The 65,968-nt window shown below is 33.8% G+C and overlaps 2 protein-coding genes and 1 pseudogene across 3 annotated transcripts; 2 read left to right on the forward strand and 1 right to left on the reverse strand.

Annotated features, from left to right (window-relative positions):
• The first annotated feature begins 2,738 nt into the window (after positions 1-2,738).
• On the forward strand, positions 2,739-11,599 carry LOC120203601 (annotated as a pseudogene).
• A 1,089-nt stretch (positions 11,600-12,688) lies between these two features.
• On the reverse strand, positions 12,689-16,610 carry LOC120203600 (vacuolar cation/proton exchanger 2-like). Of its 2 annotated transcripts, XM_039203846.1 has the most exons (13): positions 16,383-16,610; positions 15,847-15,935; positions 15,439-15,693; positions 15,287-15,354; positions 15,163-15,191; positions 14,807-15,003; positions 14,508-14,720; positions 14,294-14,429; positions 13,815-13,930; positions 13,692-13,745; positions 13,272-13,388; positions 13,093-13,189; positions 12,689-12,976 (listed from the first exon to the last, which is right to left on the reverse strand). In XM_039203846.1, the coding sequence occupies exons 2-13, from the start codon at positions 15,901-15,903 to the stop codon at positions 12,951-12,953; spliced, it is 1,365 nt and encodes a 454-aa protein (XP_039059777.1). In that variant the 5' UTR covers positions 15,904-15,935; positions 16,383-16,610; the 3' UTR covers positions 12,689-12,950. The 2 variants fall into 2 exon arrangements, with proteins under 2 accessions (XP_039059777.1, XP_039059778.1); XM_039203847.1 differs by lacking the exon at positions 16,383-16,610 and having other exon boundaries at positions 15,847-16,294.
• A 46,315-nt stretch (positions 16,611-62,925) lies between these two features.
• LOC120203599 (chaperone protein dnaJ 11, chloroplastic-like) lies at positions 62,926-63,402 on the forward strand. The gene has a single exon (XM_039203844.1). The coding sequence runs from the start codon at positions 62,970-62,972 to the stop codon at positions 63,393-63,395; it is 426 nt and encodes a 141-aa protein (XP_039059775.1). The 5' UTR covers positions 62,926-62,969; the 3' UTR covers positions 63,396-63,402.
• Positions 63,403-65,968: the final 2,566 nt, after the last annotated feature.

A 65,968-nucleotide genomic window follows, 5' to 3' on the forward strand; every position in this document is an offset into this window, starting at 1 on the left:
AATTTAGAGGCTGATTCCCTAGCTAAGGCTGTAATAGGCTGATTTCTGTCTTGTTGTTTATGGTCGACTTATGGTTTTTAGTCCCTGTAACGGGCGTTTTTATGTGTTATAATTTTGTAACTTTCCTTATGTTTAATGAAATCTCAAGGCACTCTTTTTCTCCTTCCGCTGATTAAGGAGCTTCTTTACGAGTTCCTTTAATCAAGAAGGGGTTTTTTAACGAGGCCTTCAATTCTTATAAAAAAAACAATATAGGGAAAATGACCAAGAGTGGATGATCCATAGCCCAGACATCTTGCCAGAACTAAATAATTTTACCATCACCAACTTGAAAACTGCACATGCTTCTAAACTTATAACCAATACAGTCTTCTTTGAAATGGTTATTCACCACAGATCTCCAAATCCAAGAAACTTTAGGTGTAACCTTACTGTCAAACAATAATAAGGATGAATCCATGTTATATTTAGTACATATAATTTTCCTTCAAATAGAATTCCTGTCATTGGCAAACCTCCAAGACCATTTCCTTAAAAGTGCTCTATTCATCATGTTGAGATTCAGAACTCCTAAACCCCCTTATTCTTTGGTTTGCACACAGTAGACCAATTAACCCAATGAATCTTGTTTTTATCGTTTTCCTCTCCCCATAAAAAAAATGGACATAACTGAGTTGAGGGTTTTGTAAATCGAGGCTAGAACCTTAAACAATGACAAATAATATGTTGGAAGCGAACATAGGACCGACTTAATCAATACCAATCTCCCGGCTAATGAAATAGAGGATGCCTTCCAACCAACAAGTTTGTTGTAGAAATTCTGAACCACTGGATCCCAAAGAATTGAATAATTTCTATTAGCCCCAAGAGGAAGTACTAGGTAATCTGAAGGAAAATAACCAACTAAACATCCAATAGTCTTTGCCCACTCCTGAACTTCCTCTTCATTCGAATTAACACCAAACAATTTACTCTTCTTTATATTCAACTGTAGACCAGAAATAACTTCAAACACTTGAAGCACCATCTTCACATTCAAAATATGCATCTTCGAAGCGCCGCAAAAGATGATAAGATCGTCAACAAATTGTAAATGAGATAAATTAAAATTTTCCTTCTCCCTACTGATAACCAAACCGGAAAATAATCCGTCTGAAACAGCCTTAAGGATCAATAAGTTGAGAAGTTCCCCTACCAAATTGAACAGCAATCGAGATAAAGAACAACCATGACGAATACCTTTTGCCATTGAGAATTCCTTAGAAGGAACCCATTGACTAAAACTGAAACAGAGGCTGTTGTTACACATTTCCTTATCCAACCACGCCATCTGGAACCAAAGCCCATTTTCTCCATTACTTTGAACAAAATAGGCAATCAACTGCATCATATGCCTTCTTGAAATCAACCTTGAAAACACAACCCTTGAGTCAATTTTTCCTCCAAAAATCTATTCCCTCATTAGCAATTAGAGAATAATCTAAGATTTGATGACCGAGAATGAAAGCAAATTGAGTTGGACTAATGATGTCTGTAATACAACTCCTTAACCTCCTCGAAAGACACTTAGAAAGGATCTTATATAACCCACCTACTAAGCTTATAGGTTTATAGTCATCTAGGCCACCAATGTTAGAGCCCTTTGGAATGAGAGTAATGAAGGTATGATTAGTAACATGTTCTCATTCTTTCCCCAAGTAGAAGTTGCGAAAGAAATTCATAATATCTCCCTTAAGGACATGCCAAAACCTTTTGAAAAAACCCAAATTTAAACCATCTGGCCCCAAAGCTTTATTACTATCACAGGACTTCAAAGTTTCCCATATTTTCTCCTCTGAAAGTAATGTTATATGCATTTTTTGTGCGATAGTGTTGTTAAAGCTTTTTTGCTTGTTGATGTACTGTTTGATATATTTTAATCTTAGTAGTACATTGGCTTGACTTATATGACTCAATTCTCGTAGCTTTTAAATGTATGTTGCTTTCCTTGAGTTGACTTATTTTTGCCAACTTTTTATATATTAGATGACTGCCACATACCAACTGAAAATTGAGGGAGGGAAGACTACGGTGGTTTAGGCATGTCCTTCGGCGACAACCGTCGGTTGCGGTCAGGAGGGTAGAGTCGATTACAGTAGATGGTACCAGAAGGAGAGGACGCCCAAGGCGGACGTGGGAAGACTGCTTGAGATCTGATTTGAAGGATTTAGCCCTTACCGAGGACATGACCTCTGATAGGAAAGTATGGAGACTTAAGACCAGGGTAGCCGAGTAGTGCGGGTCACATCCATAGGGTGTATCATCTCTATATTCTTTTAATGCATTTGTAGTAATTTCCATGACTTCTACTTTTTATACATTTTTGTCATTAGAATTTATGAAGGCTTAGAACTAGGGTAGCGGAGTAGTGTTGCCATAGTTTAAGTTTTAACCCATTTGAATTTATTCCTTTCGTAGCTTGCTATCGTTGACTTCTTTGTATCCTTCTCTTCATGTTTCCTCTTTTAAATTTAGTCGGGTCTTACGTTTCTGTCTATATGCAGATTTTTTTTACGCAGGGATTTATTTGCAGGGATTACTTCCTATTATAGATGCACATATGAAGACTGTTCAACTATGTATTTATTTATTTATTTATACATTCATTGCATCTTATCTTTATTTCTAATTTTTGACTGCGGAGGTCTTCCACGGAAGCTGCTCTCAACCTGGCATTGGGGACAACCTACTAACCTACCTCCCCTTGCCCCATTGCATATGGGAATAGGGTCTTGTTGTTGTTGTTGTTGCCTATCAAGTAGTTCGGTTAAGTCAGTTGATCTTGAAGGTGGTGATGATACATTCATTTATCTTCTCATGATTTCATTATCAAATGCACTACTCGGTATGGATGCAAACGATCCTCCTAAAACCTTAGCAACCATGCAATTAATAGGCTCCATCTTTTCCAATGTAAGTTTCAAGCCCCTAATTCTTGCAGCGTATTGAGTCATGTTTAATCTCTTTCAAATACTTGTTTTCTTTTTCCTTTTTGTTCCACCCCCTCAATCCACTTTTAATTTCAGATGGCTATGCTGGATGATAATATGGACGAGCTTTCATTCATGCCCATGATTCTCTTTTCTGAATGGCTAGATGAATTTGTTTGCCGCCTATTTGCGTTGCTTCTACATCTGGAACGTAGCAGTATTCTGTAAGTGATGGGTGCTATTTTGTCACAATGTTTGTTTTAATTATTTTGGAATTATTTGTTTCCTTTTTAGGAATGAAGGCCTTCATTCATCAGCAACATCAGGAACTTTTCTAGTTGAAGTTGGTCCGTACTACTATTGCATGCTTGAAATCTTACTTGGGAGACTTTCAAAACAATTATATGATCAGGTTCCTTCTTTCGGCTCAAATCATAAGGTTTTGTATTTTTCCTTTTTGGAATTTATTTCTGCTAACTTTCCTTAAAATCGAAATAGGCTTTAAAAAAAATCTCCAAGTTTGTTCGGACAAATATTCTTCCCAGAGCAATTGCAGAGGTTGGACTGCTTTGTTGTGCATGTGTTTATTCAAATCCAGAAGAGGCAGTTGTTCACCTTGTAGAACCAATTTTATCATCTGTTTTGTCCTCTTTGAATGGAACACCTGTTACAGGATTTGGAGGAAGAGGAACTCTGGATCCCTCGGCTTCAATCAAGGTGTTCTGTCTCTCTCTGTCTCTCTCTCTTCAATGGTGTCCTTGGTAGCTTTTTCTCTCTTCCATATTTTTGTAGTGGGAGTTGATATATATATTTTCCTTTGTAGGCTAGACCCACCCTTTCTCCAGCTCTTGAAACAGCAATTGATTATCAATTAAAAATATTATCAGTTGCCATCAGTTATGGAGGTTCTGCACTTCTCCATTATAAGGATCAATTCAAGGAAGTGATTGTTTCTGCATTTGACTCCCCATCTTGGAAGGTTACCCCCTCTTTGAATTAAATGATTATGAAAATTTCTTGTTTAGTTTCACTATTTTTTTAAACTTTTTTAGACTGACTTGTTTCTAAAAACAGGTCAATGGGGCTGGTGATCATCTTCTTCGCTCCCTTCTTGGAAGCCTAGTCCTTTATTATCCTACGGATCAGTACAAGTATTCTAAATTCATTTCATTTGCTCAAATATTTATGATTGTCCATTTTAGTTTTTCAGCTTGCCTTAAAACAAAATAAAGGAGATTCTGGGTTTTAGGTGCACCTTCAATCACCCTGCTGCTGCTGCATTAGAGGAATGATCAGCGCAAAAGATTATTCTAATGGAGGACTGAAGGGCCCTAAGTGGCATGTTCCAAGTGATGAAGAAGTTCAATTTGCTAATGAACTTTTGATTCTCCATTTTCAAGCAGCCTTAGATGATCTTTTAAGAATATGCCAAACTAAGATACACTCTGATCCAGGTGAACACAATCTTGTTAAATATTGTAAAAGCCCGATATCTGAATAATTCAGGAAAACCCATATGGCGAAGGGTGCTAATGTTTTTCTTTTTTCATTTTCGGGGATGTTCATAAAGTATTGGTTTTCTAATAGTCATGCATTAATTCACATGACATTTTTTTCCTTTTGATTTTTATATGCAATTTCTCATGCAGGCAATGAAAAAGAGCACTTGAAGGTTACTCTTCTACGAATTGACTCTTGCTTGCAAGGTGTATTATCATGCTTGCCTGATTTCAGTCCACCTTCCACGAATGGCATGATTGAAGAATCGAATTATCCTTCTTTTGTAATAGCTGGAGCTACTGGTGCAAGGGTTGGCAGCACTCAACTGCGAGAAAAGGCTGCTGAGGTCATACACACTGCCAGCAAGTAATAGCTTTAATTTCTTTGTTTTCGAGCTCTACAATCTAGGCAGCTACAATTGCTGAATCTTCTGCTTTTTCCGTGTGTACAGATACTTACTAGAGGAAAAATCAGATGACAGCATTTTATTGATTCTCATTATACGGATCATGGATGCTCTTGGAAATTATGGTTACGGACAGTACATATGGATGAAATGAATGTCTTAAACTTACGGGGGATGCTAATAGATTGCTTTAATTGTTTTACCCCTTTTTTGACCTGTATCTTCTTTCTCACATAAATTTACTTTCCAACCTGTTTCATATAGGAAGTTTGGAATATGATGAGTGGTCAAATCATAGGCAGGCTTGGAAGTTGGAATCTGAATCTGCAGCCATTATTGAGCCTCTAATAAATTTTATAGTGTCTTCACATTCTAAAGGAAAGAGAAGGTAAAGTGTTCTATGAGTTTAAGGTTTTGCTGTCCTTCATGCCTTTATGATCATATGCAACAAACTAAATCATACTCTAATTTGAACTGTTTTAGGGTAGGAAAACTAACAAGGTTATGAGTACAGGAATCTTGCTCGATGAGTGAGAGAGAGGAAAAGCGTATAGAGAGAGAAGTTGAAAGAAAAGTCAGCTCCCGATGAGTGTTGGTCGGCGTTTATCGACAACCTTAGTAGGAGGGTTTCTCGTCGTACGCTAAGGGAAATATTCTTAGTCCATGGTCATATTATGAGTCTTTATTCCCAAACAAATAAGAAATTCAAAATACAGATTTTCCACCTTTGCTTTTGTTCATTTTAAGAGGGAGGAAGATTTGAAGACGGCTGTTGATGAGTTAAACGGTGTTTTGATTGATGGAAGGAAGATCTCAATTAGTCCTGCCAGATTTAAGGATGGGCGTCCAAGGTCAAGGGGGAGGCATACTTCTTCAAACAAAGCTTCTAGTCAAAACAATGCAGATTCTTCAAAATCAAGAGAAATAGAAAATTTTAACATAAGCAGAAGGGACAACAGAACTTATAGGGATGCTCTGATGTCAAATGGGAATACAAGGGGAAACAAAGAACTATTTTCCGAGGATTCTCAGAGGAGAATGTTAAGAAGAATATTTTGGAAATGCATATTCCATCAGAAAGTGCCAACTGGGTTAAGAGGTCTTTAACAGGGATTATTAAATACTCTTTTCAAGTTGAGTTTATTCGGAATGCCTTATTAAAAGAATGCTATGATGTTCAAATTGCTAGATGGGGTCATATGGAATTCTTGCGCTATAGTTCTTAAATCTCATGAGGAGATGTTGGATTTATGGAGCAATAAGGACGAGGTTTTAAAACAATGGTTTGAACGAGTGGAACCTTTACTGAATGAGGACGGAGTTCCAATGGCTTTCTGCATGGCAGAATTAATAGGGGTTCCTTTGTTATGCTGGAATGAACCTTTCTTCGAGAAGATAACTGGTAGATAGTTGCAATGAACCTTTCTTCAAGAATTAATAGGGGTTCCTTTGTTTACTGAATGAGGACGGAGTTCGAATGGCATTGATGGTAGTAAAATTGGAGTCTCTTTTGCTAAATACAACCCAAGACATTCTTTTTGGAGAAAGTCTTCGCCAGTTGCTCACCAAAAGCATGATAGGGAAGTTGTTACAAGAGATAATCTCTATACAGTGGACAGTGTTGTTGACGAAGATAAACTACGTGTTTTGGATAACTGCCTTTTGGGGTGGTGCAACAACTATACCAAAATTGGCAATCTGGCTAGCAAAATGCAAGACAAAAGACTCAATGGCTTCTCGTTGATGAGAGTTGCTGGGAATGTAGTTCTCATGTTATTTGAGGACTCTGCTACGTTGAGAAAGGTAAAGAATGATCAATCAGAGACTCTGGCTGAGTGGTTTTTCAGAGTGGAAGTTTGGTCAGAGAGTCTAGAGGTAGAGTGCCGACGAGTATTGGTAGTTTGTGAAGGGATTCCTTTTCACGCGTGGAATTGGGGTACTTTCAAGAACATTGCAGCTAGATGGGGCAAATTATTAACAATTGATGAAAGCTATCAATTTCCTTCATCTTTTGATCGTGCAAGAATTCAAATCCTCATGGAGACTAAGGTGAGAATTGATGAGTTTTTGAGTTTGAAGGTCGGTTCTTATTTTTTTAAAATCATGGTGCATGAAGTTGAGCCTTCTTTCAAACCAAACTTTGGATTCCTGAGGAAGTCGATGATTCTCCAGATCTGATTTGTTCTCTCGGGCAACATCAGATAATTATCTGTCTGGATCGTCAGTGTCATCCTCAGGTTTAAATTGCCCCGTTGAAGATGTTGCAATTGAAGGTCTCCACATAGAAAAGGTTTCACTCATAAAGAGTGTCAAAAATGATGAGAATCTGAGCAACAAATTTGGTGAGGATGACCTTATTAAAAGCGGACCTACCGAGGTTAGGAATGTCTCATTCCCCTTGTTCAGATTCAGGGTTTCATACAATGGTGGTTGTGGATCAAACAAAAGTTAATATCATGGAGCATCCAGTTAATAAATCAGTTGATCATTCTAATGGAGTTAGCCTCAGGGCCTCGGAAGATGTTCGTATGATGGGTCTCATTACTTCTTATGGTGTATCCAGTGACGCAATTCAATTAAAGGAAGATTCCCCAGTGGTGGCCCCTATTCCTGGGAAATTAAGGAAAAATCGTGTGGTAATGAAATGCAAGACAAAGAAAAGAGCTCCGATTTAAGTGGCATGGATTCATTGATTGAAGGGAAGGAAATGTGGTTTTGTTTCATTGAAGATATCTTTTCAAGCTGATCTTTTAGGTGATTTGGAATCATGTTGGTATTTTGTTGAGGTCCCTTCACAGTCGGATGTTTTCGGTTTAATGGTTTTAGGTATTGTTTTCATGTATGTTGTCATTAACTGTTGGGTTGTTTTTCTTTTGCTGGAGGTTTATCTTAGGTATAGGGTGATTGCCTCTAGATCTTTGTGGTCGAGAAGACGAGAGTTTTAGGTGATTATGTTTTTTTGTAATGGTGTTTATCCCCTTTTGAGGGTATTTCGTGTTTTCATATGTAATGGGTGTTTTATTCAATGAAATATGAGGTACTCTTTTCTTCCTTCCAATGTTCGTTAACTTACTTCTTAGTATGTGGACGAATACGAAGGGAGTTTTTAATGAGACCTCCAACTTTTATAAAAAAAATATTTAATGAAATCTTAAGGCATTCTTTTCCTCTTCCCGCTGATTAAGGAGCTTCTCTACAAGCTCCTTTAATCATGAAGGAGGTTTTTAACGATGCCTTCAATTCCTATCAAAAAAAAAAGTTCAGGCCAACAAAATGTGGTTTTGAATATATTGTTTCAGAAAATGGAGATAGAAAAAAAGTTCCTTTACTATACTGAAAACAATTATGTTATGTTAGAGGTGGATTCTGGAATTTATCATTCCTCATTCAGTTGAAAATTCATGGCATTTACAGTTTGGTTACTTTCATTGCATTTTTTTTCTTTTTAAATTCTGTTTGAACTTGTATTTATCTCTCCAGTTTAGGGGCTCAACATTTTTTACAATGAGTTATTTATTGCAAATAGAAGCCTCTGTTATGTAAACTGTGGTAATTTAGGTTTAGTCGTCATTAAACATTTTAAAGGCTTTGTATTTTGGAATCTGGATGAAAATATATCGGTTCATGATTTTATTATGCTCTTAATTTTGATTGGCCTGTTGATTTGTAATTGGTTGTTGATTTGCAACTTCCATTTAACTCGTGTCCACCATCTGAATTGGGTTGTTTGCTTCTAGCATTTATTTATTTATTGATAGGAATGAGGCCTCATTAAAAACCTCCCTCTTAGTTGGTTCTTGTAAAAGAGGCAACAGTGCCTCATCTTATTAATAAACCATAATTACATAAGATACAGCTTACATAATAAACATCCCTTAATAAAATACAGAACAATACAACAATACCCCTGTATACTTCAACCAATCCCTTCCTTAGCTAGTTTGTCTGTTTCCCAATTACAACTCCTAGGAATCCAATTAATGATAATACCTCTAGTAGATACAAAGGCCTCAATTTCCTCCACCAAAGAACTAAAAAACGTTGGGACAGAAAAAGGCATCAAAATCCAATACACAACTTTTTTACAATCATTCTCCATGATAAGTCTACCCTTCAATGCCCAATCCGATGAAAGAAATATATCAATTCCTTGTTTAATAGCTTTTAACTCAGAAAACATAGGAGGATCAGGTCCCACAGCAGTAGAGAAAGTGGTTAAAGTAGAGCTATTCGAATCTTTCAAAACTCCTCCAATTCCACCCTTCATCCCATCACCAGTCACCGCTCCATCAACATGAATTTAAAAAAATTATAAGGGGGCGGAAACCAGCAATTAACCTTCTTCTTCTTAGATAATTTAGTAGTGATTCTGTCTGCAAGCGATGGATCCCCTATTAGTAAATCAGCCTGAATATTAGCATAGGAAAATTTAGCTAAAAACCATTTAGTGAGCCTAAATCTGGAAATGAAGAACAGAAAGAACTGTCAAATTTCCATTTTCAAACACTACCGAATTCCTAACTTTTTCATAAAGACCAGAGAACTACACCAGGGATAAATTGCTTCTAGCATTTATTGATTTTTTTCATTCTACTTGAGCCTCCTTCCCAATCCATAAATCTGTTTTACTTGCCACTGCACATTTTTGATGATCACTAGGATACAGCAAATTCGAAGTATGATATGGCATCTCTAATAAGGCCTAGGTCTATGTTTTCTTTCTTCATTTAGCATACATTTGCTCTCAGAATTCTTGGAGCAAATTGACATAGAGCTGCCTGATTGGAACTCTTTCTCTCTCTATAAATTTGGCTTTTTGATTAGCTGATCTACTAGTGACTAATTTTTTGGCCATCTTGACTTTATATCTAAGATATTTGGGCCTTTTGAAGGAAACATCAAACAAGGATTTGTCAACATTAGCGAAGGCAGCGTTTCAATTGCTAAAATGGAGAATCATTTTAGAACCCCATCTCCAAAAGGCTGTTTCTGTTATTCTTTCTTCTGCAAATGATCCTAACTGGCGAACTAGATCAGCAACTCTAACCTATCTGCGAACTTTTATGTTCAGGTGTGTTTCTTCTTTAAGGGGTTGGTAATTTCCTATTTTAGCAAAGCTAGTGGCAGGAGTTACCTCCTGAAAATAGGTTGATAAAATTTCTGTGTGTGCCATAATAACCGTTGTGCTTTATGACAGGCATACTTTCATTCTCTCAAAAGGTGACAAACAAAAAATCTGGAGAACAGTGGAGAGGCTCCTTTAAGACAGTCAAGTGGAGGTTGTGTGTTTTTTTTGTGTGTGCGCGCGCGCGTGCGTGTGTGTATCTTATATGACGGTTAATATTAAACTTTATAATGTGGGACATTTTATTGATAAAGAGAAGGAACTCTCGGAGGTTATCAATTGAGTTATGGTCTCTGAATGAAGTACAAAATAACAAAATTTGATGTCATGTGCTTTCACAATTATAGTTTTACAAGGGATCCCCTGGTTCAAAATGTCTTTTTCCCCAATTTGAGGATTAAGGTCCTTGGGCAGGAAACATGATATTATTACTTTAACTAAAATGCTACATTTTCTCAGGTAAGAGAGCATGCTGCTGCGGTGCTAGCTGGTCTAATGAAAGGCGGGGATGAAGATTTATCTACAGATTTCTGTGAAAGAACTTATGCAGAGGCAAATACCATTCAACGAAGTAGAAAGACAAGGTATTTCTATGGCAATTATTTGGTTTAATGGAAGCTAATTCTTTTAGATGCTATAAATTAAAGTTGTTTTGATGGGTTAGATGATTGCAAGGTTTTATCCTCAAGCATGAGAGAATTCTTAATGCTAATCTTGCTAATGCCATGATAATTTTAGTTTCTATAACGAATCTCAGTTTACACCCGTCCAAAGGAAAAACTATCAGCATATAAATGATTAGATGCTTGTCCTACATTGCTTCATAAGAATACAACTCTGCACTAATCATCAAATCCTGAGCTTTGAATTTGCTTGCTGAATTTATAAGATTTATGTATTGACTGGGTTTGGACTTCTCTCCGACATCATTGTACTTAGTGATATTTGGTTGTCACCCCATTTATGCTTACGTTAAAGTTATTGTCCTATTTGGCCATCCAAAAGCGCCCCTCAAGACTTTGTCACCCAACGGTGCACGTACAAGGACGCAAAAAGGAAGAGGTACTTAGTGAGTATGCCTTGAGGGGCTTGTGGTCTCTGAGTACTCAAAGAGGACAATACCTTATGTAGGCATTCACATGGGTGTTGACTGAATTCTGGTACACATGATTTGTGGTGCCACAGAGATGTCCAGAATCTGGTCATTTACAATCTGTGCGTGGAACTGCTATAAAACCTATATGTTACCATCTATATTAGAAAACTTATACACGCATCTTAATCATAACTTGTAATTAAATGGCTTATTTACAAATAAAATACATCCATTCACATTAACCTCTGAATGAGGTCCTGGTTTTAGTTTTCTGTTGATACCTATCTATGCAAGTCTAATCATAAACTCATGAATGCAGGAATAGAAATTCTGGGCACTCCGTAGCATCTGTTCATGGTGTAGTACTTGCGTTGGCGGCTTCTGTGTTATCAGCACCATATGATATGCCCAGGTTGGTGTATGTTAAACATGATAAATAGTTCAAATGTTAGTAATAATTCAAGAATTATATGTAGATCACCAGGTGTTTTACTAGGACAAAAATAAAAGCGCTATTTCTAAATCCATGGGTTTCAGTTAAAAACAGTTTAAAGCACTGCAATTACTTTATTTGTTTTCACTATGACGGTTCCAGGTGCAATTTTAAAACTTAGAATCCTAAGAAATATAATTGGTCAATGCAAAAAATACCTTATAGTTTTAGCGATTTCCATTTAATTGCTTACTATTTGAAAATATAATTTTTACTAGGAAGTGATAGTATTTCAGAATCATCCATATGTTTTCTCTCATATTATACTTTTCTTCAAAGCATGACTACCAAGTAGGCCAAATAATTGGATTGTTGCAGAAGTGGAAAAAAAAATTAAGAACAAATGAAGAAAATTTGGGAGAATCTGAATCTCGAAAGTTTAAAAATCTTAGGCTGATAAATTCACCTTTGTTGGGTAACTTAAAATACTGCAGAAACCTTCTGAAGTTAAATTATTAGGCACCTAGTTTGTTTATATTAACAAAGGTAGGTAGATATATTGACATGCATCTTAAATTTTTAATATGGCTTGTTCAGTCTGTAAAATATGGCATTGTGGATCTAAAGTGGGACCCTAGGAAACTTCGTGACTGGAGGAAAATGAATTCTTTCAAGCTTGTTAATTTTCAAACAGCACTTCTAACCATATTGTATCAGGACTTGATTGGAACGGTCAAAGCCAGTGAAACATCCCTCCCCACCACTATCAGTGTTTTTTGCTATGTTATTGATGTACAAGTTCTTTTTGCAGTTGGTTACCAAATCATGACCCATGTCTGCTACTTGCATTGCATCAGTTAACCTGATTTATCAGCTATAGTTCCCATTATACATACATGCACGACTAAAGTGAACAACAAACCATGATTTTTCTACTTGTTTTCCTTATGTTCTATTGAATCATCAAGTAACATTTTAATCGACAGACGCATTATTTGAGAACGTGTGATTCAATTAACCCTACATCCTTGGACATCTGTTGCATATTTGTATGTGTCCTTCATGACTTGGGGTTTTAGTTCAAATATTAGTGTTATTCTATGAGATGTTTTACACCTGTTTAAACAAAAACAATCCTATTTTCAATACGCACAGAAAATAATCCAACAAATCTCCAAAAGCTAGATTCTTGATATGTCACAGAACTATAATTATGAAAATACAAAGTTTAATCCTGGATGAAGATTGAGCATTTAATTTGGCTCTGGGTAGAAAAAAAAAAGGGAATATCTGCCTCTCAAAAATATTTACACCACCATGCTATGCTTTCTGGGACAATCTTGTTTCAAATCTCCATGGTCTCTGCCTCTGCAACTTTCAAGTTTCCAAATACGATCCCCGTAGTTCATCTCTTTCACTTGTCATGTTTTCGGTAGCTTGCTTTGACCTGCAATATCGAACCGGTTACATACAGCACACAGCTATTACTAAAACAACGAGAACCACAATAGAGAACCGAAACCAAAATAAAGAATGATTTGGAGAGGGAATCGATGAACTGACCAGTGGCAGAAGGATCTTCATGTACGAAGAAACTCGCAGAGACTATCAGATAGCAAAGTATAAGCATTAGTCCTTTGAAGTAGTTAGATGTTCCCTCCTGCACGCAAAATAAAAGAGAAACGTTAACTTCATGATGCCCATTACTCAGAACTCAAGTATAATGTTCTTGATATGCCAACCTGCAGAAAAAAGGCTACAACTATAACAGTAATGAAGAGAGTTGCTGTCTCAAAAAGCTGGAAGTTTAAGTCCATTTCCCGTCCCATCATCCAACCAATAACGACACAAAAAGGTATCTGCAAATTCAAAAATAATACGGGTTAAGGGACCAAGGCAAAATAAATAGCATATTAGCAACACTAACATATAAAAGCCGGTTTCAGCTTTGCTCCAAAGTTGTGTTTAAATTCTACAGGATTTGAACACCGTACATCTTTAATATCATTACAAGTAATGTAAAACCACTAAATCATGTCTTGGTGTTCCGGAAACCGAAGAATAAAACCAAAAGTAAAACCAGTAAATCCCAATATTTGGATGTATGATATAATTGAGTGACATCAACAGAAAACCGGGTGGATCCAATGTACAATACATACCCCAAACATAGAAATCTGAGTTGATGACCCTATCGCAACTCCCAAGGATATGTCCTGAAGATGGTTTATCAATTAGCAAAAATGTAAATGAATATAAAATTGGAAGTTAAGAGAATTACTTACAAGCTTGTCTTTCATGGCAAACATGATAGCGCTTGCATGCTCAGCAGCATTACCAATTATGGGGAGCAAGATAACACTAATAAATGCGATTGGTACATTCCATGCAACAGATGCCCTATAAGAAACAACCAGCAGACAACAGAAAGATCATAGAAACCCAATCAGCATATACTCTCAAGAAAATTGTTTTCAGAAACAAAAGGCAAATCAATTTTAAAAGCCAACTAAGTTCTGATTAATACCCTCCAACTGGAAAAAAAAAGAGCAAATGCGGACCTCTAACCAACTTTCAAACAATTTTGTAAGTGATTCATGCTCAGACTGGCTTGAGTAAACATTACACTGGAGGATGCATATGATAAAGCCGGTATTTTATGATTCATTTAACAACTTGTTCTTTGAGTGACCAATGACCTCAAATGTTTTAATACATCCATCCCATTAACCAAGAAAGAGGGAAGGTTAAAAAACAAATGTTACCTCTATGGTATCCACCAAATAGTCAGACAGGATGGAAATCCAAGCAGTCATGATAGCAAGCCAAATTATTGATTCCCATTTGGAAATTTCTGGAGCTTCATCATCATCTTCGTCCTCCCCATTGTGACTTCCTTCCTGATATTAACATTTGCCACAACACTAAGTATTCTACACAAAATACTTGAGACAAAATAACAAGACAAAATAACCAACCTCGACAACAGGGACATAGTTATCATCTTGACTTTTTAACTGGAAAACAAGATAGGCAGCATAAGCTAGAAGCATAATACAACTGCTAAATCTTGAAAGAGCCAACTCCGACTTCCCAACTTGCCGTTCAGTGTGTGTGTAGTGGAGGACTGCTGGAAAGAGTAGGCCCATGACTGCCATCAGCAGCAGTCCTGAATTGACAACAGCTGTGGCCTGAAGGTAAAGTTTACTTCAGTTTAGAGGGATCGAATAAGGGGAAATAGAAGAAATATGATCAGACAACATACTAATACTTTTACCTTGCTGAAGACTTGTTCCTTTCCATAATGTACAAGCCCACCACAAAAGAATGCACATCCAAGAACAAGTAGCATATTTGACAAAATTGAGCCCAACAATGACAACTGAACAACACGTGTCATTCCGCTTTTCAGTGCATAAATTGAAATAATTAATTCGGTTGCATTCCCAAACGTAGCATTTAGAAGACCACCAACTGTAATTCGTTTCAACAGATGAAAGACCATTACTAACATGAAATTTAAAATTAAAAGGAGGGGTTTTAAAAGGAACCTTGGCAAGCCATTTTAAACAAACAAACTAGTTGCTTGATCAAGAAAAAGAAAATCCGTAAGAATTAAGAATAGAAAAAAACCTGTAGGTCCAGTGTAAAAAGCCAGCTGCCTAAATTCAATCAAATGAAAAAAGCAATGTTAGGTGGCAATAGAACAACTAACGACACCAAAATACCAAATTGAAAGAAGAAGATGAATCCTTACTCAGTAGCATAACCCAAACGCTCCGCCAAAGGTGTTATACCTAGTAAGCTTAGAAAGAAGACCCAACCCTGCAATCCACCTAGTCATTTTATACAACTTATACCAAAAGGAAAACCAAGCTAAAAAAAAGGAGCATCAAAACCAAAACTCACATTACTATAACTCATTTTATGAACCATGATTGCTAGAGGCCCGAAAGGCATGAGCAAGTTGAGTTTATTTGAGAAAACTACGGTCTTTATGCTCTTATAAACACCATTCCTTGTCATTTTATAGCCACCAACAGGCAAAACAGAGAACAGAAAACGTTGGTTTGAAAGAATAGGCTGTGTCTTTTGGGCATCCATTTCAGAGGAATAGAGGCAGTCATCATCGAGATCATCCATTGCCCTATCTAGTGGTCCCATCTGCAACGATATGCACTAAAATATTAGAAATGCAAGCTCTAAATACACTAAAAAGAATTAGCAACTTAAAATGCAAATCAATCAACCAAAATAAGGGTTGAAGAACAAAGAATGGAGGACGATAAAACATTAAAAATATGAATAATAACGTACTTCAACATGAGATTGAACTCCGATTTGCCCTTTGTAATCCACCTTGTCCATCTTCATCCATCAAAAGAGATATAAGCTCTCCACAGCCACTAACATAAAAGGCATCACAAAATCATGCGTTTGGTTTTAAATTCCTCAAGGTAAATAACATAAGCACAACTGAAATTTGTGCAAGAGAAAAAGAAAAAAACAATAGCAAGCATGGTTATCACACAAACAAATTGCAACAAAGCCACAGAATCCCATATCAAGATCCCATCTTTCATGTTTATCCCATACAATCAATTTCACATTATAAACAAAGTCAAACTTGATATTTTGATTTCCAAGCCTTATATTCATTTAACTGGAACCTACATCATCAAATCAATCCCAGTAAACAGCAAAAGATTCAATTCCAAGCAATCAAAAGCATGGAACAATAAAACACAGGGAGAAAAGGCATGAATTGCATAAAATACAACGCTGATGCTAAAGTAACAATCCTAAAAATAGAAAAGCCATCAAACATAAATAGATCTGAGAAAAGAACAAACCTTTACTGCAACTGTTTAGAAAACCTGAAACGGGTATGGATAAAAAACCCCAGAAAATTAAACAAAAAGAAAGTTATTACTTTTCTTCACCGAAGAAAAAAAAAAGAATTTTCTTTTTCTTTGGTAAGAAAGAGAACAACAAAGAAATAAAAGCAGATCGTTAATTTCAAAAGCGTTGGTGGGTGAGGGGATATTTATGAGTTCTGATAATTGCTAAATTCTCTGACTTTCCGTTTTCTTCGTGTAATTTGAACTGCTTGTCTTTGTCTCCTCCCTCTCTTGTGATTCTTCCCATTTGTTTCCCTAAATAATTTGAAGTATGTTTTTAGTTTTCTACTATACTGAAACTTTAGATTTTTATATTTATATTATTATACACTAAGTCTAATTTCACTGCTTGTTACTGTTGTTAAAATCAAATAATTTCAACATTTTAATTAATATTTAAATTTATTATTACGTAAATATAACTAATTAAATTTTAATTCAAATAATGATAAAAAAAAGCACATCATTTAAAATGAATTTGGACATCACAATATATTTGCATGATAATAGAATTAATATCATAATAATGTGTAATTACAAGACTTTATCATTTTTTAGATACGGTTGGGTCATGAAATATAATTATATCTTAATTATTTATCCCATGTTTGATAATTACATTAAGTAATTATATAGTTGCATGAAAACCTCTAATATACTTGGTTCAAAGAACTCATAAAGCATTTCATGCATTTATTGCCTTTATCCCAAAAATTAATGGGTTTATATAAAGTTGATCAATCTTGTGTCTAATAAAATGTGAAGTCCACTAACCAAAACGCAAAATAATATTATGCGAGTAATTTATGATATTTTTTCAATTAATGTTATTTGAGGGTCGTTTTTTTTCTAATAAATGAATTTTAAAAAAAACGCCGTGAGAAAAGGGGTTGAATAAAAGTGCTGAAGGCAGAGCTTTATTAGTATTAAAATAAAGGTAAAAAACCATCATAAGTACATGTATTTTTGAGAGAAAAATTAATGTGATTCTTGTATTATTTTTTTAATGTGGTTTTAGAATTCAGAAAATAAATTTAATGTGACTTTTTTATCAATATTTTTTGTTGTTGATTGTTACGATGATGACGTATTAGTTTCATGGTGTTGATATAGTGATCTACGGTGCTAATGTGACAGTTAGCTGTCATATTTGAGTTATCAATTTAGTTCATCTATTATGTCAACCGCTACGCTATCAATTACCATAAGTATCATGTCAATGTCGTAAATCGTCACATTAATACGGTAAATTCACGTCAATACTATAACAATTAATGACGAAAATGTTAAACAAAAAATTATATTAAATTTATTTTTTGAGGTAAAATGTTACAATAAAAAAAATAATACAAATACCATATTAATTTTTTTTAAAGTATACAGACCTCTGTTTTATTTTTGAATAAAAAAACAAATAAATAAAGATTAAGACAAGGGAAGTAAGGATGCATGTGAATGTATCCCATTTTGTAGTTTAATTTATAATGGTGCAGTCCATAGATTTGATTTGATTGGATTGGCTAAGCTTCCAGGAAGCTCCCTTTGATTAATTAAATTATTTGATTTTAGAGATTCAGATCCATTCGCTTCTTCGTGGAGGCCACCCCTGTATTATTGGCAATTTACCTAAATAACCCTAATAATGAAATATTATCTGTCAGACATTTTTTCTCTAAATATTATCGATCTAGCACACTTTCTGATAAAGCGTGGATCATGAGGCCACATTTGTAGGGTTTTGTCCGAGCTGACATCACGGTGAAAAAACGTAGATCATGAGACGCGTCTTCCATTATTCACTTTAAATTATTGGACACTCAATTATTACTTGAGTCTTAACTCTCTCTATTATTCACCAATCTCACTCCCCTATAAATACCCCTAAATGCAAACATCAAAATACACCAAAATTACTTTTACATTCTTCCTTATATTAAGCTAAGTAGATTATGTTATAGTTTTTAGAAGATAAAATTATTTTTTATTATATTATATTTATTTTATATTTAATTATTTGACCAAATTTTATTGTACTAATTATTTTGTATTATTTTTTTAGTTGTAAAATGGAAGGCGGATTATATCTAAAATATTAAATTATGTTATTTAAATTATTGTGATTTTTTTTATTTTTTAGCATTAGTTTATGTTGAAAACATTTTTGATGTTTCGATATAACAAATTAAGTATTATTGAATTTTAAGATTTTATAATCATTTTTAAAGTATATTCGATTAAATTATTCGAATATCAAAATATTACTCCAAGTTTTTCAATGTCAATTTCAAATCCTTACGTAAGTGTAAAATTATGTTTTAATCTTAAAATACTTTTGAAACAAATTTTATAAAGTAATTCAAGCTTTAATCGAGCCAAGAATATTTTCTTTATAAAAGGGGTTCGAGAAAACCAGATTGCCCAGAGGGTACCGATACCCTATGCAAGTTTTGGTTCCGAGAAAAACAGAGTGCTCTATGGGTATCGATACCCCTAGTCAATTAACGGTCGAAATATTTGAATTTTACACTGTAGGTACTGATACCCTATGGAGGGGTACAATATCCCACGCTCCCAACAGACTTTTTGGAAAGGGTTTTCACACTACAACGACTCTAACATCACCCAAATGATTCCCAACGGCTAGAATCAATCCAAGGTGTATTTAAACAAGTTCTGAAGCCATTGATAAACAAGAATTCATTAAGAAACAAGAGAGAAAGCATCAAACATCAAGTTTGTGTATTTCAAGCCAATTTTCCTTCAATATTCATTTTGCTTTCAAGAACACATATTGTGTTCATTTGTAATCATCCTTGAGTGTTCTTTTCTTGTTCTAGAATTGTGCAAACATATTGCCTTGTGAGGTTTTTCTATAAGTTTGCGAAATTTGTATTGTTCTCTTTGGGAGAGAGTATTCTCAAGAATTTGGGGTATAATTCTTGAGGGTTTTGTAAGGTTACTCTTTGTCCTCAAAAGAAAGACAAATTAGTGAATTGTTGGAAAATCCTTAGTGTGGATAGCTAAGGTAGTGGACGTAGACTTTGGTTGAGAAATTCGAACCACTCTAAATCGTTGTGCAATTATTTTCTATTTTCTGCGAAAGCTTCCACCAAAATTTTTATTGTCAATTCACCCCCTCTTGGCTATTTCGTTAATCGATTAACTCAACAATTGGTATTAGAGCCTCACTCATTTGAAGGTTTAATCGCCTCTTGAGTCAATTCGGGAAGAGTTATATTGATAATCAAGTCATCAATGACCTCCACTTCAAACTCCGACCTTGGTCTTGATTCATTGCCCGTTAACAAGCCTCCTTTCTTCAATGGAGCTAATTATGCTTATTGGAAAAATAGAATGATGTACTTCATTCTAGCAAGTGACATGGGAGCATAGAATATCATAGAAGACAGTTACATCAAACCTTTCACTCATCCAAGATTGTGGAGTGAAGGAGATACAAGAATGTTCCAGCTCAACTCAAAGGCTATTCATATTATATTTTGTGCTCTTGGATCAGATGAATACGGAAGAGTTTCATCTTGTACAACCGCCAAGGAGATATGGGATAAACTACAAGTCACTCATGAAGGCACAAACGAGGTAAAAGAATCTAAAATTAGTCTTCTAACTTATAGCTATGAAAATTTCAGGATGAAATCAGATGAAGATATCAAATCTATGATGAATAGATTTTCCATGATTGTAAATGGTCTCAAATCATATGGAGAGATCATTCCAAACGAGAAGCTTGTAAAGAAGTTAGTTTACTCTCTTCCAAAAGCTTGGCAATCAAAGAATATGTCAATCATCGAGGCTAAAAACTTAAAATCATTGACCCTCGATGAGCTAACTGGTTCTCTCCTCACTCATCAAATAATGCTTCAAGATGAGGTAAACCTCGAAAAGATGGACGAGACAAAGAAAGAGATAGAGAAGAAGAAAAACATTGGAGTTGCTCTCAAATCCACAAAAGATGAGAGTGATTCGGATAAAGATAATGATGACGAGGAAATGACATTATTTGCCAAGAGGTTCAGAAAATTGATGAAGCCCAACAGAGGAAGAAAATTCAAAAGAAATGAAGTCTTCAAAACTGAATTAAAGGAGAATGACCCTATTATTTGTTACGAGTACAAAAAGTCGAGGCATGCCAAATATGATTTCCCACAATTAAAGAAGAAGGGTCAATCCAAGAAAAAACACAAGGCACACATGGTTACATGGAGCGATGAAGAAGGTTCTGATGAAGAGGAACAAGAAGTAGAAAACTTGTGCTTGATGGCCATCGGGGAAAATTCTAAGGTAACCTCTATTCGATTCAGAAGATTTATCTTATGATGAGTTATTAGATGATTATAATGGGTTGGCTTCGGGTTATAAGACTTTATTTTGAAAATACAAAAATGATATTACAAAATTGAAAAATGAAAATAGTCTTATGTTCAAGACCAACGAAGATCTTGAAAGTAAAATTACAGAATTGCAAATCAAAATCGAAGATTTTTGAAAAGAAAAATATTGATTTGCATAACTTACTTTCAAAAGTTCATGATGATCATCAAAAGAAAACTGATGATCTTAAAGCTTCTTTTAATAAAGTTGGAATAAAACATTTTGAAAAAGGAGAGAATTCAAAATCCAACTTTGTTAGAAAAAGTTTAAAAAACTACAATCATAGAGGTTCCCAAAGAACCTCTAATGGAAAAATCGTTTGAAGTATATGGGTTCCTAAAGAACTTATTACTACTAAAGATAAGGATATTCTAAATAAATGGATACCTAAGGGGACTAGAATTTTGGAAACTAATGAATATGGACCCAAAAGAATATGGGTACCAAAAATAAAAAATTAATCTATGTTTGTAGGAAAAAGAGCATTGCTACAAGGCACGAGAAACAAATTCAAACTCATGGTACCTTGATAGTGGATGCTCAAGACACATGACCGGAGACAGAAGCCGGTTTATAGAGCTTAATGCCAAAAATGGAGGAGTGATAACCTTTGGTGATAACTCTGAAGGTTACATTGAAGGTATAGGTACAATAGGTAATACTTCTTCCATACAAATTAAAAAATGTGTTATATGTGAATGGGTTAAAGCATAATCTATTAAGTATTAGTCAATTATGCGATAAAGGATACAATGTCATATTTGAAACTAATGGTTGTAAAGTCATTGACATTGCATCTAATCGGATTATGCTTGTTGGTCATAGAATAGGAAACATTTACATGGTGCATTTAGATTCTATTAATATGACTAATTTATGCCTAGTTGCTAAGGATGAGCATGATAGTTGGTTATGGCATAGGAGACTAGGACATACTAGCATTAGTGTTTTACAAAGGCTAATTCAAGGAGATTTAGTTAAAGGGTTGCCAAAGCTAAAATTTGATAATGATAAAATCTATGATGCTTGTGCTAAAGAAAAACATAGAAGAGCTTCCTTTAAATCCATTAATGATGTATCAACTAGTAGAGTATTACAATTGATCCATATAGATCTTTTTGGGCCAACTAGGACTACTAGCTTGGGTGGAAAATAATATGCATTTGTCTTGGTAGATGACTATTCTAGATATACTTGGGTTCTATTCTTAAGTACTAAAGATGAAGCATTAGAAAAAATTCATCACGTTTTCAAAAGTAATCCAAAATGAAAAAGATTACTCCATAACTAGTGTTAGGAGTGATCATGGCACTGAATTTGAAAATCTTGGATTTACTGAGTTTTGTAATTCTAATGGTATTAGCCATAATTTTTCAACACCTAGAACTCCTCAAAAAAATGGAGTTGTTGAGAGGAAAATTCGAACTTTAGAAGAAATGGCTAGAACCATGCTTTGTGAAAACAATTTGCCAAAATATTTTTGGGCGAAAGCCACAAATACGGCTTGTTATATTATTAATTGAGTAATGATTAGGCCTATTTTGAAGAAAACTCCATATGAACTTTTCAAAAATAAAAAGCCTAACATTAGATATTTTCATTCATTTGGATGTAAATGTTTTGTTTTAAACAACGGTAAAGATAATCTTGGCAAATTTGATGCCAAAAGTGATGAAGGAATTTTTCTATGTTATTCCTTAAATTCTAAAGCTTATCGGGAATTTAATAAAAGAACTTTAGTGGTAGAAGAGTCTATACATGTTGTTTTCGATGATAATCCCCTTCCGAGGAAGGATTCTTGTATGAATGATGATATAGGTATTATAAAAACAAATAATGTTAGACATGACGTTGGAGAACCATCATCAAAGGAAGAAAAAAAAGATGAGGAAACTCATGATGTTCTCGAGAATCCAACCATTGAAGAAAGGGAAGTATCTTACTCAAGGGAATACAACTATGTCAATGATGGTGAGATAATAGGTGATCCATCCAAAGGGGTAACAACTCGATATTCTCTTCGAAATATATGTAATTGTGTAGCATTTATCTCATGCATAGAGCCTAAGAATATTAAAGAAGCATTAAATGATGAACATTGGATTATGGCTATGCAAGAAGAGTTAAATCAATTTGAGAGAAGTAAAGTATGGATATTAGTTGAAAGGCCTAGTAATAAATCTATTGTAGGCACTAGATGGGTATTTAGGAATAAGCTCGATGAAAGTGGTAATATAGTGAGGAACAAGGCTAGACTTGTTGCTCAAGGCTATACTCAAGAAGAAGGTATAACGATGAAATATACGCTCCTGTAGCTAGGATGGAAGCAATTAGAATGTTATTAGCATTTGAATGTTTTCATGAATTTAAATTATATCAAATGGATGTTAAAGTGCATTTTTAAATGGTTTTATAAAAGAAGTGTACGTGGAACAACCTCCAGGTTTTGAAGATTCAAAATTTCCAGATCATGTTTTTAAATTGACAAAAGCGCTTTATGGTTTAAAACAAGCTCCTAGAGCTTGGTATGAAATATTGTCAAACTTTTTAATTGAAAAAGGTTGTTCAAAAGGGAAGGTTGTCACTACATTGTTTTTAAAGCATAAAGGTAAAGATTTATTAGTAGTTCAAATTTATGTTGATGATATAATATTTGGTTCTACTAATGATACTCTTTACCAAGAATTTTCTAAGCAATGAATTCGAGATAAGCATGATGGGGGAGCTCTCATTTTTTTGGGACTCCAAATCAAGCAAAGAAAAGATGACATCTTCATCAATCAAGCAAAATACATCAAGGATATGCTCAAGAAGTTTGGATTGGAAAATGGGAAACCTCATGCCACTCCAATGAGCTCATCTACAAAGCTTGATAAAGACGAAGGAGGTAAATGTGTGGATGTTAAATTGTATAGGTCAATGATTGGCTCTTTGCTTTATCTAACCGTAAGTAGATCGTACATTATGTTTAGTGTTTGCTTATGTGCTAGATTTCAATCATACCCTAAGGAATCGCATTTACTAGCTCTTAAGAGAATCTTTATATACCTTAAGGACACTCCTAGTTTAGGACGTTGGTATTCTAGAGACTCTAGCTTTAGCTTGCATGCCTTCTCTGATGCGGATTATGGAGGATGAAAAATAGATAGGAAAAAAAACTCTGGTACTTGTCAATTCCTAGGAAATATGCTAATTTCTTGGTTTTTAAAGAAACAAAATTGTGTTGCATTATATACCACTGAAGCAGAATACATTTTAGCCGGTAGTTGTTGTGGACAAGTTTTATGGTTAAAACAACAATTTTTAGATTATGGAATTGAAGTTAGTATCATACCTATCAATTGTGACAATACTAGTGCTATTTGTCTCACTAAAAATCTCATCCAACACTTTAGAACTAAGCACATTGAAATTAGACATCATTTCATTAGAGATCATGTCGCTAAAGAAGATGTAGTTCTAGAATTTGTTGATACTTTGCACCAATTAGCGGATATTTTTACAAAACCTTTAGATAAAGAAAGATTTTGGACACTTAGGAGAGAATTAGGTTTGACCAACCTACCTTGACTTAGTGTTTAAAATAATCTTTAGCACTTTTAATTAGAAATGAAAAATGCTTATAAAAATAACACTTTTGATTGCATTCTTTGCTATTAGTTAGAAGGAGTTTATGATTCTTAGTGATAATTAATTATATGTTCAAATAATGTTTAAGGATAGATTTGATTGATTGAACATAGTTAATTTTTGTAATATGAGTTGTCAACACCACTAGAGCTCATTAATTTAGCTTTCTAAGTATTTAAAATCAGATTTTTGACATTTTGTGCACGAGGTATCAATACCCCTGCAAAGGGTACCGATACCCCCTTTGAATGTGTATCGATACCCCCACAAAGGGTACCAATACCCCCTTCGGGTTCTAGTTTTTAAATCTCCAAAACCTCATTTTTGTTCAAAACCCTCTCCTATTCTCTCTCTCGCCGTTCACTCTCTTTATCACCCCTAATCTCTACTTTGCTTAAAATCAACGATTTAAAGTCGGATTTCACTCAATTTTCAATTCCTACACCTACTAGCATCATTAATTTTGTGCAAACAACATCACATTCTCACTCAATCTTCAAATTTCAAGGTAACTTTTCAAAAAATTATTAATTTTTAAAGTTAAGACTAGTTTTGATTAGTTCTAGGTTGAACTATATATCGGGGTTTGAATATATGATGTTTCTAAACTAGATTCTACAAACAATTTCATAAAAAACACAAGATTTGATCAAAATTTTTAAAAATTTTGAAATAAAAAAATTTGTTTTAATTTTTAAATTGTTGTTTTTGATTTAATTATATTGTTTTGAAAACTACATATTGATTTTCAAACATTGTTTTTTTACAAAAATTTCCCATTAGGATTATTTTAGAGAACCTTGATATATATAGGACTCATTTGAGTTTTGGTAATTGATTGTATTGCATACATATGTTTTAAATTTGCAGGTATTTATTCTATTTTGATTTCTTGAACCATGTCTCATAAACGCCATAGGTCATCATATAGTCGTTCAAACCGACCACCAAACCCACCTCTAATTCCACCTCCTATCCAACCAAATCCTAATCTTGATGAACTCGAAATGACAATTTAGAACTCGTACTTTAACGAACCTGGCCGTAGGGATAATCTTTACCATAAGTTTGTCTATCTCTTCGAGTCTTACAAAATTCGGGAAAAACATATTCCTTCTCTTCGAGCTATGGAAGCAATGAACTTTAGATATCTTCTTACTCTACAAGATTGAAAATTTTATAAACTTTTTCATTTTGAACCAGTAGTTTACCAGCAACTTGTTCGAATTTTCTATTCAAATGTCATTTGTATCCAAAACCGAGCTAGAACCGAAACAATAGGAATTCGATCCTATCTTCTAGGTCAATTCATTCATATTGACTCGGTCTACATTGCTAACGCATTTGGATTAGATAATGACGGCTTAGATAATGAAAAGGAAACAATAAGTTCTCCTTACAAAGTCAAGTCCAGTGCGGGTGTGTTAGATCACCAAGATCATTTTCTTCATCTGATGATCTCTTGGTGGTTTAGACCATCCGGAGGAAAATACTCCACTTTTAGAGCTTTAGACCTTTGGTGGATACATTGTATTCAAAATAATAAGAAATAAATCTACCTTAAATTATCTTTTCCGAACTCGTTGAAACCGTAAACCTTGTCTTTAATAAAAAGCTTTGTGAAACTCTAGTTTATGGTTGTCTTCTAAGTAATTTGTTTATCAAAACCGAGCTTAGAGTACGGCTTGATGCAGCCATCTCTCTCAAAAACAAAATCAACTTGACATCTTTAAAGAAATCGGGATGGAAGAAGGAAGGTGATCAATGGGTTTGATCCACTGAGCAAACACCGGGAGCTAGTTCTTCATGAGCTCCACCTCCACCGGCACCGGCAACAGACGATGATCCAGAACTTCAACAGCTTATACAAGATATTGATAATGGAGTTCTTGACGATGAGCCGGTACAACAAGAGGATCAAGTGCCTTCATACTTTCGATCATTTTTGGAGACATTTGATCTAAGGTTTGCATCCATAGAGTCCCATCTAACTGCTATGGGGGCTCAACAGTTGGAATTTCAATGGGAGATATACGAACGTTTAGATGTGCTCACACTCGATATGAGAGAACATTATCCTCCTCCTCCCGATCCTCCTATGGATTAGACATTACCTTGCTCTGCTCTGATTTGCTTGGATTGAACTTAGGATTAATATTTTGGATTGTTATAATATTTTTATGTTTTTGAATTTGATGTTTGAATGTTTAAATTTGTTTTTGGATGTTTGAACTTACATGCTTATATTTATATATTTGGTTTAGTTGAATTTTTAATTTGAGCTTAATGTTTATTAGTTTTTGCATCATTTACATTTTAGATGAATATGACCAATTACCATTACATATTATTTATGAATATTGATTTATGAAACTAATGGCTAACCTTTCTCTTGATTATGTTCTTAGCAGCTTAAGCTTTAAATTTCTAAATATCAATTGGCTAAGTTTTCAAAAACCTTGTTTAAAATAAATTTAGAGTCTTTGTGATTTAACAAAAAGGGGGAAGAAGAAGTGTTATAGTAAGGGGGAGTAATTTTTACAAAATTGATTTCAAAAATGTTTTTCAACGAAAATCTTAAAATTACTCAAATATTTTGTTATATCAAAAAGGGGGAGATTGTTGAAAACATTTTTGATGCTTCGATATAACAAATTAAATATTATTGAATTTTAGGATTTTATAATCATTTTTAAAGTATATTCGATTAAATTATTCTAATATCAAAATATTACTCCAAGTTTTTCAATGTCAAATTCAAATCCTTACTTAAGTGTAAAATTGTGTTTTAATCTTAAATTTTTTTAAACAAATTTTACAAAGTATTTCGAGCCTTAATCGAGCCAAGAATATTTTCTTTATAAAAGGGGTTCGAGAAAACCAGATTGTCCAGAGGGTACCGATACCCATATGCAAGTTTTGGCTCCGAGGAAAACAGAATGCTCCATGGGTACCGATACCCCCTGGAGGTATCGATACCCCTAGTCAATTAACGGTTGAAATATTTGAATTTTACATTGCAGGTACCGATACCCTATTGAGGGGTATCGATCCCCATGCTCCCAGCAAACTTTTTGGAAAGGGTTTTCACACTACAACAACTCTAACATCACCCAAATGATTCCCAACGGCTAGAATCAATCCAAGGTGTATTTAAACAAGTTCTGAAGCCATTAATAAACAAGAATTCATCAAGAAACAATAGAGAAAGCATCAAATATCAAGTTTATGTATTTCAAGGCTATTTTCCTTCAATATTCATTTTGCTTTCAAGAACACATATTATACTCATTTGTAATCATCATTGAGTGTTCTTTTCTTGTTCTAGAATTGTGTAAACATATTGCCTTGTGAAGTTTTTCTATAAGTTTGCGAAATTTATATTGTTCTCTTTGGGAGAGAGTGTTCTTAAGAATTTGGGGTATAATTCTTGAGGGTTTTGTAAGGTTACTCTTTGTCCTCAAAAGAAAGACAAATTAGTGAATTTGTGGAAAATCCTTAGTGTGGATAGCTAAGGTAGTGGACTTAGACTTTGGTTGAGAAAGTCAAACCACTCTAAATCGTTGTGCAATTATTTTCTATTTTCTGCAAAAGCTTCCACCAAAATTTTTATTGCCAATTCACCCCCTCTTGTTATTTCATCAATCGATTAACTCAACAGTTTATATTTTAATTCATATAATATTTATTTAATTAGGTTTATTTCAACTATTGTTTTTTCAGATATAAGACTCTCAATCTTTCAAACTCTCAAAATGAGGCATATTTCAGCTATTGTTTACTATGATGGAGAAATTCGGGAAGATGAAATCGGCGTTGTCTCACATTAAATCATTCAGTCAAAATATCCTTCAAGAGAAACATCACTCTTGAAGAGCTGATCACTAAAATTTAAAGGAATGTTCATGTTTGAAGTACTAGAAGAATGTTCTCACTTCAGTACATATTTCTAACTGCACTATTTTCGTTAACTTATACAGCGTTCGAACTCTCCAACGATGATGATATTGCTATGATGGTTGATGCTCAGAATAAAAATTCAGACGCTGATACACAACTGTATGCCACATTTGTTGAAGTGTTTGCGGTTCGTGTATGTCATTATGGTCCCCCAATGGGTTGGATCAACAAGTTGATCAAGTTGACAGCCAACTCAAGTAATGTGTAATGATTTTAACTCATTAATGGGAAATCCACATTCTGGTACCATCCCATCAAGTTCAATGGGGAGACATTCATCAGCAACTTGTTACAATCTCCACCGAGGTAGTTCCATGAACAATCCGTATGGCAACATCACTTCCAGTTCAAGGGAAAGATATTCATCTACCAATTTCTTTCACATGAATATAGAGATTCCCTCGACACAACAATCTATTAAATACCCATTTGACACGATGCCTACAAGTTCTAGGTGAAAGCATTAACTACAAGCTTCTTCGACCTCAATATAGAGATATATTCGACATAACACTTAGTTCAAAACTCATACAACACGATGCCTTCAAGTTCAAGGGGAAGACATTCAACTACCATCTTGTTCGACCTAAATATCGGCATCACAAAGGAATCCTCATTTGCACCAGAATAGCCAGGTGCGGATGGTGATGAGACTGGACTATTCGTTGAGTTAGAATCACCACAGATTAACATGAACTCCGATGATGATGATGTAGATGAAGTTCCCATAAATACAATATTCACGGAACCTCCAGCACACATGTATGAAGCTGGCCATGATGCAATGTATGTGCCAGAATTTACGGATATGCCTAATGTTGGTGACTATGAATTTAACTCACCAGTCAATGATGGTGAGTTATATATCAGAATGGAGTTTTCTTCCAAAGAAGAAGTGATGATTGCAATTGAGAATTACAATATTCGTAATTATGTTCACTCTAGAGTCGATCAATCACTACTGAAAATTATAGCCTAACACAATGCCTTAAGTCACCATAAAGTGATATTTTTCCCAATTTAAGACCAAATCAGCCTCCTCGCATCTTTTGAGAACTTTTGCTAAATTGTCGAGGCATCGTTCAAAATCGTCTCCACAAATAGAAAAGTCATGCATGAAAATCTCCATAAAATTCTCAACCATGCCTGAGAATATAGCTTGCATACAGCGCTAAAATATCGTCGGGGCATTATAGAGTCCAAAAGGCATCCTCCTAAAGGAAAAAGTGCCATAGGGACAAGTAAATCTAGTCTTTTCCTGATCCTCTAGTGTGATGGCCATTTGATTGTACCCCGAGTACCCATCCAAAAAGCAATAGAATGCTTTGCCGGCCAATTGATCCAACATTTGGTCAATGAAAGGTAGAGGAAAATGGTCCTTCTTTGTAACTTTGTTGAGTTTCGATAGTCCATGCATATCCTCTATCCGGTAACAGTGCGAGTGGATAATATCTCATTATCTTCATTAGTAACCACCATCGTGCCTCTTTTCTTTGGAACACATTTGGACAGGGCTCACCTATTAGCTATTTGAGATAGGGTAAATCACTCCAGCATCAAGCCATTTCAGAATTTCTTTCATCACCACTTTAATCATAACAGAGTTGAGTCTTCTTTGTGGTTCTATTGAATTACCGTGGTAATCTTCAAGCAGAATCTTGTGCTTGCAGATCGTGGGACTAATTCCTTTCAGATCGTCCATAGTCTAACCAATTGCTTTCTTACACTGCATAAAAACACTTAAAAAACTTTTCTCTTGATTAGCAGTAAGGTTAGCGGAAATAATCACCGATAAAGTTTCATCGCTACCTAAATAAACATGTTTAAGATGCCCTGGCAAAGTCTTAAGCTCTAAAGTAGGTGCATACAATAATGAAGGCTTGGGAGGATTAAATTTATCAAAATTAAGAGGTTCAAAATTCATACCTAACCTACCTTGTAGTAAGCTAGATTGCTCCTCCAAAATTGGAAAGTTTTCGTACTCCACTAAGCTTTCATCATCCACCCAATATTTATTTTCTGCTAGCTGAATGAAATTGTTCTGGAAAAGATGTTCAATCTCTTCTTCAATTACTGAGTTCAATTCAGAAATGCCTTGGCATTCTTCAGTGTCATCGACATACTTGAGTGTTCAAAAGACATTGAAAGTTACACACTGATCAGTCACTCTCATAGTGAGTTCACCTTTTTCACGGTCTATCAAGATACAACCAGTGGCTAGTAAAGGTCTTCCCAGAATAATGGGTGCCTAGGCATCAACTTCACAATCCAGAATTAAGAAGTCGACTGGAAACACAAACTTATCCAACCGTACTATGACATCCTCTACTCTCCCTTCAGGTTTTGCATGGGATATGTCGGCAAGTTGTAAAATAACCGAGGTGGGTCTTGCATCTCCTATGCCAAGCTTTAAGAATATCGATTTTGGCATTAAGTTGACACTTGAACCAAGATCACAATGTGTCTTTCCAACGAAATTATCTCCAATAGAACAAGGAATAATTAAGCTGCCCGGATCATTTTGCTTTGGTGGCAACTTACTCAACGAAGAACAAAATTATGTTATCGTGGGAACAATCTCTACTTTCCTTTTCTTGGTATAGATTTCCTTCAGAAATTTAGCATACATCGACATCTTTTCAATATCTTCCAAGAGAGGTACATTGATATGGAGCTGATCAAGGATGTCCACGAACTTCTTGAACTGAAATTCATCATTATGTTTCTTCAATCTTTGCGGGAAGGATGGTTGTTGCCTCGATTGAAATTACCTACAAAGTTGATGGACTCATGGTTGGTCGGGCATTCTCTCTCGTGATGATTGCCTTGGCATAACAGACATACCAAGCTAGTTACTTTCATTTTCTTCACCTTAGTGGAACGTTGTAAATTTTTCAGCATATGAGTGATAGCTGAGAGTTCAGCGGGTACCGAATCCTTGGTATCTAACTCAAATGCTCCAGGTATTTTCCTCCCACTCCCAAGCCTTGAGGAAGGAAACTGATAATTATTATTAGCAATTCTGTCCAAGATAGCAAACGCCTCAGTAGGTGATTTATCCAGTAATGTCCCATTTGTCGAGGCATCCAGCATCATCCTCGTGGGTGCATTGACTCCATTGTAGAACATAACTACTAGAGTCCAATCGTGAAAACCATGATTTGAACACTTTCGAAGCAAACTCTTGTAACGGTCCCAACGCTCATACATGGATTCGTCGTCGCCCTGGCAAAAGAATGCTATGTCATTCCTTAGCTGAGTATTCATGTTTGGTGTGTTGTATCGTAATAAGAAACTATTGCAAAGATCGGCCCATGATTTCATCGAACCAGATGGTACACCACTCAACCAATCCCTTGCTCGGTCACGCAATAAATACGGAAACAACTTTAATTTCATAAAATTCTCATGTACTCCTTCTTGGCGGAAAGAATCACAAACTTCCAGAAAATTTTGAATATGATGCATGGCATCTTCAGTTGGCATACCCCTAAACTGCCCAATTAAAATCAACATGTTGAACATGACTGGTTTAAGCTCGAAATGTGCAGCTTGAATTTTGGGTGCCACAATTCCAGGGTTCAAGTCATCCATCATCGGATTTAAATGATCACGAATAAGGTGCGACCTACCATCAAGTTCAGCATTGTCTAATGCCGCGGCATTCAGAATTCCGTCATCTTGACCAATGCCTTGGTTTCCAATCTGATACATATTTCCTCGAGCACATTGAGCACGTCTCCTTTGTCTAAAGAGTCTTTCAATCTCAGGTTCAATCGGTTCCAATGTCTCTTCAGAATGGCTTCTAGGCATACACTAAATAAACCTGAAAAAAAATAAAACAAAAATATAAAGTAAACTATACACAAATAAAAATGCAAAAATAAAAGGCTCTGGCAAAACTAAATAACTTCAGGCTGTCAATCCCCGGCAACGACACCAAAAACTTGTTTATGTGTTGTGATTACTATAAAATTATATGCAAATAATGTGCAAGTATACACAATCGCTCAAGTAATAAAGTGATGAGTGAGTATCGTCTCCATAGGGATTGGGTGAAATTAAAAAAGTCTAACCAAAGCAAATCACTACTCTATCTATGTATAGTTAGTGTTAATATATACAATGTCACGACAATGGAAATGTGTATGCTGGTAGATATGGAATGATGGTCTGATGGTGTAGCAAATGAAAATGCAATGGCAAGAGCAGATGTTTAATGTTGAAAATGATGAAATGTCAAGGTAAGGAAAAACGGTAAAAACAGTAAATAAATAGTAAATAAATAATAGGTAGATAATCCTCACACGACAAGCTTCCACTGGAATGAATGGTATGGATTGATTTAAGGATGTTAAACTTATCTCTCGGGCAAATTTAAGCTATCTAAGCTTTACTTGCTCGACAGAGTTTGCCAAAAGTGTTTCCGCTATCTCTAGTCAAAGGAACCTAACAGAATAGGATGACGTGGCATCTGCTCTCACTCTACGATGTGGCAACCTACTCTATTGATAAAAATACCCTTTTTAGTCGTTGAAATCCTATTCTAGTCTCTCTCGAGTACTAAGGGATTAAGATATACTATTCTTAGGCTGGTTCAAAGCCTCTTGAAAACACTATAGCCCATTGCTTATGAGGATCTTGTCTTGTGTTTCTCTCGAATACTACAAGTATTTTTAGGTTAGGTTTCTCTCGAACACCTAACCTTCATCTAAGAAATGGACACTCTCATGCCTCTTACAAACCTAGATGATGAACCATTCATAAGCAAAGGAAGCAAAAACAAAGATAAACATAAATCCACCATTAAAATAAAGTTTGAACAACCATTAAAACAACCACCACCAAATAAGTTAGTTCATGGTGGGGTTCGAAATATCCACAGAACAAGCCATGAAAATATTCGTTCCAATAACCCAAAAATAAATAGAAAAATAACAGTAAAGGGAAATAAGAAGAAGCCTTGGACGCGCACCACCGGAGGTCTTCTCGGTCACCACGAACCACCTTAACTCGCTAGCTCCTCTTGGATGCCTAGCTCGCCACTCCTTGGAGCTTTATCGATGAAGGAAAACCCAAGGAAGAAGAAGGGAAAAGGAAAAGGAAAATGGGATTTTTCTGCTATGCCCGTATGCATCTATCCCCTCTCTCTTGTGAGGTGTCATATATAATAAAAATATCTAAGGGTAATGATGAGGTTTTTGGGTGATGTTGGGTGCAAAATACCCCTCATACCCCTAGAATAACACCTTGGGTGTGAACCTTATCCTCTAGGTGGCAGTGGTCTTCTGGCAGGCGGTTACAACCATCATTTCACGTGCAGAGCTAGCTGTCATTGTACAACTGTATCTTTTTGTCATTTTCTGCGTCAGAAATGCCAAGGCATTTCAATCTGCTTTAGCAACGTGTGATGCCACGACATTAATTCCCAAAGACCCCTTTTGCTTGCTATTCCCTGCACACCACAAACAACTGCACCTTTCTCTTATACATCTCCTTTAAAAGATAAAAAATCACTACCACCACAAATGTAACTATATGCAACCACATGATCCTAAAATGACTAAAATGAGCTTTTAAACAAATAATAATTTAAGTGAAAAAAGTCTTAAAAGTAGCCTTTTTAGGAAGTTAACAGCCTGAACATGTAAAACAAATGTATATAAATGTAAATAAAATTATATTATATTATATGTAAATAAAATTATAATATAATTTGTAGTATTAATAAAGACGAAATTAAGTGTCTTCAGTAGTATATGTCTAGAATCGACTTTACTCGTTGACAACACACATATCTTGTAGATGCAAACTCAAAACTTTTAAGGAGAACAATACTCCCTCATACCACTTGAATTGCTTGACGAATTCGTTAATCTCATGAATAATATTATATATGTGTGTGTCGTTTATTTATATAAGTATATAACAGAGTGAAAATGCAGTGTTAGGCATAATGATAAAATTACTCTTAACTTTTACATAAATAATCACTTTGCTATCTAATTTTTTTAGTATTTTAGTCTCTAATATTTTTTTTTAAATAGACATTGTTGGATGAAAACTATTACTTGACTTATAGTCAACCCATATTATTGATGTGACTTTTTCACAAGTTCAATAATTGATTTGGTATGTGTCTCGTCACTAAAAATAATGACGTGACATGTGTCACTTCATCCAAAATGATGATATAGTATATGTCATGTCAATAATTGAATACATGTGAAAATACCATGTTAGCAACATGTGTTGACCGTTAGTCAATTAATGATTTTTATCCAACAAGATTTGTTTTGATAAAAAATTGAAACGCTAAAAATTAAAATTCTAAAAAAATAAGAAGCAAAGTAACTATTTCTGCAAATGTTGGAGGGTAATTTTGTCATTATAGCTTCACATTGTTGTGATCTTTGATATTTTTTATTTTTTAACAATGACAATTAGATTTCATTAATAAAATCAGTGGAATGAATCAAAATTATAACGCCTCAAAAGAAAAAATTGGAGACAGTAGTCACCAAAAAAACTCATACATAAAATAATAATATTAAATCCAAATATACGAAAAAAATGAAACCTTCCATAAGAAAGATGTCCAACATCAAAAGAACTCAGTAACCTTTATAAAACTTCTTGTCTCTGTCAAATGGGACACTTTACGAAGAGATAAATGAGTAGTGAGCAAACCAAATAATTTGACAGACTGTTTCATTACATAATTCTAAATAATCTTTTACCAAAGAGGGAATTTGACTATACGTGATCACCGATAAACCAATCAGAAAATAAATGTTGTGAGGATCTTTGTGCAAACACCAACACGATCGCAAAAGTATGCGGAAAACTTACCAAAGCCTTAAGGAATGTGCCACAAGAATAGAGAAAAAACGTGACACAAGAATAGAGAAAAACGTGCCACAAGAATAGAGAAAAACGTGTCACAAGGACATAAATTATTATTTAAAATTGAAAAAACTTAAGAAAATAAATAAAAACAAAGGACATAGTATAAAAAAAACAAGAAAAATAATAATCACCTACAGTTGGTAACCAATATTAAGATTGATATTAGCATCGATTAAACATAAATCAAAGGAGAAGAGGAAGGCAACACAAAATATTTTCATTTCTAATTTTGAGTACAGAATTTTTAAAACAATATGGGCACGGAATTGGTGAACAAAATTTGTTACATTGCATGGTACAAGCTTTAGGAAGATATTATGAGTGAATCTGAGGTGAATACAGTTCAACGACCATTTCGAGTTTATTTCTCTTTTTCTTAAAAGAAATGTTTGGGATGTTATGGGAATTGGATGATTTCTTTATATCTTTCAAACAGTTCATTTGCTCCAGCCATAAATGCTACAACCATCTCTGTCCCAAAACTTTCTAAAATTAGTTTCATTATTTAATCCATACTATAAATTTTGCCCAAGGATAAAATATCTCAAAATACAACTTAATATAAAATGAAATAGATGAGATAATCCCATTCATTTAGGAATCTTAACAAATAATTAGTTAACAATTGATCCTAGGTTTTAGGAAATTAACTAAACTGTAATCTACTAGTTTACTAGTAGGAGACTTATTCAACTCTTTTCTGCACGTTGAGGCGTATATGTTATACAAGTCCAATTTAAAAAATGAATTCGTCAAAGTTGGTTTTTAAAGGGAAATGTCTGCAAGCTACCATTGAGTAGGAATGTAGCTCAATTGGACTATTCCATTGTTGATTTTCCCTTACATGAAATTTCTTTCAATTTTCATATGCTTGGTTTTTCTTGTAACAAAGGAGCGATCCTCATTTGTAAATCTTCTTTCACACAATTCTCTAACCTAACTTGACTCGATGTATGCCTCTATCTCACAAATTTCACTCTTTTGAAGAGTGAATCATGATATGGAGTCATCTTTAGATATCTAAGAATATGATTCACATCCTCTGACGGTTCCTCGTGTGCATCGTTCATGTATATGCTAACAACACTCGTTTACAATGCAAATCGTTGACTTTTTCTCTGAGAGATAGATTAACCTATCCACTAGTCTTTGATACTGTCTTTTATTCACTTGTACACACTCCTCATTTCCCCCTTAATTTTAGGTTGGATTCTATAGACGTCTCTTCAAGTTTACACCAAAGCATGTCAGCTGCAATTAGTAAATCTAAGATATACTTTTTGTCATGACTCAAAATTCAGGGTAGAAATTTTGGTACACTTTTTAAAATTTTAATTTTTGAGGATCAATTTGAAATTAAGATTATATTGGAAATTTGGAGGTAGAATTTGAAGTTTTCAAAAGTTTAGGGATATGTTTTTTGAAAAATCTAAAAGTTTTCGGTAAGTATGTAATTCTTGAAAAGTCTAGAGGTCAAAGTAAACTTTGTAAAACTTTGGATCAAATTCATAAACCATAGCTGAAATCCTGGAGTAATTGTTTAGTCAATCCTATAAGTGTGTTATCTATTTTTAAGTTAAGACCCTCGTAATGTTTCTAGTGTAGAATTGGAAATGCTTCTGATGCAAGATGTTTTCTTAAATTAGTAATAAATAATTATTAGGATAAAGTACATAAATGATCACTGATTATAGGATATTGTTTTATTAAGTTAATCGACTATTAAAAATTACAAATGGTCCTCCGACTATAAAGTGTTGTTTGTTGAGTCCCTCGACTATCAAAAGTTACAAAATGAACATCCAACTATTTATTATATTCCAAACTCGTCATTTATTTTGTTAAAAAATTGAGGTTATTATGAGCTGAATGATAACTTGTTGATTGTGATATGATAAAATTTGATCTCATGATCTCAGAATTTCAAACGATTATCGCATCTCAGTCATCATGTTGATGTCTAACTTGGAAAACCATCAATTTTTTAACGGAAAAAAACAAGTTTATAACATAATGAATAGTCGGGTGACTATTTAATAACTTTTGGTAGTCGATGGACTCAACAAAACAACACTCTATAATCAGATGATCATTTTACAACTTTTAATAGTCGAGGGACTTAATAAAGTAGTACCCTATAATCGAGACCATTTGTACCCTAATTATTAATCCCAATATTGTATGATGTAAACCTTTGTAATGATGTGTTAAACCAAGAGAACCTATAGTCTTCTGGATTCAGTATTTGTCTTGAAACATCCCTAATCCATAGTTTAAATATGTCAGATGGTCGGGATTTGACTTTTGAGTGATAGCATCTTCAAAAAAAATCTGTATGTTACTGCAATTTTGCTAATATGTGTGTCTATCCTCATTTTTTGGGTGCCATATAATGCACAGTCGTTTTATTAACTAGTAATTTATGTTTACTATTAATTAAATAACCCGTTTGTGTATGTATTTTGGTTAAAGCGTGAATCTAAAACTGAGGTAACATACTATTATCTTATAATATCTCATGTTTGTTGTTTTATTGGTTACGTATCTGTGAATGGTCCAGGGTCATTGCTTGATTGTGTTGTGTATGTCTATCTATTTTTGTGTTTTTTTATTGAGCTAATGTGATTTTAAAGTAGTATATGTTTTAAATACTTTCAACAATTTGACAATAAACGTTTGATCACCCTGCTACAGTCGCTAGTGCTTAAACCCGTAATCTTTATGAACAATAATGATTCTTTTAACAACTGAGGTAAATTAGTTTGTACATCTATTTAGATGTTAAATTATATGTTTAATATTAAAGTACTAAAATGTTCATTTTAAAAGCCCTTAGGGGGTGTTTGGATCAAAGAGAATAAACTTTTCCACAATCAAATTACTACGTTTGGTTCAAAAGTATTCCAACTATGAGGTAATGAAACATTACCTATAATACTTTTTTACCTGGGATTCCCGAGAATCTCATTCCCCTATTTTATTAGGTATTAGACATTTCACTACCATTTGGATAATAATGCCCCTAAAATAATATAATTATTTCAAAATGATTGTTCCTTTTGTATATAAATACATAAGTGTAAATCTTTTTTTAATGATTAAGGATTTTTTTAATACTTATTATAAAAAATATGATGCATATAAAATAAAAAGTAAAATAAGAATATATCAAAAAAATTATTTTGATTATTTTTATGTATGTGTTCAATTCAAATTTTATTTTTTTGTATATGTTTTATTACATGTACTATTTAGGATTAATTTTCATAAAAGGATTTTATATTACATTTTTTAATATTTTCTATTAATTTTTTCATATAATTTAATATGATATTTTATTGTACAACTCATATTTTTAGCATAAATAAAAAAGTGTAGCAATTAACATATACTTACATCGGTGTAAGTATATATATCTCTCAAACCTAAAAATAAGCACATACTTACACTGGTGTAAGTATGTACATCTCCCAACCGAAAAATAAACACATGCTTACATCGATGTAAGTATGTACGTCTCTTATAAAAAAATTATATATTAAGTTATTTGTGTATAAATTTCATTAAAATATTAAAATTAAAAATATTAGGAAAAATATATTTTGTAACACCCTAGACCAGTACGATACACAGTCGACCAATTTAGGATGCCACAAGGAACTGCTGGAGTGGCTGACGAACTCTTTATTCATTTCTTGTACTTTAAAATGACCATTTTCGTAATATAAAAATACCCATAAAATAAAATATACTTTAAACTTTACATTTGAGAGTTTTCAAAATAAATATATATATTTCGAAATAATATATACCGACTCTTTACTGACTTTACGAGTCAATAATACATAAGAGCTTATAAATGTATATGCCATTTAAAAACTTGATGGTGTACTCTGCTCTGCACTGGATCTAGACCTTGGTCACTTTAGATCTTCTCGAACTGGACGAACTACTAACATGCCAACGGAAACATTCGAAGGCTGAGCTAACTAGCTCAATGCCACACTAAAAACTATGTCATACTAAAAGTGTATCACTGAAAGGCTCATGCTATCAAGTCTACTACTTTGCTTTAGTGAATATACTTGTATACTTACACTCTACACTATGGTAGACATCATGGTGTGACTGAGGGTTCTGTATCTCAGAGCTCACACACCCCTCTAGTCTATCGAGGTTGGTTACCCGAAATCTCTACATCATTTAACCACCTTAACTAGCCCACTCCTTTAGTGTTGGACCTTGCGCCCAAGCTAGTTAGCTTAAAGTGCCTTGCGCACTCCTTAAGGATATATCCCGACTTAATCTATACTTTCAACTTCGCTAGTTTTTCTAAAGGAACTCGAGTGTCTGAATCGTTTCCCTAGCATCAAACAAAGCTAGTTTTTTGTCACCCTAATTTATCTTGTTTCTATTTGTAATTAGCATTATTTATTTCTCACTTATCATTTATTAGAAATTATCCCAATTAAAAGCATATTATAAGTCTACGACCATTCGTAAAGGTTTCAGAACCTACTGTAGAGGTATGGTTAGGGGGTTTCAAACCTATTATAGAAATTTCAAAACCTTTTCCTGAAATTACATTCTGGATAAAAGGTTTCGAAGCCAGACATAGGGGGTTTTGAAACCTCTTTTGCAAATTCAAATTTTCACATGTTTAAGCACTTCAAAACCTTCACAAAACCATTCTAACATTTTCACTTGACCAAGATAAGTTTATACATGATAAATGGATCATAAAAGGGCTTTAAACAAGTTAAATAACACCAAAAGCTAAAATCTACCATGAAAAATTACTTAACATACTCAAACTCAATTCTCAAGCTATCTTGCAATTCTAATAACCCACTAAGGGTATGAAGGAGTTGTGAGTGTGTTACCTGGTTTTCTTGGTTACTAGTACTTCTCTCAAATTAACTAAGAATCATATTTTCTTCATTTCTGGCCTTGAAAATCTCTTCCACCTCTTTAACCAAACCAAAGCAAGGAAATTGATTACTACTCAACCAGAGGTTGAATTAAGCTCAAATATAACTCCTATAACTCAAATCTACCCAAAAACAAGCTTAAAACACTTGATTTATTTCTACTTCAAAAAAACCCCATTTCCTCAAACCTTACCCAAAACCTAAGATTTGAGGCTTGAAATATAGCTTAAAGGATGAGGATTAAGATTCTTACATTGGTTTTTTCAATCTAGGCTTGTGATTGCTTAAAACTTTGATCTTTTCTAGGAGAAGAAATGAAGAAGAAGAGAATAGAAATATATTTTTGGGTAAAATGGCTCACGTGAAAAACACTTGGGTTAAGGGGTTTTTTAACCTTTAAAATCGGCTATGGGTAAACTACACTTTTGGTCCCTCACTCTTTTACCACAACTAAAGTCATCACTTTCCTTAACTCTTAGACCAAACTTAGGGCCAATACTCGTATAAATTGGTCTAGGAAATCTAATAAGCTTAACTTATAGGTTTGGGGTATTACATATTTTCTATGAGTTTTCATGTAAATATTTTGCCTTTAATATTGAGAATTCAATTTGTTAAAGAAAACTACATCTCAAGGATAATTTAGTAAAACACACATTTTTCCTATCTTATATTCCTTCAACCAAACACTATAATCTTACATTATTGTCAAACAAATCAAACAAGGTAATACAACATTCCCAGTAATATGTTAAGTAATGTAACATTCCGTTAATATCATTTCCAAAAATCTTACATTTCGTGAACCAAACGACCCCTGCAATCTTGATCTATCTAAACAAACTCCCGGAGGGCTTTTTTGGCCTACTACCGTGCGCCCCAAAATTATTTAGGAAAAAAGGGGTGTCAACAAATTATTTTAGGATCTACGACATTTTCTATAGTACATGGGGAACTCGTCACCTCGAGGTGACTAGCTCCATGAGATATTGTTTTTATATTCGATGACCATTATTTTAATATTTCTTACGAGGGTGATGAGTTTCATTAAAAAAAAATCAAATTTTTAATATGAATTTATTTTTTAAAAAAAAATTAAAACTCATCACATCGAGGTGATAAGTTCCATTTGGCTTAACAAATTAGCTTTTTTTAGATTTGAAATCACATTTTCAGAACCCATGTATCAATTTTTATATTGGGAAAACTACATGTTTAATATATAAACTATCATTTTTTTTCTTTTAGAAACTAAATTTTTATTTGTTTCAAAATTATGCCTAACGTTTACTTTTTATTTCATTTTGGTACATCGATGTTAAAATTAAATTTAAAAGTTACAGGGATTAAATTAGGAACAATTTGAAAGTTATTAAATTTATTTTTTATTTTAATTATATATTAATAAGTTAATAATAAAAATATGATGTCAGAAAATTAAAAAGTTAAACTCCAGTGACCAAAATAGGAGTGAGAATATAGTTGAGTGATAAATGATGTAATTTACCCATAAAAATGTCATGCTTGTCCGCTAAACTTTTAACAGCGAGGTAAACGTTTGGTATAATTTCGAAACAAATAAAAATTTAGTTACCAAAAGAAAACAAAAATGATAGTTTATATCTTAAACATGTAGTTTACCCAATATAAAAATTGATACATGGGTTCTAAATGTGATTTCAAATATGAAAAAAAAAAGCTTATTTGTTACACCAAATGGAACTCGTCATCTCGAATTTACAATTCTGAAAAAATAATTTTTAATCTGACGAGTTTCAATAGAAATATTAAAAGAATGGTCCTCGAATATAAAAATAATTCACTGACACCCTTTTTCCCTAAATAATTTTGGGGCCACGGTAATGGGCCAAAAAACCACTCCCGGAGTGAGCTTAAAAGCCCAATGAAATAGATGATAACCAAAGAATCACAAAAGTACATAGTTTTAACATTCATATGTATGAAACAGCTACCATCAAAATGATCAAAATAAATAATTATCAAACATCAACATTCATAACCAACATATGTGACAAGTTGCTCAGAATAATAGTTTAATTTATCGATTTTCATTATAGTTAACCCCATAGAATATAACAGACTTTGGGGGTCTCACCAAATATAGAAATGATACAGAACACTAGTCCCTCTTTTTATCTTGTCGGGATCAAAGTTCAAATATCGCAATATTATTCTATCTTGTTAAGATCAATGTCTAAAAATACTCGTACGCAAGCGTTACGACTCTATGACATATCAATTATACTCAAAACTTATTAATAATCATGATTCAATATACCATAATTCTAATTATGAAAAAATGCCATTTACAATAGTAATTAGTATATAACTAACAATATACTTTCTAATACTTGTTCTCATGAATTTCGTATTGTGGCATAGCAATTTATCGAATTATATTGTCAAATACAAAGATGATCATATATCGAATATAATCAAACATCAAAGTAGCATATCAATACGTATCTAACCGAAAGTTTATTTTATAATTCTCATAACAATACCTATACATGTCTGTCGTAATCGATTTCCGGCGGTGCGACGAGTTTCGACTTATTTTGTGTAAACCCGATTTTGTAAAAGAAATATTTCGGAGTCGTCATCGACCTTTTGAGTTAGGTAGATCGAATACCCAAAAATTTTCTTTTAAAAGAGTTTTTTTTAAGAAAAACGTCATTTTAAAAGATTTACTGATCTACGTGTAACCAGAAATTCATTTTTAGTAATAAGAAGGGTTCGGGGGTCGGTTACGTGTGGGAAGGATGAGCACCCCGCAACGCCCAAAATTAGTAGCTATCGATTATATATTGTCTCAAATTAGTAGAAATCTAAGAATTCGAATACATATTTAAATCACGATTTCATTATTCCGAATTCAACTATACAATATTATAGAACAAAAATTCTAAGGAAAAATAGAAAATATTATCATATTTCCAATTGAAGAGAAAATACTCCCTAAAATAATTTAGGACGAATATTTCTCTTTCCAACTGAAATAAAAGGGATATAATAACTTTCCTAAGAATTTAATATTAAAATAATTTTTATATAATATTATAATATATAATAATACAAGAAAAATAAATATCTAAAAGTAAAAAAATATACTTTAATGGTACAAATAAACAATATACCTTAAATAAAAAGGACCAAAAGAGTGATTTAACCTAAAACTAGCGACCAGAATGTGAAACACGTTAAAGGTCTAGGGACCTTATCATATTTTCCCAAAACTTAATATTTCAATACTCCCACTTTCCAGAATCCTTTCGCACGAGCCTTAACAATCCATAACTCTCATCTCTTCTTCTCTTTGCTCAAACGGTGGCAGCCCCCAAAGAGCCCGACGCTCCGATGAGCCGAAGCCAACACCACCTCGACCGCCAATCTCCCTAGGCACGACACCGCCGGTGAAGAGAGGCTCAATCGACCCCGCCTTAAAGCAATGTAAGAATACACTCCCCCTTTTTCTGCTTTGGTTCGAAAGATAAAATCAAAGAAAAGAGAAAATTACAGATTTTTAAAGAAAAAGGAGAACCTGAAATTCGTTTGGTTGCATTGATTTCTTGAGAAAAAAATGGGGAGAAAATCCCCTACAATATGTTTTTTTTCGTTCGAATCGGCCCTGTTACAATGGTTTTCCTTTTTTTTGTTGAATCTATTCTTCTTTCCCTCTTGAATAACCGAGAGCCCCTCTTTCTTTCTTTTTTGTTGCTAAAATCGTCACCCCCCATTACAAAAATTCCCCCTAAAATATAGTGCTCTCCCCTCATTTCTAATGAAATTCGGTCTCTTTCTTGGTGCAAATTATGGGCATGAACGTGGGTGGCCGACAGGTGTGGGCAACAATGCATGGGAGCTGGTGAAGGCATGGGCACAAATTGAAAAGTGTTCCACGTGGGGTATGGGTGAGGGTTTAGCGGAGCATTAGCACGGGTTTTAATTAAAATAAGAAAATGGTGCTCATAGCTACCCCTCTTTGCTCATTGTTGTGAAATGGGAATGAAAAAAAGATAATAGAGCGTCATTTTTTGACTCAATCTCTTCCCTTCAAGTCGCAGGTTCTTTTGGAAATATTGAGCTAAGGTTGAACAAGTTCTTCTCATCCTGGTCTTTCTACTGGAAATGATGATCCCTCTAGTGAGGCGTTGTTGATTTGAGATGTCGTGAATCAAGAAAAGGTTGAACAAGCTCTTCATTATGAATTCTCTACTGACACTGTTGGTCCCTCGAGTGAGATATTATTGATTCAACTCCATATGTGATGAATTGAGTATCAGAAATGTTGAAAACACCCTGCCCGAAGATCTTTTGGATAAACCGAATGACTTACTCATCAAGAAAACCTTGAAAATCAAACTTAGTTTCTTATAAAATCTTTTGTTTCGAGGGAAACTATCTCAAGCGGGATAAAATCTTCTGTTTCGAGGGAAACTATCTCAAGCGAGATAAAATCTTCTTTTTCGAGTGAAACTATCTCAAGCGAGATAAAATCTTCTATTTCGAGTGAAACTATCTCAAGAGAGATAAAATCTTCTGTTTCGAGTGAAACTATCTGAAGAGAGATAAAATCTTCTGTTTCGAGTGAAATTATCTCAAGAGAGATAAAATCTTCTGTTTCGAGTGAAAATATCTCATGAGAGATAAAATCTTCTGTTTCTAGGGAAACTATCTCAAGCGAAAAAAACTATGTTGTTTCTAGGGAAACTATATCAAGTGAGACAAAATCATTTGTTTCGAGAGAAACTATCTCAAGCGAGATAAATCTTATGTTTCGAGGGAAACCATCTCAAGAGAGATAAAATTTCTATTTCGAGGAAACTATCTCAAGAGATACAAAATTCGTTTCAAGAGAAATGTTCTCAAAGTTTATGTTTCAAGAGAAACTATCTCAAGGGAGACGAAATTTGTTTTAAGGGAAACTGTCTCAAGAGATACAAAATTTGTTTCAAGAGAAACGTTCTCAAAGTTTATGTTTCAAGAGAAATTGTCTCAAGGGAGACAAAATTTGTTTAAAGGGAAACTGTCTCAAGGGAGACAAAATTTGTTTCAAGTGAAACTGTCTTAAGGGATACAAAACTTGTTTCAAGGGAAATTGTCTCAAGGGAGACTATCTTAAGGGAGATAAAATTTGTTTCAAGGGAAACTGTCTCAAGGGAGACAAAACTTGTTTCAAGGGAAACCGTCTCAAGGGAGACAAGATTTGTTTCAAGGGAAATTGTCTCAAGGGAGACAAAATTTGTTTCAAGGGAAACTGTCTCAAGTGATAAAAATTTGTTTCAAGGGAAACTGTCTTAAGGGAGACAAAATTTGTTTCAAGGGAAACTGTCTCAAGGGAGACAAAATTTGTTTCAAGGGAAACCGTCTCAAGGGAGACAAAATTTGTTTCAAGGGAAATTGTCTCAAGGGAGACAAAATTTGTTTCAAGGGAGACAAAATTTGTTTCAAGGGAAACCGTCTCAAGGGAGACTATCTCAAGGGAGACAAAATTTGTTTCAAGGGAAACTGACTCAAGGGAGACAAAATTTGTTTCAAGGGAGACAAAATTTATTTCAAGGGAAACCGTCTCAAGGGAGACAAAATTTGTTTTAAGGGAGACAAAAAAAGTCAGGAAAAACAATCTCAAGTGAGATTAATTTTGTTTTAGGGAAAATTGTCTCCAGTGAGATGAACTTTGTTTTTAAGAAAACTGTCTCAAGCGAGACAAAATTTGTTTTTACGAAAACTCGTCTCGAGCAAGACGACCCTTTGTTTCAAGAGAAACCATATCAAAGGCAGTCAATAGTCTACTTACTTCTGCATGTGGAGAAAAGACCATCAGAAGATCTGATCGTTTACTTCAGGAAGTTGAATCTCCAAATATACCCCAACATTCATCATTTCTTGCTTCAACACTGATTCTAAGCATGAACTTTGTGTCTGAGAGCCATATGTCAACAACCAAGATCCACTCCAGAGAGATTGTCTTGTTTGAAAAATGTTTTTCTCTTCTTCTTTTATTTTCAAGAGTCTGAAAATATCAAAAAGTTTTGAAAAATGTTTAATCAAAGGTTTTGAGAAAATATTGCCCCTTTCTAGGTTTTATAATTGAGACAAATCATAAAACCAGAGTTCATTGGACATCAAAGAATTAATTACACTATTAATCCTTCAATAAATTATAGCTATTTGACATGTGTCAAGATCAAAACTATATTTGAGAAATGGTTAAGGAAAAAAAGTCTCAGGTTATTATGTTTGGTCAATGTTTTGGCCTTCTTATTTCTTTGATGTTCACTGATTTGATGGGGTAGCTTGTATGATCAACTACCTGAAGTGTTCATCAGCTCCCAGCTCTCATGGTCACGCATTGTGCAATGTCTTATCAAGGAATTTGCGTGATTGCTTCAGTTGCACTATTTTATATTTGAGCCGTCTTTTCAAGTTTTTAACTCGAATCCTCCTTTGGTTTCAAGACGTTATTTAGAGTTTACGTCTTGAACCCCCTTGTTATTTTTTCTCTATCATGCATTAAAGATTTTAGAAAAATTTTTTTGTAAATAAAAGATTAATCCTGAGGTGCGGAATGAAATCTGAAGGTAGTCTCTCCACTTAGAAATCCATGTATGATTAGAAGGGACTTTTCAGGTGCGTAATGTAGCCTAGGGCTCACGGTTATAAAAGAAAGGGATAAAAAAGCCCAAACAAGTGTTTAAGAAGTATTTAACCAAGGATCAATTTATTTTGATGCCTTTTAATCTTGTCATGCTCAATTTGAATATGCTCGTATGTGTCCTTTATGATCTTCTGGATCACTGATCTTGGAATGATTGTACTTGATCAATTTTATGGTTTGGAGCTCGATGCGTCATTTAACTCAAGGGAGTCTTTGCATGTATTTCTTGTTCTTTTTTTCTTTTCTTTTTTTGCTCTTATCCTCGTCTTGATTTGGTTTTCGCACTCTGCACGTGGTTCACCTTTTGGTATCTTATGTGGATTGATGATCTTTGCTCATGTGAGCAGATTTACTTCACTTTGCCCCCTAGTGTGGAGGGTGATCTTTGGTTTAGGGTTGAATCAAAAGAAAATATCATTCAAGATCAAGTGGGGACACAAGGGATATATTTTCTCCTTTTGTGAAGGGATAATGAAAGAAAGTCTTTCATCATTTCATACACAGAAGTCCTTGCAGAAGTGGTATCCCCAGGGGGATAGATTTTCAGGATTAAATTTATTCACTTGAAAACAATGTAATTAATGCATGATAGAATTATTTTGAATTAATTTTTTCTTCTTGCTTCCATCATGCCTCAATTATACGATTTCAACTTCAAAAAATTGATGCGAGATGGCCCAAGTTGTCTTCTTAGAAAAAGGTGCATGTTTCAGTGAACATCTTGTACTCAATGCCTTTAGGTTTTATTGGTAGAAGAAAATGTATGTTTTAATCTAAGAAGATGATGGTGTAACTTATTGACTCAAAGAAAGGTATGAGTATGAATTTTTGTGTATCAAGGAAAGGTAATGTCAAAATTTGGTCTTTTGGTAATGGCCATGAGTTTTATTTTGTTTTTTTTTGGGTAAAGAATCAAGGTATTTTATTTTGGCTTTAGACAGGATAAGAAAGGTTTAATCTTGTCATATGTCAAAAATCTATAATTCTTGAAGAATTAAAAGAATCCTTAATTCATTCGATATTCGAAGAACTAAAGATTAAAACTCGTTCAATTATTCCACCTTAGAAGGTTGCATAAATTCAGTCGTTTAAAAGATTAAACAAATATGAACGACAGAACAAAAATGTGTTCAAACAAAACAATGATCTCGATGAAAATAATAAATGCAATGACTCTGTTCTTTTTTGATTGTCCAATCCCTGAATTTATCAGGTTTTGGATCTTGCGCTTCATTTCCTTACTGTTCTCAGAGGAATGTCTGGAGCTTTCTATGTGGTAACTGTACACGAGATTAATATCGTTGCCATCGGGATATGGAGACTCTTTTCTCAGATCTTTCTGGAAGGCTCAGTCCTACAACCAGTTGAACAAGCTCTAAATGTACTAATTTTAGCTTCATGCTTCTATTCTCAATGTGGTTAGGACCACTTCATCGAATCCTCCGCAGATCAATTTCATGTTTATGTGGAAATACTTAAAAATGAAATGCATATGCAAAATGCAAAGATGCAAATGCAAAAATGCAAAAATGTTGATCCCAATGACGAATATCTTAGAATAATTTTCACCAAAAATAAAAGTTTTCACATTACAAGACTTTCCACTTTACAGACATGCCTTCGCATAGATGATCAAGTCCGAAGTGGACCACTGTTTCGTTTTAGACACTCATATTCGAAAATGATGCCCCTCAAGCATTTTGTAACCTAACTCCGTTAATGCCCCGGTGGTGCAGAAGTCAGTGTGTCAATCCTTGATAACTAACGATGATATGATCGTAGATGAGAATCTACTGCTGGGTTACTATTCGGATCGATGGATAACCATTTCAATCTCGAACGTTGCACGATCTTCGAGCTCACTGCCTTGTCTTGGATCTTCGTATTTGGAATTGATGCCCCACATTGCTCTGAAAACTAACTTCATTAATACCTCGGCAGTGCTGAAGCCAATAGGTCGCTCTTTGAAGGCTAGTTATGAGATGATCATAGATACGAATCTATGGTTGGATTACTTCTTGGATCAAATGATCAACTTTCCAATCTCAAATGTTCCACGACCTTCGAACAAGTCTCATTATGGTATTCTTTGACTTCTCTTATCCCTCGGTGCATGTTTGTGTATGCAACTGCTTTATTGAAGAAAAAAAATTATCTCTTCTTGTGCAAAATTTTCACTTGAATATCCCCTTGTGAATCAACACTTTGTATTATGTTATGTTGATGCAATGTAATGCAAATGAAAATGAAAAAAGACATAAACAAAAGAAATAAGTTAGTATACACAAATAAAAGAAAAGAAATTAGTTAGTACATGTAAGATAATTAATACAAATAAAAATGTTATTCAAAGATGAATAAAACACCTACCCCGTCATGATATCTACCCGAACATGATTTAATTAAACAACATTCCTATCCGGACATGCTCTCTACCCACAATATTTTTTTCAAAAATAATCCTAACCGCATGGTATCTAATTCGCATGCTTTTATTCAAAAAGAAAAAAATGTATTCTACGAACTTAAATAAAAAAAGGTAAAGGTTCAGAAACACCCCTCCTTTGTGTACACTTAATTTGGGTACCTACTAGCGAAAAGAGGTTCGGTATGACTATACCTACGGTGACCTTTCTACGGTTCACTATATGCATGGTTTCGTCTCTATGAAGAAAAAGGTACTCGAACTGTCCTTGTCGGTGCCCCCTAAGGCGACCCAAACCCTCAATCCTCACCCATTCTAGGCTTAAGCGAATCGAGTTCAATTCAAGGGGCACATTTCCCTATGTCTGACAGGGAGAATAAATCCTCACGAATACATAGGATATATGAACCTTGAAAGCTACTTGCTAGGTCTAACACGGAGAATAAATTCTTACGAAGATGTCACTTTCACTCCCACTTAAAAGGAATAGCTCGGGTATAGAGCTAATGTTATGCCATGCAAGTGTCGTGTGTGAGGAGAAATTATCAAACCTTTGACAGACAATCACAAAAAACGAACTAAAGCAAATCCAAGACTTCTGAAAATCAATCAAATGCACGCATTAATATACAAAAAAATAAAATTAAATAACGATTGAAAGGAATCAAAGAAATCATAAATTAAATAAAATTGAATTCTCAATTTCTAACTATAGAGACAATATATAATCGATTTAAGGCTTGACCGTCTAGGTCCCCAATAGAGTCGCCAAGCTGTCGTAACCGATTTCCGGCGGTGCGACGAGTCTCGACTTATTTTGTGTAAACCCGATTTTGTAAAAGAAATGTTTCGGAGTCGCCATCGATCTTTTGAGTTAAGTAGGTCGAATACCGAAAAATTTTCTTTTAAAAGAGTTTTTTTTAAGAAAAACGTCATTTTAAAAGATTTACCGATCTACGTGTAACCAGAAATTCAGTTTTAGTAATAAGAAGGGTTCGAGGGTCGGTTACGTGTGGGGAAGGATGAGCACCCCCACAACGCCCAAAATTGGTAGCTATCGATTATATATTGCCTCAAATTAGTAGAAATCTAAGAATTCGAATACATATTTAAATCACGATTCCATTGTTCCGAATTCAACCATAGAATATTATATAACAAAAATTCTAAGGAAAAATGGAAAATATTCCCATATTTCCAATTGAAGAGAAAATACTCTCTAAAATAATTTAAGACGAATATTTCTCTTTCCAACTGAAATAAAAAGAATATAATAATTTTCCTAAGAATTTAATATTAAAATAATTTTTATATAATATTATAATATATAATAATACAAGCAAAATAAATATCTAAAAGTAAAAAAATATACTTTAATGGTACAAATAAACAATATACATATGAATCTATTCATTACATTGTGACAAAATAATTATAAAGTAACATGGGTATTATAAACATTAATAAAACGAATATTATAGCATGAAACAAGAAAACATCACAATAGAAACACCATAATCGTAATAAAACCATAAATATGGAACTAAAATGGAATAACATAAATATCAGTAACCAAATTCGAACAAAAATAATACATCCAATCAGAGGATTAAATTAAAATAATGTAAAAACATGCATTCAATTCGCAAATCATATAAAATAAAAAGAAATGGTGACTAAATCACGAAAAATGCTAAACTTCAAGGGACCTAAGGCACAATTAACCCTAAAAAAATTACTAAAACACGAATCACCTTAAATAGAAAGGACCAAAAGAGTGATTTAACCTAAAACTAGTGACCAGGATGTGAAACACGTTAAAGGTCTAGGGACCTTATCGTGATTTTCCCAAAACTTAATATATCAACACTCCCCCTTTCCAGAATCATTTCTCACGAGCCTTAACAATCCCTAAATCTCCTCTCTTCTTCTCTTTGCTCAAACGGTGGCAGCCCCCAAAGAGTCTGACGCTCCGGTGAGCCGAAGCCAACACCACCTCGACCACCAATCTCCCTAGGCACGACACCGCTGGTGAAGAGAGGCTCAACCGACCTTGCCTTAAAGCAATGTAAAAATACACTACCCTTTTTTTGCTTTGGTTCAAAAGATAAAATCAAAGAAAATAGAAAATTACATATTTTTAAAGAAAATGAGAACCTAAAATTCGTTTGGTTGCATTGATTTCTTGAGAACAAAATGGGGAGAAAATTCCCTACAATCTATTTTTTTCGTTCGAATCGGCCCTGTTATAATGGTTTTCTTTTTTTTGTGTTGAATCTATTCTTCTTTCCCTCTTGAATAACCGAGAGCCCCTCTTTCTTTCTTTTTTGTTGCTAAAATCGTCCCCCCCCCATTACAAACCCCCCCCCCAAAAAAATATAGTGCTCTCCCCTCATTTCTGATGAAATTTGGTCTCTTTCTTGGTGCATATTATGGGCATGAACGTGGGTGGCCGACAGGTGTGGGCAACAATGCATGGGAGCTGGTGAAGGCATGGGCACAAATTGAAAAGTGTTTCACGTGGGGCATGGGTGAGGGTTTAGTGGAGCATTAGCATGGGTTTTAATTAAAATAAGAAAATGGTGCTCCCAATGTCGAAACCCATACTTTTTAAATTTTATATAATTTATATATTTTTAAAAATTTTAAAATTTTATATTTCTAATACAAGTTTTTTGGTTTACTTCTAATATGATTTTTTAAGATTCATATCCCGTGGTGGGTCAAAAAATTTAATAATTAGAGTCCAAAATTTAAATATTCATTTATTACAAATAATAAGTATTTAAAATTTTTATTTTTTTCCTTAATTACATCCCTAACATAAAATTATATATTTATCCCGTAACACATAAAAATACACACGTACGCTCCAAACAAATAAAAAGCGAAAATCAAGTTGGTAATCCGAACTTCTATTTCATTTCTACCTAATTGCGATCTAAGCAAACTGGATTCCATTCCAAAAATCTTGTAAGCTATACGACTTACAATTCTCCTATTAAAATTATTTATAGGCTGGAAAAAGAAACTCTTTCGGAAGAAAAGGCTGCTATCCGTACAACAGTTACTGCGGATAATAACTTTCTTTTTAGGAAAGGAATCCAATATATTATATTGAAGAATTTTTAAATGATTTTTGATGACTTCAATTTCCTAATTATATGCATCTTTTCGTTCTATTCATTCAATAGTTTAAATAAAAATAATTTTAAAAATAAAATCATTTTTAAAATATTTAATATTACTTTATTTCAAAATTTTCAATTAAACTAGAAGAACTAATATTAGTCGGTCCACACATTTGGTGACAAGTGATTGTATTTATAAAGTGATGAAAAGGTTGGCTTCTAGAAGGGCTCGCACGTGCCAAACTACCCCACGGAAGGTTCCGTCTAATGCACTCGTTGTTTCAGTTGGTTCTCGGACCATATGATTAATCCGGGGTTATCTCAAAAAAGGTAGATTAATATAAGATTAATATATGGTGTTATCGAAAATATAATAAGATATTTAATAAAGTCTGTTTAGCGTTATCGGAAATGTTAATAATAATAATAATAATAATATTATAGGTGAAAAACATGGAGAAATATTTAAAATTTGACAACCGACAAACTTAGTTTATCGATAGGCATCGATTCCTTGCACAAAAGTATCAATACATAATAGTACAACAGGTTGAAGTTTGACAAAACCGATTTCAATTTGACAAAATAGGTAGAGATACTGGAATTATTGAAATTTGTATCGATATTTTTCTAAGTATATGCACCAATTATCGATACTTTAGGAATTTAAAAAATTGCAATAATAGCGTCTAGAAAGTATCGATACTTTAGAAACATGTATCGATACACTACAATATAACAGGTTAAAATTTGACGAAACTAGTTTCAATATGACAAAACCGGTAAAGTACTACCAGATATGTTGAAGGTATCGATACTTTTATAAGTATATGTATCATATTATCAATACTTTTAAAAGAAAAAAAATGAAAACGTATCGAAAGTATCGACGCCTTTCACAAAAGTATCGAGACTTGGGTAATTGTATCGATTAAATATAAATAACATATCCGGTTAAAATATCAAAGGCATAGCTACATTTCCTCTAAAAATAAATAGAACACGACCATAGTTTTCGAAATTGAAGCGTATTAGTTGCTGCGAAATAGAATGAAGGCGTTTTTGAAAGCGTAGTTGTTTGTTTGTTGCTGCAGTCAAATCGAAAAGTACGTTTTCGAAACACTAGTTTTTTAGTATTACAATAATCAAAAATAGGGGTTTTATGGGTTTAGGGTTTTCGAAGTAAAGAAGATTTTAGGAACGATTATAGGTAGAAAGTGTCATTCTAGGTAGAAAATAAATATCGATACTTTTTATATAATATTATAGGTAAAAAAATGATATTGTAAGTTGTATAAAAGTATCGATACTTGTAATAGAGAGTATTCTCATTCCTTTGAAGGAAACCCTAGTTTTTTTAGTATTACAATATTTGAAAATAGGGATTATGGTTTATGGGTTTGGGGTTTTTGAAGCAAAGAAGGATTTGAGACCGATTAGAGTTAGAAAGTGATATTCTAGAAAATAAATATCGATACTTGTATATTGAATAAACTGTATGTAACTTGTATTTTATTTTATTTGCATTAATTTAATGCTTGAATGTTCGTAAACTGATATATGATGGAAAAATGAAGTCAATGGATCTAGCAATTGTTGTTTGTGAATATGACATTGAAATGAAGTCTGAGAGTATCAATAATGAAGTAAATAAAAAGCAACCACTGGGTGGATATATGTACTTCTAGTAAGTATCAATGTATTTGTGTAATTATTGTTGAAATGGTAATTGGATTAAAGTATTTAAGTACTTTAAATTGATTACAAATTTTAAATGTTGACAGTATGATTGAATGCCAAAGAATGAAGGAAGCTGGTAATCACAACATCGGTTCGGTATGTAAAATGAAACTGACATTGAGTATTATTTAGCGTTAATGTATTGATTAATAAACTTTTATGCTTAATTTTAGGTGAAACATGAGGTGTTGGAGAAATAGAAGTCGATGAGTGATGTTGAGAAAGAAACGTATGTGACATGATCCAAAAAGGATAGACAGCTATACAAAGCTTGGTGGAAAGCACATGAAAAGAATGTGTTCATAAAACTTGTAAATATTGCGATAAACGATATATAAGAACAATAACATTATATATTTTTTAAAAATGTAGGAAGTGTCGACAAGATATAGTATCAAAAGACTGAACTCCATAATTGAACACCTGAAAGAGAAGAATAAAATTCATGTGCTGGAAGAAATGAGGTTTGGATCTTTGATCGAAGTAAGAAATCGACCAATTCGGAGGGAATTGTGTCGATTGTTGATGGAGGAATCCGATGTACAAAAATGTAGAGTAAAATATGGTGATTATTCATTTCCTCTAGGGTCCCATGTGTTGTAGTCGTCTTGGGGCTAGAAGATAAAGGCAATAGTGTTAAAGAAGTCATTAAGATGAAGTACTAGAAAACACTTGCGATGAAATATAATTTAAAGTCGAATGTGAAATATGCTGGACTTGAAGATGAAATTAAAAGTGGAGCTTACGACGAGGATAACCTGAAGGCCCGAGTACTATTGTACATTTTCGGAATATTTCTTTGTCCAACGAGTGATACATCCCCGAGCAAGGACAATAGGAAGTTGATTTGCAATGAAGGCTTGAAAGTTGAATTGAATTGGGTTGAATATGTCCATGTCAGATTGATTGAATCAATAATTAGCTTCCAAAATGGCCGAAGCTAGACATACCTCAAAGGGTGGATAGCAATCTTAGAGGTAAACGAGTTAAAGGATGTGTTGGGTTAGAAAACTTGTAAGTATAGTTATAATATAAAATGATAAATTTCAATATAAATACAGGTTGTATTGTTCGATTTTGGTCTGACTGTGCAAGTGTGCCGACATTCCAAAGAACCAGAGTGATACACATCCGTGCATGAGGGAAGGAAGAAGTAATTAGAGTGATGGCGAAGTTGAAGTTGGAAAGACTGAGCAAGCAAGAAAGGGTAATAAAAGATTATATAATATTAAGAATATAATCCAATGTATTAATATTTAATTTAATTTTGAAGGTTATTGGCAAGGAGGTAGAGGAGGAAGAACAAGAAGAAAAGGAACAAGAGAAGGTAGTAGGGGGATTATGGTCAGGGTAGTTCAAGTAAATTTGACATTTTGATGTCTGAGTTGGCCGAGCTAAAAAAAAGTCATTTTTGATTGTTTGCAAAGACAATCCAAAATCGAAAAGGCAATTGAGAGCCTTAAGGGGGAAGTGGGTAGAAAAATTGATGGAGTGGTGAAAGAAGTGGTGAAATTGAGGGGTGAATTTAAGGGGGGATGGGAGTGGTTGAGAAAAAAATGGATGAAGGGGAAAAATTGAAGGCTGAAATAAAATATATGAAGAGTTATGTGGAGGAAAAATATGGTGAATTTAAAAAAGATGAAGAAGAAAAGATGGATGAAGTGAAGAGGAAGAATGTTAATGTTATGCAGACACCGGGATTGTAATCTATGCTGAGCTGGATTCAGAATGTCATGCACTTAAGAAGAAGAGGCCTAAGGTAAGATGAATAAAAGAAAACTGAATTTGATTTTTATTATTGTGTTGTGACTAATATTTTTAAATAAAATTGTAGGTTGAAAAAGTGAAAATACCAAGAGAAATTGGTGCATATGAAAGTGGAATGTGTGAATATATATGGAATAGTGGGTTACAATCGAGGTTAGTGATATATATTGCTCTGTGAGTGATATTTAAATATTTCATGACAAAATATTAATCCAAATTCCTCATACAGTGATGTTGTAATCCAAATGGGAAATCAATATACCACAGTATCCGACGTTGCAACGTTAAAGCCTATGTCATAGGTTAGCGACGTGGTAAGTAAATAGTATAAATTATTAAAACCTAGTGAATATGTTGTAATTGTGTAATTAATTTTGTTAGGTTATTGATTTGGTAGGCTGGGTGTTGGTTTACAATTCAAATAAGATATCGGAGAAGCGGAAGATTGGCTACATTCCATACAACTTAGCGGTGAGCTCAATCTTTAAATGCCAGATTTCTTGACCTCTCCCTCGAGGATATAAGGTACTGCATGAATGATACTTATTAGTTTGGAAATGTGAACAAACATCATTACAACTATTCTTATATACAACGAAGAACAATTATTCAAGAACTGAATACAACTATTCTATGTAATGTTCAATCGTGTAGTCCTTACCTGGGAGGGGTTGAGTCCCTAAACCCTCAAAGAAAGCTTGTCTTACCAATTCCTAGCTTACCATTTGAACCCTGCAATGGGGTTTTATTGGCTATGCAGTCAACATGATTAACCTGGATAATCCCAACTACAGAACTGATTCTGGCCACGACTGTAACACCCCCTACCCGTACCCGACCCGAATACGGGTCCGAGATGTCACATTGACTTTTCAAACTTTGACTCGTAAAGAAAATCAATGAAAATTTAAATTTTCATTACAATAAAAGTTGTTGACTTACAAAAATTTGACCAGGACAATATAAAATTTATCAGAGCATTCGTAACTAACGCATTTTATATATGTCAACACACTGTATACGACAAAATACATACTCTATCAGTTACTTCTGACATGATCTTCTAGTAGTAATGATGTCCTTGCCACTCCTATTTCTGCTCTTCTTGATTCTTGGTACCTACGTGTAAATCGCTTATACGCCAAGTCACATACTTAGTGAGTCATAAAATAAATATATATCAATAATATCATGACATACACTACTATCAATCCATTACGACATTGCAACGCACATGTAGATACCACACTATGACATATAAGTATGAAATGCATGAATGAATAATTTTGTCTCATAAGAATTTCCTTTAGTTTATCTTTGAATGCCCATGTACATTAATGAGAATAGAAGGTACGCGAGAACAGAAGGTACTCGAGTACATTGAGGTTGTGCACGAATGCTGTCACCACAGCTCGAACAAATTCCCATTAGGGGCACTGATTATTTTCCCGAATGACCATTATATCCCGAAGGACATCCCGAATGACCACTGATAATCCCTCGACTCTTAGCATGCCAATTATACATACAACTCTCACATTAAGTAACATGGGCTTGATTATAATAAAATTCTCATTTTCATATCTCTTCAATCACTTTTCACATAATACATAATTCACCTCATATGAGTACACATAATCATTTTCATTATTTCCCATACCTGAATGGATTCTCATATCATCGCATTCATTCGTATAAGTTCATATTAAAGCATGAATGAATTATGCATAAAATCACTATAACATTAATACATATATAAATATGCATGTGCATGAATAGGAAATTATAAGTTTAACTACAAGAGATAGACTCATCGCAAGTCTTATCTCAATACAATTTCATCTAGGATATGCACTCACCATAGCCTTGCTTTGACTCGATTCTAATCCTTCGATTGTTCCAGAACAGGATTACGCTCTAAATCTACATAGTAATACATTGATACATATCAGTATACTAATTGATATATTCTAAACTATCACTTCTTAGACTAAAATAAAGTCTATTTTCATCTCTTAATGAATATTTGTATCGATGCACTCTACAGTGTATCGATGCATCCCATAACGTGTGCATCGATACACTATCCATGCATCGGCACAAAAATCACATTCGATGTTTTCATCTTAAGGGGGTGCATCGATGCACTAATTGCATTCAATGTTTATTTATTTGACAGTGAATCGGTACACATTGAAGATGTTTCGATGCACACAACCCAGAAATTCCAGTTTAAGCACGAAATTCACTCTCTTTTCAACCCAACTCTTCATATTTCACCTTCTTTAATATCCCTAACTTGCATACATATACTTACACTCATTACCACTCAATAATCACTTCTTTAAACCCAAATTCTTATCCTTTATATGGCATTCAGAAATCGTACTCAATTTCCAACATGTTCTAATTCTCATTCTAACACTTCCTATTCCTTAATTCTACTAATGACAAGTTAAATTTATTCTTGAAATTTAATTAATACCTTTCTATCAAGATTTCACTTATTCACCTCCTTACTTTAATCCTTCCTTATTCCATCATCTTCTTATATTAAAACAAATTAAGCTTTCCTTAAGCTTAATTAGCATCTAATGATCAAAATCAAACTTAAATTTCAGCTAATAATCATCTTATGAGAAAACTCACCTTTGCTTTGAGCCTTCACGTGAGGAGAAAGAAGAGAATAAGAGAACTCTAGAACCTTGTGTTTTTCTTCCTTCACCTCCACGTGTAGCTAATATATATATATATCCCTTCTTTAATTATTTTCCTTGCAAATGATCATTCTATTCCTCATTCTTTTCAATTTGATCCTATACCACATTTCATATAAGTCCTTGAACTATTCAATTATTCTACTTTAAGTACCAAATTCCATAACTTTACAATTTAGTCACTAACCCGGTATTGAGGATGTTACAACGACTTACAGGAGACTCTATTCTACAAAATGTTTAGCAAGGTTCAAGTACACGATATAAGGGAACATATGGAAAGGACTCGTAGTTGCATAAAACATGGAGGGATTATGAGAAAGAATGGACTTATCCGTTTACATTGTTAATTTTCCTATTACTATAAAGTAATAGGTTTCGAAATTCCAAGTATCGATACTCCAAGTACCAGTTTGAACTAAGCAATTAGTGCATTGACATCCCTATTGACGAATTCCTTTGCTTTACCTCTTTCAAGTGCATTGTAGATGTCTTTATGTGTAATCTAACATTCTGATAACCAATATATAAAGAGCATTGTAGAAGTAATAGGCAAATTTACAATGTACATGGTAAAAGTATACCAATATAATGATCATAACGTAAACTTTTGTATATGTATCAATACTTTGTTATCTTAGTCTCGATACTTTAATTCCACATAAAAACAATTTGCACGCAAAATGTATCAAGACACACACACACACACACGCACACATACACACACATATTTCATACTTATAATTCCGAAATGTATTACTTTAAAGTAATAGGTTAATTTTCAACGAAAATAGTTAAAGTCAATCGGTATCATGATAATATACGTAAACAATGTACACGGTAATATGTTGATAAAGCTTGATAACAAATCAAGTAATTAACAGATTATGTTATCGTCGGATTTCTAAGGCTCCATCAGCTTTAACTTTGGTTAATTCCACTTAAAGGCTCAAACAATCTGCACCTAAAATGTATCGGCACACACAGATATATATATATATATATTCCATACTTATAATTTCAAAACCTATTACTTTAAAGTAATAGGTTAATTTCCAATGAAAACGGTTAAAGTCTATCGGTATCATGATAATATGCGTAAACAATGTACATGGTAATATGTTGATAAAGCTTGATAACAAATCAAGTAATTAACCGATTATGTTATCGTTAGATTTCTAAGGCTCCATCAGCTGTACTTTGGTAACATTTTAGGCGTTACCTAATATGTTGATAATACTGATAACAAATTAAGTAATTAACCTATTTTGTTATCGTCGGATTTCTAAGGCCCCATCAACTTTAAAAATGCGCTACCTATTACGTTACATAAGCTCTACGTAATATGTTATTATGCTTGATAATGTTTCCAGTAATTAATCGGTTATGTTATCGTCGAATTTTTAAAGCTCCATCAACTTAAACTTTGGTAACATTTTAGGCGTTACCTAATATGTTGATAATACTGATAACAAATTAAGTAATTAACCTATTTTGTTATCGTCGGATTTCTTAAGCCCAATCAGCTTTAAAAAGGCGCTACCTATTACGTTACATAAGCGCTACCTAATATGTTATTATGCTTGATAAAGTTTCCAGTAATTAATCGGTTATGCTATCGTCAAATTCTTAAGGCTCCATCAGCTTAAACTTTGGTAACATATTAGGTGTTAACTAATATGTTGATAATACTAATAACAAATTAAGTAATTAATCTATTTTGTTGTCGTCGGATTTCTAAAGCCCCATCAGCTTTAAAAAGGCGCTACGTATTACGTTACATAAGCGATACATAATATGTTATTACGCTTGATAATGTTTCCAGTAATTAACCAGTTATGTTATCGTCGAATTTCTAAGGCTCCATCAGCTTAAACTTTGGCAACATGTTAGGCGTTACCTAATATGTTGATAACACTGATAACAAATTAAAGAATTAACCTATTTTGTTATCGTCAGATTTCTAAGGCCACATCATCTTTAAAAAAGACGCTACCTATTACGTTACATAAGCGCTACCTAATATGTTATTATGCTTGATAATGTTTCCAGTAATTAACCGGTTATGTTATTGTCAATATTTTTTGGCGCATTTTACATACGACGATAACATAACCCATTATTACCATTATTATTAGCAACACAACTAATATTTCTGGTGAAATCATATAACATTTCCGACATCGATTTTAACCGGTCACTTATTTAACCAGTCACGCCGTTTTTTAGCCATATTTTAATCGCCTCACAACAGAACTTCCCATCAAAACTTTGTAAATTTATAGGAATGATGAAGAGTTTGTATTTTAATTTAATTATAAATATTTATAATATCATTTATTGTTTAATTCTAATTTAGAGTATTTTCTATAACTATATACAATACATATATGTTTCTTCATATTTTTTATATGCGATATACATATATTATACAAAGTCTAGAGACTCAACTCAAACTTGAAAATCAATACACTAATTACTAAAAATTATGAGTTATTAAAGTGTTATTTTATAACTCTACTCAAATTTAGATTTTTAAAGTTGAGTCGAGTTATAAAATTACTAGTCGAAAAGATTAATTCTTTTGAGTTGAAAAGATCAATCTTTCAAATCGAATCGAGGTTTAATTACCTCTATCCATGCAACCACTCCATAATAATAATAATAATAATATAATAATAATAATAATAATAATAATAATAATAATAATAATAATAATATAACTAAATAATTAAAATATATCATTTTTACTTAAGTATCTAAAAAAGTTTCTGGTTAAAGTCAATATTTAAAGTTATCATTTTAAATTTCAAAAAATATTATCATTTTAGTTAAAATAGGTATTCAATGTATTTTTTAACTAAAATAGATATTTAAAATATTTAATATTTTTCATCTAAATTCTGAGAAATTAATATGTAAAATATTAATTAAAATATTAAAATATTTATTTTAGCCAAAATAATAACTCTTGCTTTAAAATTAGATAAAGTATAGGTACCATTGGGGTAGAATAAAACCGTGCTTCACTGAATAAACAAAAGGTAAGTATAGGTTAGTGTAGACGGAAAAGGAAATGAATAAAAATATGGCAATGAATTCGAAACCCAAATCTTCCAGAGGCTTTTCCAAGTAAAAAAAACAAGGCTTAATTATAAAATAAGTGCCTAGATTATAACAATTTTCATAAATAGGTACCTAAAGTAAACTTATTTTGATTGATCCATATGCTTAATGTTATAAACGTTATCAATTTAGGTTCTCAGACCGTAAAAGCTGTTAATTTTTTCTGTTGATTGACATGTGTCACATTCTGGTAATTTTAAAAAAATATTTAAAATTAATATTATATTTAAAAAAACACAAAATTTTTTGAAATAGTCCCAAAACTTTGAAAACCCTTATTTCAACCCCTAAACACATACAGGTTATCATGCTTTGCCTCCAACGAAGCTTCACCCGACCTCACCTCCTCGGTGATCAATGACACTATGAAATCACGGTCAATCGACGTTTTGTACCTTGCAAACTCTATGATGAAAATCGTGATCCCTACAGTCAATCGACGGCAACTATGACTGTATCACTAGGAAAATGACAATGACTACATCGACGCAGTAGTCATGATTGTCAAGGGCAACGACGTCAGGTTAGAGATTTAGAATTTTTAAGGATTTTAGATATTTTGTAATTTAAGAGAAATTGGATTTTTTTATTAACATAATAATATTTTTAATTTTAAAAAATCAAAATTATCAGAATACGAAATCTGTCTTTTAATGAAAAAAATTAACGACAGTTACGATTCAAGCACCTAAAGTGATAATTTTTTTTGGATAAACAAAGTGATAATTTTTTAACGTTATAGTATGTGCATTTATTTTATAGTTAAAAAATTTAACATTTTAATCTGAATTATTAAAAACTTTAACACTTATTCATAAAAAATGATATAATATATGCATTTATTTTATAATTAAACCTAAAAACAACCAAGAAAAATTTAAAACAGTAAATCCAGGGTGTCCGAATCCAAAGGCAAAACCAGTAGACAGAAATAAATACATGAGACCACACGCTGGTTTTCTCTTTTCACTTCCTTTTCCAGATACTTTCTTTAAATTTCCAATAATATCCCTCTTTAGCATTTGATCCTCATTAATATATAAATACATTCATCAAAATCACCCGTCTTCTTGTTTTCAATTCTCCTCTCTCCGAACCTACTCATTTTACCGTTTTGCCCTTCTTTACCCCAATGTATGCAACCCTCCCTTCCCCTTTCGTCGCTAAACCCATCCACAGTTTCTCCGTGAAGAAGACCGTGACCGTCAGGGCTTCGGCGCAGGCGGCTTCGTTTAAGTCAGCCACGGCCACGGACAACCATAGAGTGTCGGTGGCGGAGGCTTTGGCGGGGAGTTTTTACGAGATACTCAAGGTGGAGAGAACGGCGTCGTTGAACGAGATCAAGACGGCGTACCGGAGCCTGGCGAAGGTTTACCATCCCGACGCTATGGGATCCTCATCGGACGGCCGCGATTTCATAGAGATACGCAACGCCTACTCGACATTGTCGGATCCGACGGCGAGAGCCGTGTACGATATGTCGTTGGGGGCACGTGCGAGGCGCGTCGGTAATTGGGTGTACCCGACCGGAAGATGGGAGACCGATCAATGTTGGTAGAAGAAAATAAACTAATATGAAAGATTAGGGATTTCGTTTTACTTGCATTTGGTTGTTGTGGAGATGGGAAATCGTAGACACATCACATGATATTGCAATGCATTTTTTTTTTGTTCAAAATAATACAGTAATGTATTGTTGTTTGATTTTGGTGTAAATTCATTCTTCTTGTTTTGTTTATCGGCGGGAATTCAGTCCGTAGAAATTTTATATAAATTAAAAAAATAAAATTATATATTTTTTAAAAAGAAGACACAAATTTTTTGAAATAACTCATAAACTTTGAAAATCTTCATTTCAACCCCTAAACCTACGCTGCCCACCGCCCTCTGCCGTTGGAAAAGCTCCACCCGACCTCTCATCCCCTCGACGACCAAAGCCCCTATGAAATCATGACTGGTTGATAACCGATCGACGATAAATCGACGTTTTAAATCTCACGAACCCTAGAATGAAAATCGTGATCTCATGCGATTCCGATGGTTAATCAGCCACAACTAAGATGACATATAACTAAAATGATGGCAAGGACTACGTCGACGACGGTGGTCATGGTTGGAGAGGGCGAGACGATGGATTAAGGTTAAGATTTGAAATTTTAGGGTTGTTTTATAATATAAGAAAAGTTAGGGTTTTTTATAAATATAATAAATTTTAAAACTAACAGGCTTGAACATGCTATGCATTATTTGAATGTAAAGCTAACTAGTATCTGGTCTCACATAGCCAACAAACACTAGTTATTGAGGGAACCCGATGTCACATAGCATTTGTGCAATTCCCGCTGACATATGGAATGATCTTCTGGTCCTCACATAGCCATCAAGTAGATCACTGAGGGGAACCCGATGTCATATATCATCGGCACAATTCCCGCCTAACTGAAGCATTAGCTCGATCTCACATACCCTTCAAGCCAAGCTTTAACACATCTGATGTACTGGGCTGATGCAACTATACATACATATATAAGGCCAAAGGCCACACAATATTGACATCGCTAACCCATTCCTCATGAGTGTTCGAGCATCGCGCCCTTGTTATCCCTAAAATGCCTCACGCATTGACAATGTCCCACTAGGGCAATTAAGGTAACCTGTCTATACCCTAGCATAGATGGACTCAGTAAAGTAAGAACATCCTCTCACTAGCTTCTATCTCGCTCGTTCTCTCATCTAGAACGTTATATGAAGGCATATTAGTCTGTTACTGCTGTTATTTATTAAGTTGATTTATTCTAGTCGTTCATTACTGAAAGGTGTCTTAGTCACTTTGACTCAAGAAAAGTCTCTACGCGTTTCGTGATTTAACGATGATTACTGAGTTTGTTGATCACTGGTTGTACTATTCGCTAGCCCGAGGCATGACTCGGGTTCAACTCTAAGTAGTGACACTTTAGTCACTCTTGCTATGCTTTCCTTTAATCTACACTCGAGTTAGAGAGACAATTGTTCGTCCATCATTCACAATCATTCTCGTAGTAAATGATTCCTATATTTTGTAGTCTGATTAATTCATCATACCGCTTTTTGATATGTCCTCTATAATGATCATTCATTCTTAGTTACTCGCTTTAAGGCCCAGAAGGATAATTTTGTAATTTTAGCCCCCAATGGTATTTTAGTAATTTTCTTATACCTTAGATCTTGAAGTCGCTTAACCACTTTGGGTATTGATACCAAGCCTTCAGTATAGAGACTAATTTTTTGGTATAGAGACCAATTTTTGGGTATGGACACCAATTTTTGGGTATGAAGACCAATTTGGTCTCGAAATTAAGAATCTGATCTAGATACCGAGCACTCGGTATCGATACTATAACCTTCAGTATCGATACCAAAGGACCAGTATTGATACTTATCTTCTCGGTATCCATACTCCCTACCTGAAACCCTAATTTTGCCCCCAATTCAACTAGTATTGACACTGTTCATCCAATATCGATACTAGAACCCTGAAATGATTATTTTAAGCTAAAAAAACAACCAAAAATCATCTTAAATGACTTGGTTTGGTTCCTAATCTTTGTTCTGAAGCTTTAGAGAGTTAATTAGGGTCATAAGGTGTCATAGAAACACTTTCTTAACACTTAAAACGTCTTTTAATCTTGAAATAAAATTTAACCCTAATATGCTCATCTACACAAATATTAGCAAATTCTTGAAATTTATGAAAGCTTAATACTCCAAAGGATTAGAAATACACTACCTTGATGTTAGGAACCCGAAATGAAGCTCTTTACTTAACCACACTCATTTCCTTGGTGATTTGGATGAAAACCCCACTTTTCTTTTTAACTATAAAAACCCAAGGCTTGATTCATTAAAATAAGTTGTTAGAGGGGTTATGAACGAAAATGAAGTTTGAAGGAAAGAGAAATGGCTCAAATGATTTACTTTTGGTCTTGGTCCTTTGAGAGAAAAAGCGAAGAAGAAAGCAAATGAAAAAATAAGGAAGGAGAAGGAGATGAATGAAATAAAAATGGTTCATTTTTATGAAATGGGAAAATTACACTCTTGGTCCTTCCCATCTTTCCACCATTCAAACACTCTCTTTAAATGGATAATTGGCCC

This window comes from Hibiscus syriacus, unplaced genomic scaffold, assembly GCF_006381635.1.
Source record: "Hibiscus syriacus cultivar Baekdansim isolate YM2019G1 unplaced genomic scaffold, ASM638163v2 tig00010099_pilon, whole genome shotgun sequence".
In the NCBI taxonomy this organism is placed as follows: Eukaryota; Viridiplantae; Streptophyta; class Magnoliopsida; order Malvales; family Malvaceae; genus Hibiscus; species Hibiscus syriacus.

Bases quoted from the DNA above. Each gene is read 5' to 3' on its own strand.
- LOC120203600 (XM_039203846.1), bottom strand. From the start codon at position 15,903: ATGAAGATGGACAAGGTGGATTACAAAGGGCAAATCGGAGTTCAATCT. The intron at 15,694-15,846 runs GTACGTTATTAT...ATATCGTTGCAG, and splicing joins GAGTTCAATCTCATGTTGAA to ATGGGACCACTAGATAGGGC. The intron at 14,430-14,507 runs GTTGGTTATTTT...TGTTAATATCAG, and splicing joins ACTATGTCCCTGTTGTCGAG to GAAGGAAGTCACAATGGGGA.
- LOC120203599 (XM_039203844.1), top strand. From the start codon at position 62,970: ATGTATGCAACCCTCCCTTCCCCTTTCGTCGCTAAACCCATCCACAGT.